Source organism: Myxocyprinus asiaticus, chromosome 45 (assembly GCF_019703515.2).
Source record: "Myxocyprinus asiaticus isolate MX2 ecotype Aquarium Trade chromosome 45, UBuf_Myxa_2, whole genome shotgun sequence".
NCBI classification, from domain to species: domain Eukaryota; kingdom Metazoa; phylum Chordata; class Actinopteri; order Cypriniformes; family Catostomidae; genus Myxocyprinus; species Myxocyprinus asiaticus.
Genome location: NC_059388.1, coordinates 18,187,722 through 18,242,627, shown reverse-complemented (window position 1 = coordinate 18,242,627; position 54,906 = coordinate 18,187,722). Strand labels below are relative to the sequence as shown.

The 54,906-nt window shown below is 38.1% G+C and overlaps 2 protein-coding genes across 5 annotated transcripts; both read left to right on the top strand.

Moving 5' to 3' along the window:
- The first annotated feature begins 2,474 nt into the window (after positions 1-2,474).
- On the top strand, positions 2,475-9,946 carry LOC127435030 (zinc finger C3HC-type protein 1-like). The gene is made up of 10 exons (XM_051688147.1): positions 2,475-2,623; positions 3,057-3,159; positions 3,339-3,489; positions 3,584-3,667; positions 3,767-3,894; positions 5,864-6,012; positions 6,118-6,373; positions 6,593-6,796; positions 8,689-8,895; positions 9,102-9,946. Exons 1-10 carry the CDS (start codon positions 2,490-2,492, stop codon positions 9,171-9,173), a joined length of 1,488 nt encoding a protein of 495 aa, XP_051544107.1. The 5' UTR covers positions 2,475-2,489; the 3' UTR covers positions 9,174-9,946.
- A 431-nt stretch (positions 9,947-10,377) lies between these two features.
- LOC127435088 (ubiquitin-conjugating enzyme E2 H) lies at positions 10,378-52,477 on the top strand. 4 transcript variants are annotated; one of them, XM_051688259.1, is made up of 7 exons: positions 10,378-10,627; positions 36,507-36,583; positions 37,747-37,821; positions 38,099-38,138; positions 42,519-42,571; positions 44,639-44,767; positions 48,891-52,477. In XM_051688259.1, exons 1-7 carry the CDS (start codon positions 10,575-10,577, stop codon positions 49,013-49,015), a joined length of 552 nt encoding a protein of 183 aa, XP_051544219.1. In that variant the 5' UTR covers positions 10,378-10,574; the 3' UTR covers positions 49,016-52,477. The 4 variants fall into 4 exon arrangements, with proteins under 4 accessions (XP_051544219.1, XP_051544218.1, XP_051544221.1 ...); XM_051688258.1 differs by lacking the exon at positions 36,507-36,583 and adding an exon at positions 27,529-27,684; XM_051688261.1 differs by lacking the exons at positions 10,378-10,627; positions 36,507-36,583 and adding an exon at positions 33,345-34,344.
- Positions 52,478-54,906: the final 2,429 nt, after the last annotated feature.

Sequence of the window (54,906 nt, the reverse complement as noted above, 5' to 3'; positions counted from 1 at the left end):
ATAATCAGACCAGTTGAAAATCTATAGAAATTGATTAACCATTAAGATCAGTTGGATTAAATGATAGACACATGTATTCAACTGAAAGTCAACAGATGCAGATGAAGTTTATGTAGTGAAAAAGTTACTTTGTGATTTTGTGTACTAAATTGTACTAAAACAATTGAAAATATGCTGAAATGTAAAAAAAAAACAATAACATTTTTGGTGAAAATAGTAACAAATCTTAAAAAAAAAAAAAAAAAAAAAACTTAAATCACAATGGGACATCATAATGTTTTTGGTTTTTTCTCTTTTTTTGTCATATCTTTTCAATAAAAACTTTTGAATAAAATTTACCACCAAATCAGTTGCTCTCTTTATTCTCATCAGCAAAAGGCAACTACTCCCATGAGTAACTATATTTTTCACATTTACAGTAAAGTGCAAATGATTATATGGACTTTTAATATTATTTTAACCTCTTGTAATTTTAAATGTAAACATTTTACTTGTTATGGTAAGCTCGTAGACTAACATATTTAATTATCAAAGTACTGCAGTGTTACACATTTCACAACTTGACCAACATATATTTGATAGTTCCATTCAGGCCCGGTTCCAGATCGAAATCACTGAGGGTGCTTCTGAAATTAGTGGGGGTGCTCTGTATAAAGTGGAGATGTATCATAATTACACATTTTTTTTAATAGATTAAATCATGTTTAAATGCTACTAAAACAAAATAAAGATTTTTAGTTTTTTTATGTACAAAACATGTATTGCTTCGTTTTTTTTTTTCACATGATCTGTCGCTGAAAATGACAGCAAAATGCTGTGCCTGCAGATTAGTTCGTTCTGATTTGCAAAATCATAGACGATTTTATGTTTAAATCTCAGAGACCAAATATTTCTGAACACCGGGTCTCCTGTGAAATGAATGTGAAGGCAGAAACGCTGGTAAAACCTTCAAGATGGCCACAAAAAACACAAGATATAAAAATGTAATTGGACATTTTTTCCCTTACACTTCATAAAAGTCTTTTACTGGTCATGCATGGAGAGCCTAGAAATAAGGGAGTCTTGGGTTGTTATTATTATGCATATTTGATTAATTAGCATGAAATACTACAAAACTTTGTCCTAAAATCATAGACCCTAGAAATAAGGGAGTATTGAGTTGTTACTATTATGTATATTTGATATGCATAATAATATCAAATCTATTGGGATGGTGGTTGTTGGTGTAGAAAGACTAACTAAATTGTGCCCAAGACAAAAAATGGCAATTGTGATTGGGGTGGCCAATGGGGTGGCCAGGCTTCGGTCCACGGTGGCCATGGCCACCCCTGGCCACCCCCTAGCTCCGCCCCTGGTAAGTAAATCCAAATTTCAAAACTGACCAGTAAATGTTATGTCGCCCACTTGTAGGCTGCATCCGAAACCAGGAAAATGCTGCCTCTGGGGGGTGTATACAGAGGTAGGAAGGGTGCAAGGCACGTCCGAATCAAATGTTCGTGTTACATCCTGTCTACTGACTGAGATACCTTCATCTGATCGATTTTTGAAGGCAGCATAGATGTATCCTTCGCTGCCTATCAAATCCCACAATCCTGTGCGCGCGAATCTACGGTGGTTGAGTTGAAGTAAAAAATGCTGGCCGAAGAGGCAGTTGATAGCCAATTTGTGTATAATGTACTTTTTTTAATCACTTTTTCCAACATTTGATTTCATTTCTAGAGAGAAATTAATCTTGTAGTTTTTAAATATACACTTTGTTATCGTCAAAACTCTCTTGATTTTGTTCTAGATTATTAGACCATTAAGTCCGACTGGACCACAATGAAGCAGGCGCATTACTTTTAGTGGACACCAGATGGCATTAATCAGTTGCTGGTATCATAGCAACTATGTGACTTTATGCTGCCCCAGTAGCCTGTCCAAACCAGTTTCTGAAGGTAACTTCATACGCAAACGCTGTCTGTTGAGTCATTGACTGATAGGACAGCGAGGCAACAAGACAGCTACCTTTGGTTTTGGATGCAGCCAGTCTGTCAGATGCATGCAATCAAATTTAAGAAGCTTCCTGTCAAAACATTCATAATTCATTCCTATGTTTACAAGCAGTTTGGGTAGTCACATGTCAAGTAGTATATGTTTGTCAATGTTATAACATTACTGGGTGTTGTTAATGTAAACAATTATGTTTTATCATTAAATTTGTAAACTAAACAATGCCATGAGTTGTAGTAGTGTGAAAGCCCTTGCACACATGCCACAGCAGTTATTTTTACTACAATAAAACTTTTGTAACTTGATTTTAGCCAACACTTGCATCAAAATAAGAAATGTATAAGAAATTTAACAAAAGGACAGAAAGATTCATAAACTGTGTGAAGCAGTCGCTACGTTTACCATGGTATATTTTTGAAAGGGATGGGGCGGAACTGTGTAAAAAAGGTTGATAGTTTATATCTTCCAGAGGAAGGGTTTAGAGATAGACACCAAACATGGCGGCGCTCGGCAGCCGTGCAATTCGCCCAGAAAACGGTGAAAAACAAAGCAAATCTCCTCTTGTATCCCCTCTGAAAGTAAGAGAACTTCTCAGTGAAGGTGTCGCCTCAGAAGACAACGTGTTAAATTGGTAAGAGTTTCACTTTACCAGAGAGACAAGTTGCGAAGAAGGGAGTGTGTGCGGGAAGCAGGGCAGGGGAGGGAGGTGAGGTGAACAGCATAGGACAAGTTTTATTGGAAATTGACCAACGATTTTGCACATCATGTTGGTTGACTAATTGCATGCATGAAGAATTACATGTATATCACATGCACTGTCACTCATAAACAGCTCGTGTAAATGCATTGCACGTAATTTACTACACCTATTAACAAATACAGTTTATGATAATTGTTTTGTTGCCTTCTTTATAAAAATGCATTGGTGCAATTTCACTTTTATATTGCCAATATTCTAATGTTTTTGCCAGGAAAATATGGATTTATGCTTTGCTTGGAACATTGCAAGTCTATATGTAATATTTATTACTAGGTTGATATTCACTTTCTTCTCCAAATCTCAGTTCACAGCAGGATCTAAACACATTGTCTCCAAATGGCCTTGGCAAAGCTCCTTTTGAGGCATCAAACAAAGAAACATTTTTCAACAGAGTGGAAACATACTCTATATCCTTTTATGCATTGCTTTGTGAAAACAAAAAGATCCAGATGTCTATGTATAGAGTTGGATGAGAAAACCAATAACCAATTTATCTTCCATCTTAAATTGATGCATGATACGTGTTTTTGATGCTGTATTTATTCTCTGGAAAATATGTATTAAAAAATGTCCTTAACATAAGTACTGCCTGAAGTGGGCTGGAAAGCCCCGTGCTCTTTCGCCATTGAGATGTGCACGGTATGGCTGGATCAATGTAGACTGTGACATGCTAAAGTGTTCTAGTTGCCAGGCTTTCCTCTGTGCATCCATTCAAACCACCTTGGACTTCCAGAAATGTGAGTTTTACAGAATGTTTTTAAGGAGTGATGCAAAGTTTTTGCATCTGCTTATAAACCAAATCTCTATTTGTTGTCTAATTTACACTTTCAGATGAGGGACGGATTTCAGAGTTGCTACAGCAACTTCAAACGCAACATGAGAAATTCTGTTCTTGGCCAGATTTTCCGTGTCCAGGTATTTTGAGAAGTTTGGATTGCTTTCTGCAACTGTGTGGCTTCTTAATCAGAAACTGCAAGTCAAAAGTTGTTGTTTTTTTTGTTTGTTTTTTGGCAGACCGATTTTGGATGGTTCCTATTAATGAGCCTACAGTGCTACTTGGTGCCTTTCTAGACCGGTTCAAAAGTGCTTGTCTTCTAGAACAACAGCTGCCTGAAATTAAGCCAGAGCAGTTCAAAGCTATGGTATGACATGTTCCCTCATGACTCATTTTAAAGAGCCCATATTATGCTCATGTACAAGTTCATAATTTTATTTTGGGGGTCTACTAGAATAGGTTTACAAACTTTAATGTTCCAAAAACACATAATTTTTCTCATACTGTACATACTGTGGCAGTTCAGGAGCAGTGTTTTCTGTGGGAGAGAGTAACTGCCTTTGGCTTGGTCTTTGTGCTTTGTAACTTTGCAGACCTTTTACATACACAAACAGGGGGCTGGGGTTAACAGCATGAATATAATGCCAGTATTACTTATTTATGTGCAGTGCAAGTCATGGTTTAAAATTGGTAAACTAAGAAGGTGTTAAGGGCCAGTGTTTAAACAAAGATTTTGTAAGATTAATGACTTAAGTCTTTGAAGTTCATCCTGGATTAACTGCAGAAGTTCACATAGATGCATTGTCCTTTGTTAGTTGGCTGATGAAGGCATTTGTTGGCAGTTAATTGATAGTCTATGTATTCCATTTCAAGAGTGTAGTCCATCATTAGACCAAGGTGATGCAGGCAGAGATCAGTGAGGTGCTTCGGCAGTTTCGGTGAGGTCTATCCTAAGTCCAAGGTTCAGACAATGGCATATGAAGTATCCCATGTCTTATGGTTGGAGTTGGCATCAGTTCATCCTCTGAATAGACTGAAGTGATGTCTGGCTGGCACTGGCTGCATTTAGTCATCATCATTCAGACACATGTAGCAGTGGAGTCCGACACTAAGCAGAAACGGAGCTGGATCTGGCTGGTTCTGGTGACCTCGGGATAAGAATCCCGAGGTTGAGACAGGGAAACAAATAGAATAATATTAGCGTAGATGCCATTACATTTTTATAGATAGAGTTATAGATTATGATAAATGTTTCTGGTTTCGGCAGACCTAACTAAAGCAGCCTAATTGTGAGTTGATGGATAAATTAGATGCATGTCTGGCTAAATATTTGAATTTTGTCTTAAACTCAGTGTGTCTAACCCTATCCTAACCCTAACTCGGTGTGTCTGCGTCCCGAACAGTGTTAGGGACTATTCCATAGTTTAGGAGCCAAATAGGAAAAGGATCTACCTCCTTTTGTGGATTTTGATATTCTAGGAACTATTAATAGGCCAGAATTTTGTGATCGTAATGAACGTGATGGAATATAGCATGTCAGAAGGTCATTTAAGTACTGCAGAGATAGACCATTCAAATCTTTGTACGTAGTTAACAAAATTTTTAAATTAATACGAAATTTAACAGGTAGCCAATATAACAATGATAAAATGGGGCTAAAATTATCATATTTCTTGGTTCTAGTCAGCACTCTGGCTGCTGCATTTTGAACCAATTGAAGTTTGTTTATTGAACTTGCTGGACATCCTCCCAGTAATGCATTACAATAATCTAGTCTTGGTCAGGAACACATTAATTAGTTTTTCGGCTTCAGCTATAGAAAGCATGTGTCATAACTTAGCAATATTTCTGAGGTAGAAGAATGCTGTTCTACAAACATCGGAAATTTGATTTTCAAAGGACAGATTGGTATCAAATAACACCTAATTTCTTCGCTGTAGAAGACGATGTAACTACATCCATTGAGATATTTTAGCAGCTTATTTTTAGAGGTTTTTGGTCCAATAATTAGTACCTCTCTTTTGTCGAAATTTAATAGAAGGACATTTCTGGCCATCCAGTCTTTGATTTCATTGATACACTCTACTAATTTGGAGAATTGTGAAATTTCGTCGGGTTTCAAAGAAATATAAAGTTGGGTATCATCGGCATAACGGCGGAAAATTGTTCCACGATTCCTGAAATAACTTATAGGGGAAGCATATATAAGGACAAATGTAGAGACCCTAAAAATGATCCCTGTGGCACTCCATACTTAACTTTTGTTTGATTTGACAATTCCTCGTTTACATAGACAATGTAAACTCACTCGATCTCTCAATGTTACTCTTTCTTAGACATTGACTGAAGATATTATAAGTATCCTACTACAGCTGATTGAAGATGAGCAAATGAAGCAGGGAGGTTCTCCCACAAAGGCCTCATCAGATCCACTCTCTGTACAAGTGGCAGCATGCATTGTTGCCCTTTGTGGATGGGCAGCCAGGTAAAAATCCAGCCAGTGACCTTCCACCAACCATTTGAAGTGATAGTCTTTTGTATATTGGTTTTATTAGCAAACTACACTTTGCTGTGCTGTGTTCCCTTTTAGCCCAGCACTCCATTCGTTGAATCTGCCCATCCTCACCTGTTCATATTGCATGAGAAAAGTGGGACTGTGGAACTTCTTTCAAATGGAGAGTGTTTTAGGAGAGGGTGAAAATCCTCCCTCGTCTCCGACATCTACTACCAGCATGACTCCATCTCAAGGCTCATGTGGGGAGAAGGGGACTCCCTCTTCACCATCCCAGTCCCCCACTCCATGTCGTATGAAGCTGCGTAGTCAGGACACCACTCGCTCTGAGCAGGTTAGTCTTGGTTGCATTTGTTTGACTTAAAGAGGTTGATTTACATTAAGTTATACAGTATATATGCCATTAGTTTGTCCTGTTTAAGACCATACATTTTCCAAATAAACATAACATGAAGTGCCCATATGCTCAGTTATAAAAGTTGATGAACCTCAACCCCAAATATATAAATTAAAATTTTGCATGGTTTGTTTTTGGCTGGGCTTTTGCGTATAGACGGAAAACACCCCATCCCCACTGGTTTCCCGCACAAGAACTAGGGAATCCCCTATTCCTCATGAGGAGCTACCCAGTTCCCTGCCCAGAGGCAAAAGACCCATGACCCGCAGCAGGGGCCAGGGAGAGAACCTGGCGGTGGACGTGCCCTCTAGCCCACAGCGAAAGACAAAGCGCCCTCGTCTCTCCTCTGCTAGTGGCCCTGTAAGGACAAACAGTCAATGTTTATGTATCATCATCATTGCTACTTACTATTTACCTCAGTATTCAGTAAGCAGTACTGAGAAGTTAGGCTTGAAATTAGACTCCTTGGAATAATTACATAAATCTTAAAGACTTTATTTCTTGAACAATTATCAGATGACACCAATATTGCAAAAATAAAATAAAAAATACTGGTTACGAGAAACCATTGTCATCACTTTAACCTTATAAGTGTCTTTAACCCTTATATTGTGTTGGGACAATACTGACCGATTAACTTGTATTAATATGTGGCTGTGTGTTTGCACACACAAAGTCCTTGGACATGTACACACACACACACAAACAATACGTTTGTTGAGTGCCCTTTTGTGCATCGACTTTCCATGTAACTCTTTGAGGAATATTTCAAGATCTACTTATTGTATTGTGTTGCGTTTGGGCTTGTTTGAATCGGGATAGTCTGCTGTAAGTTACGATATGTCATTGTCTATGTTATATGTATGTTTCAGGAAGTAATAAGGAAAACCATGACAAAAGACACTCCTGTTAATTATATTTGTGTGTCGGTGGCAGTTATTTTTTTCTAGTATTCACTGCAGTTTGGCCTCTGAGTGAAACAAGTTTTCTCATTGCATTTAAGTAATTGAGACCTTTCCAACGATATATAACACATGGCTAAATATAATTGCTGTAATAACAAATTTGCAAATTATGAGAACAAAACAGTTCTAATTTGTCAGCAAATTAAAAGGCATTATTTAGAATTGGTAGGATCAGCTATATGCATCAAAAAGTCCAGGTTCTAAAGGCGGTCGCACACCAGATGAGAAGCGCCACGCCGTGTCGCGTTGCAGCTAGGACACGGCACAGGTATCAAACACAGGGCACGTCGATGCGGTTCAGGTGGCAGACAGTACATGCAAAAGTTACCAAGGTTTTTCCCTTCTTCAAGAATGAACAAGGCTAGAGTAAATAATCTATGTCCTTTGATAATGATTTGGGTCGAATTTAATAAAAAATATGTGAGATGCGCACCGTGGTGTGGCAGACATTTTTAATCGTAGCTTGGTGCCACCGACAGACGCCGAGCGGCGGCGGTGTGTATATTCAAAGAAAACAATTGTTTTGAATTTTAGAATGCGCCATGTCATCCGTCAGATGCGTCCGTTATGCGAACTCCTTTAAGCTTTAAAATTACATCAATTTTGTATAAATTAATGTTTAAAAAAAAAAGTGCAGGGGCCTGGGTAGCTCGGCGAGTATTGATGCTGACTACCACCCCTGGTGTCGTGAGTTCGAATCCAGAGTGTGCTGAGTGACTCCAGCCAGGTCTTCTAAGCAACCAAATTGGCCCTGTTGCTAGGGAGGGTTGAGTCACATGGGGTAACCTCCTCGTGGTCGCGATTAGTGGTTCTCGCTCTCAATAGGGCGAGTGGTAAGTTGTGCGTGGATTGCTGAGAGTAGCATGAGTCTCCACATGCAGAGTCTCCGCAGTGTCATGCACAACGTGCCACGTGATAAGATGCGTGGATTGGCCTTCTCAGAACTGAGACTTGTCCTCCGCCACCCGGATTGAAGTGAGTAAGCGCGCCACCAGGAGGACCTACTAAGTAGTGAGAATTGGGCATTCCAAATTGGGAGAAAAGGGGATAAAATAAAAAAACAATGTACAAAGTCATAATTTCTTGACCGGAAACACAAAAGGTGTTGGCACAAATGAACACAACACAAGGGTTAGAATTGTCCTCCGCTTTAATGAAGGTCATGTTTAATTTTTACAGTGGAAATACTGAATGAATCGACTCTCTTTCTCAAAGTACAGGTATTTTTAGATAATTTAATTTTAAACCACATCTAAGCACTGAAGCTTTTTTGTTGTGGTGTTTCAGGAGGGGCCCTTGCACAAGAATTTGTTTGACCCAGTAGCCCAGCATAGGGACTGGTGTCCTTGGGTGATTGTGGGACAAGAGGAGAGGAATTTGGACAGCTCTGTCTTTGTTGGCTGTGAAGCAGAACTTCCACAACCTGTCTGGAAAGCAGCACTGACCCTCTTCATATCTTTAAAAAGGAGTCCAGTAGGATCCAGTCCATCTCAGGTGATCCCAATTCAATATTATGTAAGCTGAATCAGTCAGAACTTGTGAGAAAAAGAGGTCATTATTGACTGCAGTTCAACAATCTGTTGTTGTTGGACATCTAAGAGCTGCCCAAGCAAATCATTCTCATTTCAGGTGCTAACCTTTGTCGATCTAAGCTAAAAATCAATTGTCTTATGCTTTCACCCCATCTTTGTTTCCTCCAGGGTCCTCATGACAAATCGAAAAGGGTATTCTCCATATTTCGGCAATGGCAGGTATCCTCCCCATTCCAGTAAGTCGTGTTCTTGAAAGGAGGACTGGAAAGCCCTAGTGAAGATATTCTGGTGGCACGCTGTCCTTTGTAATAATGACAGTGATTTCATATAAGTGTTTCTTGATCGTGTGAGTCTTGTTTACAGTATTGGGTTTGGTTGGGAAAGGGACAGTAAATCCACATGGATCAAGGGACCTGTGCTGACCTACCTTACCCTAGAGCAAGAAAGCCTGACAGAGTTCTTCGGAAAAATTGTAACTTTACCACACTGTTTTGAATTTGGGCTTGTCCAGGTGGGGTGGTATCAATACTCTAAACCACAGTTGGCCTATGGACATCAACTGACTAGTGTTTGACATGCTTCTCACATGGACTGCCAAATAGTCCTTTCCTATTCACTAGGCATGGGGTTTTAAGGGGTCTGAACTGGCCTATATTTAGGGAAGCTTTAATGAAGTGCCTAGATCTACATTGGAAGACATGTTATTGCATCATAGCTGGACATTTTTAGATTATAGTATAGCCAAGGACAACCAGTGCTTTGTGTTTTTCTGCATTGTTGAAATAGATGTATGATGTTTACTTACATAAGAGTAAATAGGCTGCATACTATTCTTAAACTGTCTTTTGTCCGCATGCCAGCTGAAATGGATGTGCCATAATTTGAAAAGAGACTGCCAGTATAAATTAAATTGTTTGCTTTTGGACCACTTTCTTCTGCCACGGTTAGTGCCCTGCATGTTTATATTACTACATGCATGTAATACTGAGTGTGAAATATAATAAACATATTTCTTTACTGGTTTTCACAATGTACTTCTTAAATTATCTCTGTTATGTGACCACGTTGTCTTAGAGATACTCCACTTTTTTTTTTTTTTTTTTAAACCTTTGACTACTACAGCTTAAACACTTCCTATAATAAGAAATATGGGGAAAGATGTCTTTGCATACATATTTAGGACCCATTAAAGACTATTAGAAATATGGAGCTATTGGTAAACAATGCGTAGGAAAAAACACATCTGACTGTACTTAGGAAAAATATCCACTAACCCTTTCAACTATCATAACAAATGTGTCGGTGGTCTAACGGTAATAGTAGACAAGAACTACAATGGAATTGATCAAGACTACAAAGCTGAGGCGTCCGCTTTCTGAGACGTAACATGAAAGACCGCATTTCGTCGCGCCGTTATGACATCATCCGCGGAGGGATAGATATCTGGAGAGAGAGCAGTGCGGACAGAGGACTACCAGCACTATCCGCAGCGGACAGAAAGTGGAGGGTGAAAAATAACTCGAACCGACAGCTCGCCATATGCCAATGTGCAAAAATATACAGTTTCGATAGAGGCCAAGGGATCGAGAATCAGACGCAGAAGATTTGAGCTTTGGTCATCTGAAAGAGGAGTGTGTAAAGATGTCGTCTCCAAGTCCGGGCAAAAGACGAATGGACACCGACGTGGTGAAACTGTATCCTTTAAAATATAAACAACACAAATAACGTAACAATGTAGCTCTTAAATGCCTCCAATATTCGTGACAACCGGCCGAAAACATATCTCTTACTGTATATAAATCGTTTTGCGTGCTTTTCTGGTTTGAAAAACAGTTGTCAAAGCCAGTAAACGCGTTTATTGGATGGTGATCAGCTTTTGACAACAAAAGTGTTTTGATGGTTGTCAGTGCGGCCAGCAACAAAGCGAAGATTTACAGGCATTCAGCTCTCAAATAACAACTCACAAACCCAACGTTCAAATCTGATTTTTCTCGATTGAGATTTGTACGTTGTCAGTGTTCAAAAGCAGAAATGTTGAGAATTATTTATAGCAGATACATTGCTCTCTGTCCTCTGAGTGTTTTTGTCGTCGCTTGTCTTTAATTTACTGCTGTGAAATCCACATAAACACTAGACATCCACTTGTTTGTGCAGATAACATTTAGATATCTACATATAAATGATATCTGACTGATACAGACCAGTTTTCGATCAAAATAATGAATGTTACGGTTAATAGATTTGGCCTGCTAGCGAGCTAGCATAACCAACATCACAGACAGTTATTTATTTATTTGTTGATTGTTTTTGTCAGCGATTATTGCTCAAAAATAGACATACTTAAGTATTTCTAGCTCTCTTAACATGGATATATTTACACATAACGAAACTGCATGTACATATTGGTGATTTAAAAAAAGACACAGTAAGACGACACTCAGTTATAATCCAGCAAAGCACTTTAAATAATAACAGATCAGAAATGACCTAAACTTCAGATTAAGTGTCACTGTATAAACGGCGTATGTATTATAACGATGTCTGTGCAAATATTTTTCTCTCTTGCATCGAGGATCCATCTTGTTTTTCTGGCTTTTGTGTTAGGTCGAATGTTCTCGTTTGGGGTTAAATGTGTTGACAGCAAATTTGTTTTTCCACTCTTTTACTGATTGTAACGCTTTTGACGAGAAGGGAAGTTGCGTTGTTCGTACAGTTCTTGGGTGTGGATATTTGTCACTCCGTACATAAGAGTCCCATTACTTTTCAATGACTGGCAAACAACAAAAGTTTTGTCGAGTTGTTTTTTTCGTCCACTCTTGTCCTTTCGAGTCAGAAGTTGCACGGTTATTATGTGTGCAACCATGCTTTTATTCGGAGTGTGGTTTAGCTGGACTGTCAGTGTGTTTCGTTGGTTTTTTTGTTTGTTTTGTTGTCTATCTAAGCATCTAGAACTCGCAGTTGTGTTGTTTCTGTAACATCTGTGACTTGTGAACTCGAGTTTCTCCACGTTTGGTAGATCATTTATGAACTGCTGTAATGTCACCATGTGTGGAACAAAAGAATATATTTGTTTGCTTTTAAAGATCAGGAAAGTTTTTGTGCCTCAGACTACACTCAAAACTAGCTTATACGGCGATTTGATGAGTTAATTTCGTGTTATTTCAATCGTGTTGAAGATATTGACAAGTATATATAACAGGTCGTTTGTGAAACGCTACGTTAAACGTAAAATCCTGAAAGGCACTAGGATTGTCTAGTTATGTTTTTGTCTTCAGCAGTGGGATCTAGCCTTATGATTGGCCATTCTGTTACTACCCGGAAACTGCAAGTGGGTGGGACTAAACAGTTGAGTGACAATGTCCTAGTTAGTGATCAGAGCTGGGGTGGAGGTTAAAGGTAAATGGTTTTAATTACTAAAAACATCTGATGGCAAGAGCAAGTTTTTAGACCCCTTACAGCAGGTGTGACCCAAAGTTTTCCCCCCAAAGTCATTTAATGAAGTTTGGAGGAGGAATGCACAGACATGCACACACCAAGATAAATACAGTAATGATGTGATTTGGCTTCCTGTGTTATTTTGGTAAGCTGGACGCCGCAAAGTTTTCACTAGGAAAACATGACCACGGTAATTGACCAGTCTGCCTTGCTGAATCAACAGTAATTTAACCGTTTTACTCCACCACAGACACTAGAAGAAACTAATCATGCAAGGATTTGTGCACACAACTTTGGTGGGAACACAAGTAAATTTCCACATCGCTTAAAGCGTTTGCAAAACACGTCAAGTCAAGTCAGTTTTATTTGTATAGCGCCTTTCACAGCACACATTGTTTCAAAGCAGCTTTACAGAAAATCATGCATTAACAGAAAAAGAAACTGTAATATCAATAATGTCTTAGACATCATTGTGTAGTTTGATAAAAAATGATTGTGAACTGTGTATGCAAAGAAGCCCACCCTGCCCCCAAATACACAGTTTTAACATAAATACCCAATCACTTAAAAGGAGACCGACAGGTATATGACAACTGGGAACAGGTTTCCAGAGTGCCTCCTGTTGCTTGGGACGAGTGTTTGCAACTGGGATGTGGGCTGGGTGCATTGGAGTTTTCCATGTATCATTACTGTATATGCGTATCTATGTGGCTCACTACTGCATTCTCCCTCTTTGTGTAACTAGAACCTGAAATTCATTCCACTTTACGAAGGACAATTGAGACTGTAGGGCCTGTTAAAGAGTGTTGGTCTGATGAACAGGCACTGCGATCCACTCTTGGTCATTTATTGCAGGCACCTGAGAGCTGCAGATCTGGACCATGTTCAACTGGGAATTCATGAAAAGCATGTCAGAATGACCTCGCAGTGCCGAGCTGCCTTAAGCACTTCCTAAGCTCGAGAGAGAGAGATGATGACCCGTCTTTGACATCAGCAGATAGCTCTGAAACATGCTTAAACAGGTCAGAGCTGGCTGTTAGCTTTGACAGAGCAGCATGGAATAGCATAATATCAATATGTTGTGTAACATCTGTTGCACTTCTCATTTAGCCTATCGTCTGTTAGCTGAGGGATGTTGGTCTTATGAATTTATTTATTGGGAACTCAAAGGCCTCTTGATTTAATCAGCATGGACTGAGCTCCACTGGATCTTCTCTTTTTTTTCTCACATTGCCAAACCACCTTTTGATTTAATTAGCTAGACTAAATTTAACAGAAGTGCTTGCTTCATACTAATTTCATTGGCTTTGATACGCATCAATAGTTAACAAGGTCAGTTTATCTTGAATGTCTAAGGATTTATCCTTTATGAAATCTTCAGCAATAAGATTTCACAGAGCACCCGAAAGTTTGACTAATCTTGTTTACCATGTTTTTATTTTGGCCTTCATTAATTAGAACCAAGTAAATTAAAGTTTGTTGATCTTGAAATTTAGCCTAGCTTTAAAATGATAAAAAAAAAGTTTTATTCTAAGAGTACGGGTTCATGTGGTTAGTGTCCCCATAGAAAAATGACTTATCCTGTTTCTTAACCAGCTTGTCTCTTCAATGTTAAGGCTGAAACATACTCTACGCAAGTACGTGAACGCAGACGCATCTTGCTACGTAAGCTCGATTTTATGCGTCGTTGCGTTCTGAAATGTGTCGGAGCACAATTCATAAAGCCCTGTTCACACCACCAGTGACATCATCCCATTCATTTTCAGTGAGAGCACAGCAACTTCCAGTGACACGAGCTGTCGCAACCGTTGATGACAGAGATCGCTATGGGGAGCGACAAGACAAGTTGAGAAAATTTCAACTTTATGCAAATGACAAGCGACATTCGCGAGCGATTACCAATGAGGGTGAGGATAGAGGAGCTTACGTCATCCATCTCCAGGTAGGGAGAGTGTGAGATACTGGAGTCGACTCGAGTGCAGGCAAGACAGAGGAGAAGTTAAAAATTTCTGTGAGCGATTTCACTTTTATATAATTTGTCTTTAACCACATACATAGTTATGGCCTAATAAAATGATGCGTGGAAAACCGTGTCATCATTCTGAGTTCATCTTGTCATCTTGTTTAATGATATGATGCATTAAGCACTGCTGCAGGTTATATAAAATGCTCTCCCCTGCAGAATGTGCATTTTTAGAGGCAAAAGAACGGATTCCTTACGTTTCCTAATTTTAGAGCGGTGGCAGCAGTAGGAACGCCCACCAGCGACACAGATCGCAAAGTCTAGACATGCTGTCCGCGGTGTGAAGGGGATTTTACCCAACACAAGTAGGCGTTACATTCTCAACATTGCCACAAGGGGCACTATAGCGAGATCAGTGTGAACTATCCACTTCTACTTTGAGGTTTCTCTTTCAAGTCAACTAGTGGAATGGCTGAGCAGCAATTTAAAGAGAATCAGTGTTTACTTTTTAAAAAATATTTCTGTTTTTGTCATTAAGTCTTTTGGTGAAAATGTCCTTTTAAATTAGTAAATTTTTCATCATGTCATATTCATTTATTTTAGTCAGTTTGTCACTTTAGTCAACGAAAATAATACCTTTGAGTTGATGATGTGCAAAATGACAAAAACGTGTCAAATTGTCACAGACCAAACTTCAATCAAATATTAAAACATTTTAGAAAAAAATTTATAAACATTTTCTTAAATATGTATCAAACATAAAAGACAGACTACATACAAAATACTGTACAACTGTCCTTGTTGTATAAACCTGAGCTCCTAAAATAATGGCATATAACGAATATAATGAAGTATGAAGTATTAGTTAATCTTTTGAAGATGGCCTACTCTTTTCTTAATTCTTTATGCTTTAGAGACTAATTATTTTCCGTGTTTAGCCAGTTTAGGATATTGCATTGCATGTAGCATGTGTTTTACGAAAACAGCGTATTCACAACACAAATTACACAACGCAAGTTAGGTATACAATGACTAGTACATAACTTAGTTCAAGTTTATCTGTTTATTTGCTTCATTGTCTGTGCAGATGTAAGTTGTAATATTACATATGTTGTGGATATAATGAATAATCTCATATATATAAAAAGGATGTGTTTGAGTGAGGTAATTAACCCGTTTTAAAGCGGTTAATTTTGCCGGTGTTTACCATGTTCAACTCGTACAGCTTGAGCAGGGAAATCCCCAACATACTTAATTATTGGATTAGATGAATCCATATCATATCTTTTTCAATAAACCGAAGTTTTTTCTTTGGTTTATATTTTGAACTGTTAATATCTTCATCGTCAACACTATGCTTTAATAAAATAATTAAATTACCGTCATGATACGTCTTTTTCGTCTCATTTGTTATTGCTGACGAAATAAAAAAAAAAACCTTTGTCAATGAATGTTTTCATCGATGATTTAGTTGACGAGATTTACACTGAAGAGAATATTGTTCAGTGACATCCAGTTTAATGGCACAGACGGTTGAAGGAACTCTATCGCCCCCTTGAGTACTGAGGTTTGTTCCCGCCACGGTAACACGGGAACGCGCATTAAGCATGACCGCATTCGCGTACTTGTGTTGAGTATGTTTCGGCCTTTAATCTTAGTTTTTGTCCCAGCCAGCCATTAACATGACAGGATATTTTATCAGTTTGTGAAGAATCGTGCAGCCAACAAAGTGCACCAAACAATCTCTGTGGCAGCTGCCCACTTCCATGATGCACTGCAAATGACACAAACGAGTTGGTCACCCTACACTCTTAAACTACCTTTATATTTGCATATATCTGAATATTTTTCATACTCTAATATTTAAATATTTTTCGTAAAATTGTGATACACCTCTGAGCTGGCTGGCTTGGTTCATGGCTTAGAACTCTTACGGAGGATTTTACGAAATCTCTATGGAAAAATTAATGGGGGAAAAATACTTGGTGAACACAAGACAGCTGAAAAAGTGGGTGGGCACTGTTAAAGGTCAAATATGTTCTGATTGGCTGTTTTTGTGCCACATCACACAGCGTTCCTTTTCAGTATGAACAAACAAATTACTTATTGTTGGTAACTTGTGTCGAGCCTGATTAAGGGTGTACTCACACTAGGAGATCTTTACTGTCCCCAAGCACGTTTGATCACCAAAGTCCAGTTCGTTTGAGTAGTGTGATCACTCCATAAAGTGCCCGGGCACAGTATGCTGAACCATGCCCAGGCCTGCTTGAAGAGGTGGGCTCGGGCAGAGTTCAGTTGGACTCATGCATAGTACGCGTCTAGTGTGATCGCTAACCTTGGCCGAACACAGAACTCGAAACATGACTTCAATGATGTGACTGTTTTAACAAACATGGTGGCAGAGGTGCAGTGTTACTGGAAATATGGGCAGATGAGAGTGTACAGGAACAGCTGGATATAACACACTAGAACTCCAAGATATTTGGTAAAATTCGCGACTATCTTTGTGCTCGTGGATACCAAAGAACCATTATCTGTATCTGTAGGTACTGGGTGCACTCTGTAAATCTGGCAGCTCATCGGACGAAAAGGATAAATTCCAGTGGTACGATGCTGTCGACAATTAGGCATGTGAGAGGGCCGTGTGTCACCGCGCCCCAAACGATTCCAAATAAGCTACAAAGAAAGTAACGTTACAATGATGGACTCCATTGTGCTGTGCGAGAGCGATTTTCTTCCTGTTTTCTTCAAAACAAAAAGTTGCATCTTAATGATGTAAGCGTGCTTAGGCCCGGAACGTTAAATGCATTGTAAGTGCAGGCCAGCGGGGGAGTGGGGACAATCATGCTTGGCTATGGTACAAGGCAACCGGGCCTAGTGTGAGTACGCCCTAAGGCTCTGTTTTTGCAAACAGGGCTTAAAGTTGTATTTAAGATTGCAAGACTTCACTTTCAACAGTGAGTTGATTTGATGAATAAGGTTAGAGCTTTGTATGTGGTGAGATGCTCTGAACAGGAATGCTGTAGAATTATGAGTACTTGCTTGCTTTTTGTCATAGCTAAACTTGTTGATCTGTAATCAAGGAACCTCTGTTCTAAATGTGAACATGACAGGCAACAGAGGGGTATTGTAAACCTACTTCCACTGTGAGCAATTGTTTGAGAAATAGCACATTTATGGCCTATTTTATAGTCCCTGTGATTAGGGATGCACCGATACCACTTTTTCTCTTCCGTATCGGCCAATACCGATCCCAAGCCGATACCAGTGTTGTTGTTTTTTGCATAATTAGTTTAGAATCTCTTTACATTATTGTGTGGAACTAATTGGGAGTACTCTTTAATACGTAAAGAAACACAAACCTCTTACTACACATTATTTCAATATAAATGTATAGCTTATTAAGAAACACATTAACTAGTATACTGGATAATGTAGCAGCAAAATTAACAGTAATTCCAATCTTCAAGTCTTCAGTAGAAAAGAAACCACTGTTTTATTTTTGCCTTTTCAACTTGCATCTGGACTTTAAAGGATTCAGATCTCTTTTTTTTTGTTCAATTTAGTTGTAAGACATCAGTCCACTTTTCATTCACACGGTTATTTTTTGGAACCCATTCAACTTAAATATTGTTATAAATTGTAAACAAATACTAATGATGACAATAATAATAATAAATTGTTATTAATGTTATTATTATTGACTTCATTTTAAATACAACAGTAATATATTTAAATCGTGCACTTTTTAAACCCTCACGCTTTTATTTTGACATTCTAAACTCTCCAGGAAGTCCTGTATGTGTCTGTTTGTAGGCAAGTTCACAGTAGTTTAATTCGCTTCTTATTCAGATTCTGGTAAAATGCACCTCTGGTGCCTGTTCTAAATACATATTATAAGTGAACCAAACTATTGAGCATCTACATCTGAGATGCTGTTCTTGAGTAGCGCTCAAATATTGCACACCGCTGTGAAGGCTAAAATAGCCACAAGTGCATCACCAGCCTGTGCATGAGTTTGTCAACAGAGCAGCACCATTCACTAACACGCTGGCGCTGTGCATACTATATATTTACTTATTAAACACAGCCTTTTGTGATTCACAGAGCTATCACACGTCTTCAGTTGGTTTTGCATAAAATGCACGAGTCATGTGAACTGCTTTAATGGTGTTGTTATGGTTATTTTATGTCATTTTTGGAGCTTGACAGTAACGAAAATGACTAACACACAGTCGGATTTGGATCGAGCTCGTCGGACCGATACCCGATCCATCTAAAAGCTTCAGTATCGGAGCTGATACCGATCGGTGCATCCCTACCTGTGATGGCCACTGGCATTGTTGGCAACTGTTGTATGTGTTATGCAAATGCGAACATTTCTTAATCTCGTATACATTTCTGTGTATTCCTGTTTGAGTCTTTCTTAGTTAATTTTGACTACTAAGAAACAGTAGCAGATTATGAATGGAAAACAAGTCTCCTTCAGGAATGCTTTGTTTTTCTATCCAACTGCTAAGGTTTTAGACAAGCAAACAAAGCAATGTTGAACAGAAAAATAAAGGGGTTGAGCGTTAGACTCTTATTAAGAGGGTTATGCAATCCCACATTCCCTGAAATACCCAATTGATGATAGTACTGAGCTTGGCAGTATGGATTCCTCCTGGAAGGCTGTTGCTGGTTGAATAGTAATGCAATGAAGCAAGCCACCACTGAATCAAACCTTGCCATGAGGAACGCTCTTTGGCTTCGAGACTTCATTATAATACCAGCCTCAAGGTTCTTCATAACACTTCAGCACCATGTATGTGGTGCGTAGCTTGGTAGGGAGGGGGAGGGGTTGAGCTTGCATGTTATGGAACAGCTTGGAGCAGGAATTCCTAGTGTATCCATTGTTCGATAAAGACGTGGGAAGACACAGGAAAGTTTTCCAGGGCCCTTGCCAACACTGTAAAGGAAACCAGGGACATTTGAAATGTCCCCTGTGTTTATTGGTGTGTGTCAGATCCCTGTGGTGCAGAGGCCCTGTTGTGGAAGGCCAATCGTGGGCTTTATCTGGAGTGATCCGGCCTCTTTTTGTATGAGCTGACATTCCGTCTGCTCCAGTCTGCTTTCAAATGCCCATGCAGAAGTCCTATGACTTCCCCGCTGTGGTGTTAGTGCCTGTCTGTGTCTCAGTCAGCTGCCCATCATTTTCCTTTTTTCCTATAATGTGTGTATGCTGAACTGAAATGACTTTATAGGGTTGATGCTCAGCAACCTCATTTTGTATTGAATGTATTTAATACATTTAATGAAAATGTCTATTTTTATATATATATTTTTACATTTCCCTAATTTGTTGTATATTTGATGTTGTATCGATATAGTCAACATTTCCAGTTAAAATTAACATGGCGTGGCAAGCGCGAGTCTGAAACAGTTGTTCTATTTAATAATTGGCAAAATTGGGGAACATACTCTTTAAAAGTGTACTTGCATTATTGATAGAGCATGTCTGGCGATCTCTTTTGCACACACAGTGCGAGCGGACGGGCGATCGAGAGTTTACAAAAGTAGTTTGAAAGAGTGCATGCTCTGCCGCTCTCAGCCAGAATAATCACATAAGGACATGTAAACACATGAAAACTAATGCGCAGTATCACATACACACAATGTATGATAATCCCAGCCAAATCCTGAACATTTTTATTTCTGACACTTATTTCAGTCCGAAAAATAGGACGTATGGTCACCCTAGTAAAGAGGTTCTAAATAAGCTCAAATTGTAAATAAACATGAATGACTGACATGAACAGTCGTAATTCTTTCTTCTGTATTGTTTTGTTTTTATCTGCTCCTCTTCTTTGCGCTGCTTCATGCCTTGCGTGCATGATAATTTTGTTGTTTTTTTCACTCTACATATGAGTATAGTGTGTATGGTAGTGGCATAAACAACTAATGTGTCATGATAGCAGGCAATGTTTATTCCAACATGTCAGCTCATGAGTTGTGAATGTCAGGTCAGGGGGCGCAGCATGTTTATTTTTTGATGATGTCATTGTAACCATTTATCAGTACTGAAAGGATGTTAGTGGCAAATTTACACTGGCGGACAAAAGTTTGGAATAATGTACAGATTTTGCTCTTATGGAAAGAAATGGGTACTTTTATTGACCAAAGTGGCATTCAACTGATCACAGTGTATAGTCAGTACATTAATAACGTGAAACATTACTATTCCAATTTGGAATTTTTTTTTCAGAACTTCTTAAACTACTTCAAAGAGTTCTCATCAAAAAAAATCCTCCACGTGCAGCAATGACAGCTTTGCAGATCCTTGGCATTCTAGCTCTCCATTTGTCCAGATACTCGGGTGACATTTCACCCCACACTTCCTGTAGCACTTGCCATGGATGTGGCTGTCTTGTCGGGCACTTCACACACACCTTACGGTCTAGCTGATCCCACAAAAGCTCAATGGGGTTAAGATCCATAACGCTCTTCCAGTTATCTGTTGTCCAATGTTTCTTTGCCTACTCTAACCTTTTTGTTTTTCTGTTTCAAAAGTGGCTTTTTCTTTGCAATTCTTCCCATAAGGCCTGCACCCCTGAGTCTTCTCTTTACTGTTGTACATGAAACTGGTGTTGAGCGGGTAGTATTCAATGAAGCTGTCAGCTGAGGACATGTGAGGCGTCTGTTTCTCAAACTAGAGACTCTGATGTACTTATCCTTTTGTTTAGTTGTACATGTGGCCTTCCACATCTCTTTCTGTCCTTGTTAGAGCCAGTTGTCCTTTGTCTTTGAAGACTGTAGTGTACACCTTTGTATGAAATCTTCAGTTTTTTGGCAATTTCAAGCATTGCATAGCCTTCATTCCTCAAAACAATGATTGACTGATGAATTTCTAGAGTAAGCTGTTTCTTTTTTACCATTTTTGACCTAATATTAAGTCAATAAGACATGCCAGTCAATTACATACTGTGGCAACTCAAAAACAAACACAAAGACAATGTTAAGCTTCATTTAACGAACCAAATAGCTTTCAACTGTGTTTGATATAATGGCAAGTGATTTTCTAGTACCAAATTAGCAATTTAGCATGATTACTCAAGGATACGGTGTTGGAGTGATGGCTGATGGAAATGGGGCCCGTCTAGATTTGATCAAATGACTTTTTTCAAATAGTGATGGTGCTGTTTTTTTTACATCAGTAATGTCCTGACTATACTTTGTGTGCAGTTGAATGCCACTTTGGTGAATTAAAGTACCAACTTCCTACAGAAACAGCAAAATCTGTACATTATTCCAAACTGTTGGCCGCCAGTGTAGCTCAACACAGGAGTGCAGGGGCACACAGTCGTTATGACGGTGCACTTCTGACCAAAAAAAATTGTCTTGTGCGTGGCCCCCCTGTTATTTTGCGCCCTAGGCAACTGCCTATTCCATGGGCCGGCCCTGGCAAAAGTATAAAACATGGCTCAACAGTCAGGACTTTTTTCAGCCAGACTGGATGGGCCAGTCATTCAGATTTTCACTTGCCCTGATCAAATACTTACTAGCCCCAGCACAAATATGATAAATAGCTATTTTTAGCAACATATTTGTATGTGTCAGAAAAAAATATTTATTAAACTTTTTTTTTGTTTTTTTTAAACATAAAAAGCTATAGTAATGGTAAATATAGCCATGACAGGTATGAAATCATAAACACTTTTGCAGCAAAATGGTTGCATACGGTACGAAACATTACTAATTTATTTATAATTATGAACCCATTCTAATTGATGATTCCAAGACTATCGCAAGTCATTTAGAGCGTTTACATGCACATTCTTACACTGATCATACTTAGTAAGCCGACTACGTGTAAGATCATGTAAACACCTTAAACGTTCCTTTATTGGGGTAAGGTCATAATGCCTTAAGAATAAAGCTATCGGCACATGTAGATTTTTCCACATTCCCACAATTTCGCATTGCATGTAAACACCATTACCAGTGTTCTTACCGGCTTATCCAATACGCTCAAATGTCCATGACAAAGAATATCAGAGAATAACTATCATTTCAAGTCTCATGTTAACGCAGTTTTCTAGCATTGTCCGATATTATTATTATTATTATTATTATTATTATTATTATTTTTATTTTTATTTTTATTATTTTTTTGAATGAGCTGATCTTTGGTAGTTATCAGTGTATTGGTGTGCATGTAAACGCGCTAATTTTCGCAATTATAATAAATCATCAACTGTGTTAGTCAGCTAGAAAATGCTACTTTGATGACCAGCATTCTACTACAATGTTCAAATCGCAGAAAACCAAATGTTTAAGTTTGCAAGGCATAAAAATGTGCGTGATCAATGTACATAAGATGTACTGACAAGGTAGCACTTGTCCAGTTAGGCAAGTGACCGTTCCGTCAACTGGTCCAAAACTCTGGGCATCCTTTTTGTTGAGTTCTGCAAATAACGTGGCATGAATTGGTTTATTTGAAATCTAATTTAGATTTTTACAATATGGGTCTCATTGTCACAAGTGTACTATTACTGTGGCTATATCCAATGTCTGTCCCTACCATCAATGCATGTTTGTTTTAATATATCTCTTGGCCTGTCTAAATAAAGATGAAAGGATTTTTTCAGTTACAGTGAGTTTGACAGACAGGGATGATAAACGGTAGGGTCGTGGATTCGACTGCCCCTTGTCAGTGGGAGATTTGAGGCCCTCTGTAATCCCACAATAACACTGCGGTTTCCTGCATGCATGGCCAACCTCGGGTGAAAAATAGATGGACTCCAATTTCCTCTCTTTGTCTGATGTTTGAGCTGTGGCATGTGTGTTTTTGTTTTTTTTACTCTTGAGAATAGATAAACCGCGTTTTACAATGGTCCAAAACACACAATGTTAACATCTAAATGCCAGAGATAAACTAATGTAATCACTACTGTTAAACTGGAATATGAGATTATCTTTGATGTTTATGAATATTTTTTGTGACCCATATTGGAATATCTTGCTTTAGCAGTGCCTAATTAGAGCCTGGGTATGTCAAGCTCAGTTCTTGTTTGACAGAAGTTTGAATTATTGCATTTGTGTTAGACTGCAAGTTGTGGTGTAATCAGCTTAGTACACAGGCGCTTTATTGGTCTGCTGCATGATGTTTCAGGTGATATGCTAGCCTGTGCAATGGTGTGTTGCATGCTGATGGACCCTGCCCTTTGTAACCCAGAGAAACCTGCTTGGAGCAGCTAGTTAACACAGATCAGGCTTCTGATCTTTCTTTATTTTGATATGTCAGCAAGTCTAATCTTTTGAAAGAGAATATGCACCTATTGAAATCAAAAGGACAAAAATGCTGTTAATACTACCTGATCATACCTGTTAGGCCATTATAGTAGTTATTACCTCTGTTGTAACAAAGACTTCTTATTATGAAATCATCATCCTTATAAAGACTCAAACAAACTGTTGCGAGCTTGTTAATTGTATTAGATGAGAAGGAAAAACTGGCCACTGCAAAATAATATATTGATTATACATTGTCACCACAACTTTCTACTGTGTTGTCCCGGCTGAGTGAAAATGTAACATGTTGTATATTTTAATAATAAAAGTATTGTTATTGTTTAACAAGTAGTTAGACCTAATTTCGTGGAAACACTGCTAAATGCATTACAGGTCAGTGTGCCAGGGGAATAAACATTTTAAGCTACATTATTATCATGAGGGTGGAATTACATTTATTACATTTACTTTTATTCATTTAGCCGATGCTTTTATCCGAAGAGACTTCCAAATGTGGAGTACCTCAAAAAGCAAAGTGCTGCTATACAGAGTTTCAAATTGCTCAGAGACATTGTTGGGTGTAATCCAATCACAAAGTAATTAGTTACTGTAGTTACTTTTCAGTCAAAAAAAAGTAGTGCAACGCATTAGTTTAAATTCTTGTAATCAGATTAGTTACAGAATTTCAATTAATTTAATTACTTTAAGTATATTATAGGGGTTATGCTTATTTCTAATACATTATTTATGTACAATACATGAATTATGGCCCCATAACGAGTATGACTTGTGTGAAACAATGAACAAGACATGATCTTGAATTTGTTGAGCAGAAAATAAGTAAATTAATAGTAAAGTAATTAGTAATGTTATTACTTTTTCATTGAAGTATGTAGTAATCTAATTAACATTTTAGAGAAAATTATTGATTTGTAGTGGATTACTGTTTTAAAGTAACTTGCCCAACACTGCTCAGAGAAGTATAAGTAGGTAGGAAGGTGAGAGACAGTGATAAAAGAATGGAGAGAAAGGTCCACTTGGCCACAGCATGTGATTCAGATTCTGGCGAGATGTAGCATTTGGCTGGTTTGTGTGTTCACAGGAGCTGGCCCTGGAGAGCAGGAACGAGATCAAGATCTCTCAAAGGAGATTCTGTAACTCCATATAGCCTTTTGATGCCCCTACTGTAAATAATATGGCCTCATTTATTAGTAATTCGCATGAAATATGTTAATGTTGTACACTAATTAGTCATACTCTGTTTATGCACATGCTTCTAACACATGCATGCAATTTTGACAACAAACTTTACTAAATAAAAAATGCTAATATTAAAGGGATAGGTCACCCCAAAATAAAGTAAGTAAATGATGACAGAATTTTCATTTTTGGGTGAACCGTCCTTTTAAGTCCTTGTTCAAATTTCTTATAATAACAAATGAACATGCCAATTTTCTGTTCTTTGCGGAAATGCAATTGAACTGTGTACTGTATGCAAATAAGATAGGATGCCTTTGTTTAAATTACACAAACATGTGCACACAAATCATTCTAGGGTCATACGTGGCATTGCACAGGTTGAAGTTTTATAAACGAGAGGGCATTTCCATTTGGATTACACTGCCTTTGAACTGTGGGTTCAGACAGGCATTGATATGTAAAGTGTGTTGAGGCTTTTCTTTCCCCGTTTCATTGCTCCATCAGTATTCACTGGCTCTGTTCAGGCCTCTGGGATAAGAGTTTTCATCCTGCTTCAGATTGCATCCTGGCAAGTAGTGATCTACTCAACCCTGACGGTGTGCCGTACCTGACTTTTAAATATGTTAAATGGGTTTATGGCATCCCTTAGCTTGGGAGTAGAATAAGAAGTTGCCAACTTTTTTAGTTGGCAATTTTAGATTTGTGTGGTCAGTTTTTGTGTGGTTGTTTTGAATAGGAAAATTACTTTTTGGTAAAATAACACCAGTCATTTCCCCTGCAGTGAACAATCGGCCTACATCAAATTAATCAGTACGGTAATGAAGTCAGCTTGGTCCCATGATGTTGGTTTCTGTAAGAGAGAATTGCTGCAGACATGCACATCTGAAACCGTTTTAACTGCAGAAAATGTGAGCTGTGTCAGGCTCCATGATGTCATTTCCTGTCAAGGTTACAAAAAGGTTCATACTTTTTGTTTTAGGAGATGTAAGCCACATGCAAAACCACCAAATCACTGCTGTACCATTGACATATTTGTGTTTATATTTTGTATAAAAGGTGTTTGCAGAATAAGCACTGATCATTAATCAATTCCATTGTGCTCCTTTTTTTTCCAACTCTGTTTAGTGCACAACCCATTCATTCTTGTCCCATTCTCTTTAGTGCGTAGGTGACTAGATGTACATGTTTATGTATTTCACACACACAGAGTCTGAAATTAATAACCTGTTGGAGCCAAAGGGCTCAAAGCTTACTGCATCTTGTGCTTTGTACTCCATTATTGCCTAATGAAAGCAATTATTGTGTTAAGACTTTGAAGCAGCTTTACTTGAAACTACTTTACTACTCTGTGTGAAAGCCATACACGCATGTTATTCCCCTGAGTGCTATTACAAGAGCTTCCCTTATTTAGTGGGCATGACAGACACTGTTTAAGGTCATTGTCCATTTTAGCCACATATGCCAGAGAGGTCAGCTGGATTCTGACCCAGCTGTACACACAGTCATGATGGTCAACACTTCACCAGCTCTTGGTAACAGAACAACCGGCTAACTTAGTGGTCATATACGTCCGTTTTAGTTATATCCCTGCAAATGTTTATATTCAAAAGCCTGTTTAGTAAAGACATGCCCCCAGTGATTGTGAGCAAAGGGCAAAGCTGGGGTGAGACACACCCCTACCCTGTATATGGTCATCAAATCCATGTGACAAAGCATCTCCCAGTTGCAATTGTTATAATCTGTATGTTAGTTACAAGTAACTGTTAAGTACAGTTAGTGTTATTGTTGTATATAAAACTTGTCTGGTTTCGCAAACATCAGCAGTGTTAGTTATCCTGTTATTTTCAACAAACTTGCATTAAAAATCTTACTCGCTGAGCATTTTATTAGGAACACTTATTCATGCAAGTATTTAATCAGCCAATAATGTGGCATCAGCGCAATGCACAAAATAATTCAGATACAGGTCAGGAGCTACAGTTAATGTTCACATCAACCATCAGAATGGGGAAAAAAGTGATATCAGTGATTTTGACTGTGGCATGATTGTTGGTGTCAGATGGGCTGGTTTGAGTATTTCTGTAACTGCTGATCTCCTGGGGTTTTCACACAAAACAGTCTCTACAGTTTACTCAGAATGGTGCCAAAAACAAAAAACATCAAGTGAGCAGCAGTTCTGTGGACGGAAACGCCTTGTTGATGAGAGAGGTCAGCGGGGAATGGCCAGACTGGTCTGAGCTGACAAAGTCTACGGTAACTCAGATAACCACTCTGTACAATTGTAGTGAGCAGAATAGCATCTCAGAATGCACAACACGTCGAACCTTGAGGCGGATGGGCTACAACAGCAGAAGTCCACGTCGGGCACTTTATTAGGACCAGAGTTTTCATAATAAAGTTCTCAGTAAGTGTATATTTACATTTATTATGAATTGGAATAAACAGTTCTTCCACAAAGTACTGGTAATATAATTTATTAGCTTAACTGTAGGCTGTTTACGGTTGCCAACCAATGTTGCAGAGTTATCCATTAATATCGAATACGTGATCGCAGGCTTCGAAGGCGGCTCATCAAATCCGAAATTAAAGTCAGAACTAACTGTTTTATAATATAGGTTTTACTTGGTGTCATTTAAATGATATCTAGACAAACTATTTTTAAATATGACAGTTGTTTTAGTTTCTCCAAATCTGAAACTCATTACTCAGACTTAATAAAGCTCTCAGATTCGTTTTGTGTGTCCCTAATGACCCTCATGTTAATGGTGAGACCCAGTAGTAGTAATTTCCTGCTGTGGTTCCAGTCTGGGCCCTCGATGTCTCCATTATTAGTTGACACTATGAGGGATGGTGCAACTGTGGACAGGACTGCTAATCTTGCAGGTAAACACTCTTAGCCCTTAAGGCTTTGAGTTGTGCTTTACTGAAGGTGCCCTCTCCCCTCACTCATCCGCTCTCTCTGCTGCTGGCTTTCAGATCAACAAATGCAGTTATGGGACATACTGGCATAGTACATTATGTATGTGATATGCACATTAGAAGTAGTGTCATAATGTTTATTCAATAGACCCTGATTTCAATAATGCACAGTGATGACTTGCCAAAGTTTAGCATCTCCTTTTTAAGGCATAACACAAGCAGACCATATATGTTTGGAGTTGATCATTACACTTCCCTGCAAAGGAAAAATGTAATGGCTACATATTTTGTTAAAACTGAGTTATAACCAAAATTGGGTCTCTAAGACTGTGCCCCGTGACAAATGGGTTTGCATCAACTATGCTCAGATTCGGAGAAAATCGAGTGAGACTATTTATAATCCACCTTAGGCTGGACAGTCCAAAAACTTTGAATCTTCAGTGTTGGTGTAGTATGAACATTTTAGCTTTGTACAGCATAGTACCAGCATCAGGAACAAAACCCAGAACCACATAACCTAGCACAGATGTTTGCATTTGTAAGTGTTTGTGTATGTATTGTGGTATTAGGTGTAAAGTGACATCAGTGCTGTCATAGCTGGTGGGTGCTTTTGGTCTGATTAATGGCAGATGTCCAGGAGAGATGAAGACCATCAGCCTTGTCCCAGCCTGCTGACCAAAGGAGTGCCAATTAATTAGGGAATAAATGATAATAATTAGAGAGGTCCGTTTGCTGTGGCAGTTTTAACACAGGTAAGGTCACATTTATGTGTCTCTAGAATTCTAGAACTGAATTTTAGGCCATGTACACACAGAGCTTCACTTTCATAATTTGGGGTGAGTTTTAGAACAACTGATTCTAGAACAGTTCTGTAATCCTCAAGGACGTGGATCCACTGGAACATTAAAGGTAGGCTGCACACATCGCATAACTTTAGTCTAGAGCAGAGTACACAGTGAGTCATTGAGCCAGGCAGCTGGGCAAGGGTGTGAGGTTACACTGGGATAGGAAGTTGTTTTAGTGATACTGGCATCACCATAGATGGCTTCCTGTCAGGTTCGCGGCATTTTTAACCCTGTATAAGCCAATGCAAATTGTGACCCATATTTGGTAACTGGTTGAATGGAAATGTAAAATTAAAGATGCCTCTTCTCTGTCTCTCTGTCAGTGAACTGGTTTACTTCCTCTTAGTGTGTTGAGCAGACTTAAAACTACCACATTTCCTGTCTTTTATTGGCCCAACTTGAGCAAAATGATGTGTGTCTGAGTGTATGACAGCAAGAGAGAAATTCCTGCCATGTTTTCACGAAAAGGCCCTCTTTTAACAGTAGGGTTCTCAACGTGAAAATTCATTTCATTTATCCATGGATAATTTGCAATTTTTAGCGATTAAATGTATAAATCTTTAAAGTCTCCAATTATTAATAAATAATATTTTGTTTACAGTCTAATGATAAATAGAATTTATAAATAAATTTTTTTTGTTTTTGTTTTTTTTGTTGAAAGCATGTAATTCTGGTTCTGTTCACACTATCTCTCTCCAAAAAGTTTTATTTTATTCCACTAGATGGCAGCAAGTTCTAGAAAAAAAATACTTTTTCTTCTATCACCTTCCATCACAAAATGCAGATCTGAAATGTAGGTGGCGCTCTTAACGCATTTTAGCCCTCACAAATGTGCTCGTCCATAGACATTCATTCTAATTTTCAGTTCATGCACCACCCCTATTGTTTAATCGAGTATCTCGGCCTCTGAGTGGACTAGAAGCTCAATCTAGTTGTCATTAGAAAGCTGAGCCCCTTTGCGATGATGTATAACATTTTATCATCAATAGCCAATAAAATTTTTCTGATGATTTGTTTAGCATCCTTTTTCTGCTGGACCGCATATTTTGTTCTGGACATCTAAGATATAACATTGGATTATTCACACAAGCAAGCTGGAAGAGAAGTAAAAAATTACTCATTTTTTAGTAAATCAGATATAAAGGTAAGATCAGATATAAAGTTTAAAGTGGCTATTTGGGGCTAACAGCAGCAGTGATCGGTGCATAAAAGTGATGTTTGTACTTAATGTCTTAATCAGAAATCATATTTCACTTTGATTCTTTTGAAAATCTTTCGAACTGTGGTATTAGGGCACCTAAATTAACTATACAGTCGCATTCCTGAGAATGAGAGCTTTCATTTGATATGATTTGTCTATTTAAGTGCTATTTGATAGACTTATGTTAATTTAGATTTCTACCACATTACCTTTAGGTGGCGCTTATTTGCGATGCAGATGATTTCAGACCATATTTTGTTATTTTATGTAATATAAATGCAGAAGTGATGGCTATCTATGAAAAGTTCAGATTCTAAGCTTTCGTAAGATGCCAAATATGCCTGACATATATCCGGGGACTTGAACATTTTTAAGCATAAAGTTTTTTTCGACATAGTGCCCACTTTTGGACCCACTGGTAGGTCCAAAGAGTTGAAGAGGTTAAGTGATGTTATTTGGTTCTGTAGAAGCCCTAAGTTATTGTGATTTCAACATTAAAAAAAATGCATTTAAGTTAAGAATTTACCAAATTAGTACTACACGATGCACAAAATTCACCAATCAGAGAAGTCGCAGTTCCCATGGAAACTGGAATTGCGATAAGCAGACTTGTTAGATTTTGTAGGAGAGTAGACTTACTAGTTAGCTAGTTTAACTAGCCTTATGCCATGGCCAAACTACACTTAGCAATTCATTCAATTGCGGGAGATTGGAAATGCAGGCTCATGCAAAGAAATGTTGTATTCTGCTGCATACCAAAGTTCATACTCTCACCTGTGGATTCAAATGACCAGAAGGTCAATAGAAATTTTTTTTTTTTTTTTTTTTTTTTGCAGAAAATAGGAGTAGATGGTTTATTTTAACATTTTGAATATAACATTATTTGTTAATTGTGATTTTTATTTATTTATTTTATTTTTTTTATTAAAATCAGAATATTTATTTAGTATATCCTATCCGATGCGGTGTCTGAAATATTTTTTCATGCTAAAGACCTAGTGTGGCTGTGGCTTTAGTTAGCCATCTAATTAGCTACATACCTAACGTTGGTTAAATATAGTATGTTGTTGTGGTGTTGGCGCATTATACATTCATTCCTTCATGAGTACACATACTCTTGTACTTTCAAATACTTTTTTTTTTTTTTGTTGCTGTAATTCAAATGTTGTAATTTTGTTATTCATTATGTGGCTGCATGGTTTGGTTCAAAGCTCAGAGTTCTTTATTGAAAATGCAAATGGTAAAACACTGGCGGGATTCAGGCTGCTAACAGTGGTCACTGTTTTGCACTCTTTTACACTTAATATGAGGTTTGAAAAAAAATAGTCATTTCAAGTTCCTGTTTTGGTTATTTGGATTGTGGGAGGGCCTGAGCCTGTCTGTAATGTTTTGAATATGTTTGCCATAAGCTTCACCAGTTCTTTTGACACTGTAGGTGGACTGAGATATCAAAATGGGTTACAGATTACAAACGCTAGACAGAACATCTACAGCCCTTTGCATCAACATGAATAGTTTAGACTGCAACACTCTTGTACTCTACAGACACTCTCACAAATGGAACAGGCCTGCGGAAGACAGGTGATGAATTGTCTTTAATCATCTTTAAGTAGTGTGGAACTAACAAGCAGACTGTGTTTTCCACCCTGTTGGCAGTGGGTAAATATTTTGCCTGCACCCCAAGGCTAGCTGTTAGCATTAGGTGTCAGCAGAATACGATTCTCTGCTCTTCGTGTTTGTCCCTGATGAATGAATGTGTCTGAGGAAAGAACATGCTGCTACACTGTCCCTTGGCAGTAGATGTCTGCCCCCTGTTTTCATCCTTGGCAAAGCAGAATGAACAGGGCATTGGCAAACTTGGATTAATTTTAATTATTGTTGACTCATTGCGTGATTTAATGCTGTGTCTGTCAGCTTTACGTTCCTGGATTCCAATGTTGATGAGATTGAAGATCATAGACAGACAAGAACTACATTCTCATTCATGGTATTAAAGTAGTCGACCATGGTTATTTGAGCAGAATTTCATGGCTGTCTTCATCATTTGTCTTTTCCAGGCTAGGACATTGTTTTCCCACAACAGACTTCTTAAAGAAGGCAAAAACCCAGTGGTTTTCAGCCGCATGACTAAAGTCCATTTACAAAAATGGGCCGAGGTGTTTTATTTTTAAACCAGAGGGCAAAGCAGAACAAGACGACTGCCTATAAGGGCATATGACCAGACACATGTCTGGGCTTGTTCATTCACAAAGGTTTATAAACACTCATAATTATATCTTTATAAAATGACATTGCACAATGAACCGCAACAGTAGGTAGGAATCCACATAGATGTCTAAATCAGAGTATATGAGCATACATAAACACTGATCTGATTGGTTCTCACACTTTCTCCATGAAGGTGAAGTTTGTCTTTTTTTTTTTTTTTTTGGATGTTTAAATATTCTTCCTATCCCAGTGCAAAAATTAAGAATCACATTTATTCAGGCAAGCAACATTGGTTCTACCAATGGTTTGAGTCAGGGCGGGTCTGTATGTTTGCCCAAACAGTGGGAGGTGTTTGGTAAAACCTGTTTAAAACCATTACTATTACTGCAGTTTTGTGATGCTAGTGCTGTAGAAATTACACACTTCACCAATAAATTTGTCTGATATTTCTGAGTGAGATAATTGATCAGTCCCTATAGTATGAGATTAGATTATGTGTGTACATCAAGGAACATAGGACTTACAACCTGTCTACACCAGACACAAGCGGCGCGACAAAAGCAAATCACTCCCATTATATTCAGTGATGCTCTCTACACTGGATGCGTAAATCCTGTCGTGCCATAGCAACAGTAAATGTATGTCCTCCTGCCAACTAGACAAATAAACAGATTAGAACGTTCGATTCGATGCGTCCAGTGTAGACGGCCTCAACCCATTGAGGCGCGACACAACATCGCTCGTGTCTGGTGTAGACAAGGTGTAGGGGTCTCTTGTTGATTATGGCTTAATCCATTAAATGGGGTAGGGAGTGGTGAGATGGTTAAAAACAGGTGGGTGTTAAGGCAGTGTCTTGTGAGAAGTTAACACGTTTGGATTGCTTTGTCAGCAGCTGGTTTGAGCCTTGGGCTGGAGATAAACCCTTGTTTAGGAACATTTCACTCTGTTAAAGGTCATGTGCATTGAACGGTGCATTCTACAGTTTCGTCAAAGCAAACGCAGCATTTTTCCACCTGTGTGTTTGGGGAAAGAATGCACCACTGCTTTGATAAATTTTACTGCTCAACACCATTGTGTTTTGAGAGAATTAAAGGAATAGTTCAGCCAGAAATTTAAATTCTGTCATTTACTCACACTCTCACACTTTCTTCCCTGGAACATCAGTGGCTAGGCAGAATGTTAATGCTGCTCTTTTCCATACAATGCAAGTGCACTATATTCTAAGGGTGTGTTCACACTTAGCAGGTTTGGTTCGATTAAAACGAACTCTGGTGCAATTGCTCTGTTAGTGCGGTTCATTAGAACAAATGTGAATGCTGTCACCCGAAACTTGGTGCGCACCAAACAAGCGGACCGAGACCGTTCCAAACGCACTCTGGTGCGGTTCGATTGATATATATATGAATGCAATCTGGACCAAAGATGTCTAAATGGACCAAAAACAGGAGGCCTAATACTGACCTCAAGCATACCTGGTTCTTCTCCTCATAGGAGCTATGTTGCCCATTATAGTTCGGTACAGGCGTTGGAACCGCTGTCAGCCATCCTTGCAGCTTATCTTCATTTGTGTGTGCAACGGAGGAATTCCTGGTGCTGTTTTGACTCCTTTACACATTTTATTAACTCTTCGTTTGTTCTCAGCTGGTAAAAATACCACCATATATACATATATAAATATAACGAGTGCATTTTGCCCAGCAGCCAGCATTGTTTTGGATGATCGTTAAGTTTCGTCATAAAAGCTGTCCAATCAGGTTGTGACTTTTTCCTGATGCCTTTGGTTTTGTATCGTTAGGTTCGGTGTTAAAAATGCCAGTGTGAACGCTAAGCGAACCAGGACTAAATGTATCAATTTATTTTTTGGTCTGGACCAAGAAGACCAAAATAACTCTTTGTGTTCCACTGAGAAAAAAAATCACATCGGTTTTTGGTGCAGCATGAGGGTGAGAAGATGATAAAAGAACTATTCCTTTAATATGTACAGGATTTATGGACCGCTAATTGCAATCTATTTTAAATCTGTGTCACCAATGCCTCGGAGGAGAAATGCGTGCTGTACAAAGAATGGAGGACGTTTGAATTATCCTAGTGTACAAATCTGACTGAACTGCACTGATGACTTGCATATCTGAACAGATCTGAGTAAACTGAAAAGATGACTTGCAGATCCTTTGTAACATCAGATCAAAGGGTGGATGACATTATATGAAGGTGGAGAGAAATATGACCTGTATTTTTCTTCCTGTATAGAAAGAATGAATCCCTCTCTTCCTGTGCTGTCCTTGTGATGAGAGGAAACAGCAGGCCAGTCCATAAAACTGCCTCAAAGACATGAAGAATGGAGAAAACCCCCTGCATCCTGCTTTTCAAGTGTGTGTACATGTGTTCATGTGTGTATGCCTGTCTATCCAAACAGCCTCAATAATACAGGCAAAAACCAGTCCCATGGGTCAGTGGGCATAACCAGACTGCACAGCATGGTGCTTCCCTACTGAAGGTCTCATGATAACAGCGCTGGGCACATATTCTTTTACAGGTTTTTTGGGGATTCACACACACACTGGCACACTTCTCTTTTATCTCACAATTCTAGTTGAGAGCAACCTGTAGGTGCTGCCAGACAGGAGCATTCCTGAACAGAATCCGATCTCATGTGTAAAGAAACAAGCATGTGAAAAATTGAGATTATTAAGCATGAGTCATCAGTACGATCTTCAGGATCATATTTGTTTATGCCGTTTGTCTCTGTGTTGGGTAACATCAGCTAATGACAGGGTTACGTTGTTCAGATTTGAATCAGTAAGTGTAAAAGCATTGTGCAGAAACGCGCTCTTCCTGGGTGCTTCCACTATTCTCTTAGCCTCCGCAGATGCTTCACAGCCCAAAATAAACCCACAATGTTTAACCCCTTTGTGACCACAGCTGCAGACTGAAGCGTTAGAGCGGCAACTGAAGAACAGCAAAAACAGATGGTGACTTTAAGCAACAAACACAATCTCTTTCAGATCTCTCAAATGCTTAAGTGAAGGGCCACTTTAAAAAAAAATGATGGAATCAGTAATTAGTTTATGAATTGAAAAATACATTTAAATAAATCACTTTTAAAATGTATGAATAAATAGACTTAATAAATAGAATACATTTTCTAAATTTAACTTGTTCAAAAATGTATTCAAATTTAACAAAATATTAATACATTTAACACTTTACAATAATGTTCTATTTGTTAACATGTAAATGCATTAGATGAACTTTAATCAATATTAGTAAGTGCTGAAAAAGTATTGTTCATTGTTAGTTCATAATAATGAATGTAGTTTACTAATGTTAATGAATATAACCTTATTTTAAAATGTTTCTTGCCAGTCAAGTTAATGTCATTGGACAGTTGAGTGGAAGCATCCAATGAATTTTAAACTGAAATGATTAGTTAACTTGAAATAACAATAAACAATACATTTACTGCAATTATTATTCTTGGTTAAAATTTAAAAAAAATGTTTTTACATATACTAATACATTTTTAACATTTTAAAAGTTTTTTTTATTAAGTAAATATTATTACATTAAGTAATGCAGTTTGAACTAACATGAACCATCAATGAACAATGCTATATTTGTAAGTAAGAATTAACCACAATGATTGAATTCTGGGAAAAATCATTAATTGTTAGGTTATGATACCTCATGCATTAACTGAAGTTAATTAATACAACTTTATTGTTAAACTAAATTTTTCTGCACAAATGTTTAAACAATTAGTTTAAAATGTCTATTTCTTTTAAAAATATATCTTTTTTTTTTTTTTTTGAACTAGTCTATCATATAACACCTGTTCATTCATTAACAGACCTTGTCCTCAGTTTTTAGATGTTTGCTTCCAAGTGAACACAGATCTCTGGCATGGTATTGGTGGTGGTAAGCATGTATCGTCTTGCTCAACAATGGTTTGACTGCAGCTGTCTGTGCTGGCAATATGAGAAGTGACAGTCTGATAGCCATAGCTAATGACAGGAGTGTTGTATTGAGTTGCCCTGATGCCCTCTGTGTACGTATGTGTGTGTGCATCAGCCAAAAAGGTGTGAGTGAGACCCATAGACTCTTTGCAATCCGATCTGCTAAACTGAACCTTTTAATAATTATTGATGGCTGAAGCATAAAGACCAAGTGAGAATCTTTGTTTGTGTGACAAGAACCTTGAAAGTTCTTTGATTGATCGGTTAGTGCAAAAGTGCTCTTTTAGTAGTTTGAAAAGCCATTTCAGTGTGTCCTACCTAGTTGTATTGTGATCTGCTGGGTTAAAAAAAAAAAAAAAAAAAAATTTCTGACCTACCCTTCGTAACTTGAGGTTAATTAGTATTTTGATAAGCTCATCATTCAATCTCATTTGATCCTGATTTAAATGTTTAAATATTTTCCCCTGTGCCCTTTTTTAGGATGTATTGTCTATAAGACAATTGTGAATTTTATTACCTGTCTTTGCGTTGTAAATTGATTAATTCATTGGGTTTGCCTTAACAAACTCTGTTTAGCATAGAGAGTAAACATGAAGTCACAATCCTGAGTGGACTCAACGAATTTGTAGTGAAGTTTTATGGACCACAAGGAAGTAAGTTTGTTTTTTATTTGCTTACATTCAATGGCTTCAAAAAGTTGGATGAATCTCATAAAAATGTCTTGGTCACATTTCACCGCAATATAATAAATACATCTGAATAGATAGAATCAGAGTTCAGCATCAAGGACCTGAAGTCTACATTTAGGACCATTAAGATTTTTGGCATTGTTACATTGTTTTGTGGGAATTTAAGAACATTTAAAAAAATTGTTATACAATTACTTTTTTTTTTTTAAGCATAAATTACAAGCAATACAGCAAACACTTCTATGATGGATACATACTTAACAATTTAAATATGTTATTATTTTTGCATAACGCTAATGAGAATTCTGGGGCGAAATTTGCTTAATTTTGATAATGTCATTATTCAAAAATTCCTAATGGTCCTTAAAATAGGATTAATTTTCTTTAAGTAAAGAATATATTTTTGTTCAATGATTTTGTGGTGAAGTATGACAGACATGTTTGTTACAGTTTTCGTGAGATTCACCCAGTCGGTGCTATGTCAGATTTCACCCAGTCAAATTTCTTAACCTAGCTGTCGCATGAAGCAGTGATGACACTTTTGCAAATTTAAACATCCACCCCACACAACTACTCGTTTCGGACAGGCTATCATTGTTTACAGAGAAAATGACTTCGCCAGTTAGGTGTTTTTTTTTTTTTTGTTTGTTTTTTTTGTTTTTTAAACACTGTTCTTGTCCGTTTTTAATTGTCATATTATGATCTACACTTTAATGGTGTTCCCTTGCTTTCCATTTTGAGAGGTAGATACCGCAACCTCTACAGCTATGCTTTACCTTTCCTAGTTAGAGCTGCTGGCCACACAGGGTCAAATTGCAGAGGACTATTCTTGGAGTAAGCACACATTGCACCATACCCCGATGAGTCCATATCAGTGCCAACAGCAAACCGTCCCCTATGCACATGTATACATACACACCCACGTGTATGTGTGCCTTTAACATACAATTCATAATTAGCTAATTAGGTGTTACTGTTATGCCCACACAGTGTCACTTTTAAATGCAAATACCTCATTTAGTCATGTAGAGATGTAAGCAGGCATTAATGCTAGTCTTTTCAAAGCCTTTCTTGCATGCGAGTAGCAGTTATGGATTGTATCGTCAACGTTCATTTGTCTCTTTCAGCACCGTATGAAGGAGGCGTGTGGAAAGTGCGAGTAGATCTTCCAGACAAATACCCCTTCAAATCTCCATCTATAGGTAATGTGTTACTAAATGCGAATCACAAATGGCCATTTGCAACAGAGTGCTTATCTAAAGCCACACTAATTAGTGTTTTCATAAAACGATGGGCAGAGTACATTCAAACAATCACACTTTAGGTGTGTAAGATGGAATAAGCACATATTGTGCTGTTATGTCGTGCTGAATAGTTGCTGTAAGGCCGGTGTAACGGGGTAAGGTTGAGCACAGCCAGTTCTGTGAAATCAAATGTTATTTCTGCCATTGATCTCACTCACATCTTTCCTCTCTGCAGGATTTATGAATAAGATTTTTCATCCAAACATCGATGAAGCGTAAGTGACATTTTTATGACATTTTGACCCAGGATTACAGTGCATTCAGAATGTACTCAGACCACTTAATTTTTTCACATTTTGTTATGTTGCAGCCGTATGCTAAAATGCTTTATAAAATGTCACATCAATCTATACTCCATACCCCATAATGACAAAGCAAAAAACAGATTTTTGATAACTTTGCAAATTTATTAAAAAGAAAAAACTGAAGTGTGGCCAGGGTAGCTCAGTGAGTATTGAGTTGCAAGTTCGAATCCAGGACATGCTGAGTGACTCCAGCCAGGTCTCCTAAGCAACCAAATTGGCCCGGTTACTAGGGAGGGTAGAGTCATACGGGGTAACCTCCTCGTGGTCGCTATAATGTGTGGCTCTCGGTGGGGCGCGTGGTGAGTTGTGCGTGGATGCCACGGAGAGTAGTGTGGGCCTCCACATGCGCTAGGTCTCCGTGCTAACGTGCTCAAGTCACGTGATAAGATGCGCAGATTGATGGACTCGGACGTGGAGGCAACTGAGATTCATCCTCCACCACGAGGACTTAGAGCGCATTGGGAATTGGGCATTCCAAATTGGGGAGGAAAAAAAAACTGAAATATCACATTGACATAAGTATTCATACCCTTAACTCAGTACTTAGTTGAAGCACCTTTGGCAGTGATTACAGCCTTAAGTCTTTTTGGGTATGATGCGACAAGCTTTGCACACCTGGATTTGGGGATTTCTGCCATTCTTCTCCTCAGATCCTCTCAAGCTCTGTCAGGTTGGATGGGGACCATCGGTGGACATTCACAGAGTTGTTCCTAAGCCAATCTTGCATTGTCTTGGCTGTGTGCTTAGGGTCATTGTCCTGTTGGAAGGTGAACCTTCAGCCCAGTCTGAGGTCCTGAGCGCTCTGGACCAGGTTTTCATTAAGGATATCACTATATTTTGCTGTGTTCAGCTTTCCTTCAACCCTGACCAGTCCCCCAGTCCTTGCCGCTGAAAAACACCCCCACAGCATGATGCTACCACCACTATGCTTCACCGTTGGGATGGTATTGCGCAAGAGATGAGCGGTGCCTGGTTTCCTCCAGTCATGACACTTTGAATTGAGGCCAAACAGTTCAATCTTTGTTTCATCAGACCAGAGAATCTTTTTTTCTCACAGTCTGAGAGTCCTTTAGGTGCTTTTGTGCTTGTCTTGCACTGAGGAGAGGCTTCCATCTGGCCACTCTGCCATAAATCCCAGATCGGTGGAGTGTTGCAGTGATGGGTTTTCCTTCTGCAAGTTTCTCCCATCTCCACACGATCACTGGAGCTCAACCAGAGTGACTATCTGGTTCTTGGTCACCTCTCTTACCAAGGCTCTTCTTACCCAGTTGCTCAGTTTGGCCCAGTGGCCAGTTCTAGGAAGAGTCCTGGTTGTCCAAACTTCTTCCATTGAAGAATTATGGAGGCCACTGAGCTCTTGGGAAACTTCAATGCAGCTGAATTTTTTTTTTTTTTTTTTTTTGGTACTTTCCCAGATCTGTGCCTCGACGCAATCCTGTCTCTGAGCTCTGCAGGCAGTTCCTTTGACCTCATGGCTTGGTTTTTGCTCTGATATGCATTTTCAGCTGTGAGACCTTATAGACGTGTGGGATGGGATGCACCTGAGCTAAAAAAAAAAAAAAAAAAGCTGAAGTGTCATAGCAAAGGGTCTAAATACTTATGTCAATGTTATATTTCAGTTTTTTCTTTTTAATAATTTTGCAAAGTTATCGAAAATCTGGTTTTTGCTTTGCCATTATGGGGTATGGAGTGTCGATTGTGAAAAAAGTCATAATTTAAAGCATTTTAGCATAAGGCTGCAACATAACAAAATGTGAAAAAAATGAAGGGGTCTGAATAATTTCTGAATGCACTGTATGCTTTAAGTGCATTAGTGACTATTTAAAGGGGTTTTGAGTATGAATTTGCAGTTTGACCTGTAGCAGTGTAGGCCTTCTGGTGTGCTCTGAGAAAAATAATCATATATTTATTATTACACTGAGCATGATGTGAATTTTCGTGAAAAATTTGCATTCCTGAGCAAAAGCTAAACACATTAGAGCTGTCGGAATTAACGCGTTAACGCATTATATTAATTTAAAATATTTAACGCGTTCATTTTTCTTAACACGATTAACTCTACTAATATGACATTAGATTCTGACAATTCTGCTTTTTGTGAGTTTTGAACATTGGTTTGAATAGGGCGGAACCTTTGTAATTTGTCAGGGGACATTAAACTGACGTACACACCACAGACACACACACACAACAGTGAGAAAGGACCTGTAATTTTTTGTACAATGTACAAAAAAAACCCAGATGGGACTAGTGATAAACCTTAATAACTTGTACCACTGGAGTGAAGCATCAGCATTTCCCCAGGCGTCACGTTGAGCTTCCGTCTTACCCGACAATTCGGATGAAGTATCATTGACAGTGTCAGTGCTAAAAGCAAAACAAGATGTTCTCTGCAGTGCTTTTCATATGGAGATTACAGCGGCGCGAATAATGTAAATGCGGCTTCATGATTGCTGTAGCAAAGTGTATAGCCACGCTTAATATTGTGGAGAATGAGAGTTTAAGAGATTTAATGCCCATTGCAATGAAAACACAACCAATGGGGATTACTTCTTTCAAATAGTCAGCCTCCAACTTACACTTTGGGAAACGTTTAATGTTTCTTGAATTGGTGCTATTTAAGTGCATTTCTGTCTTTATACTATGGAATGCTTTGTTTGGAAAATGTTAATAAAACATTATTGTTACATATTTTTTTCTTTTCTAAGTAGGGACTAAATGCATTTTGACAGGACAAGAATATAGTATAGTCAAATTTCAGCCCTTTCGAAATCTATGATTAATCACGATTAAATATGAAAAAATCATGCAAATAATCAATTAAATATTTTTATCGACTGACAGCACTATGTAAAATACAAGTCATCTGACAATACACATTTAACTTGCAACATGTCCAATTTTCACTTGCAATTTCACGTTACGTTACATCATAGTGAGGGAAAAAAATACTTTGTCGCAAGGAGACTTTTTGGTCCATTTGGGTTGTATTTAGGCCTGTCGTGATTATTAAATATACGTCTGATTGCAGTTATTTGATCTAACCGCAGTGCGATTGTTGTGCACTTTAAATTCCAATCACTTTTTACTGTCCAAATAAGGGAATGAACGGCACGTTTGAGTTTCTCATTCAAATGAACTCCGCGGACCGCACTGAGTGCAGCTCCTTAAGAGCGTTTGAAGATTAACCACTTCTGAACCAGATTTGAAGCGCTGTGATGCATGCACCATCTGTGAAGGTTCGCAAAACTCCCGCGAAAATATAAACAAGGATTTTAGTGAATGTAAAGTGCTCCGGTTTCATTATATTTTGACGATTGTGTAATGGCAAGTGTTACTTGTCATTGTGGGTTCATATACGCAGTGTCAATGACACACAGTGACACAGAGGAGCCCTCTGTCACACCTGAGATGAGAGAATGACGAAAACACAGAATCTCAAAGATCTTCATGTGAAATAAGGGCTTGTGGGTTTAATCGGTGAGCCTTAAAGTAACGTGTGAAAGTGAAGAATTTTGGATATAAATATTTTACTTTTGCATACTTGAAGGAAATATAAAATGTACACACGAATAAATGACTTCTTAAGGTTTATGAAGCACACATGCACCTATGACAAAAGCATGAATTTGTATGACAAATAGTCTTCAAAATCGCGAAAGCCCTAAAACAGACAATTATTCTTCATAATCGCAATTATTTGTTTGACAATTAATTGTCGGCCAAATTTCGTAATCACCACAGCCCTAGTTGTGTTGTTTTGTTTTTGCAAGCTGAAGTATGTAATTTCTGTGCCACTAACACCACTAAACAGAACTGCAAGAATAAACTTTTTCAAAACAGCTTCATGAATACGCCCCAAAACAAATAGAGGAAGTTTCACAGCATCACAGAAACACAGTACTTACAGTTTTTGGAAAAATGGCTACCTATGAATGGCTTATCTTGTCTCAGCATATTAAGCTGAGATAGGAGAAAGTATTTTAACACTGAAAAAGTTACATACTTCAGCTTTAAGTTGAATGGTTATATTATGTTCTTTGAAAAAGAATGGGGGGAAAAATAGAGCCATCTTGCTGATTCTTAAAGGTGCTGTATGAGAATTATTATTTTTCTGGAACACCACAACTAAACTGTCCTTATAACCTGACAGATATAACTAAAATAGGTGTTCTGAGAAATCCCATCTGTCTCTGTGACCTTTACAACTCTTATGGTGTTTTCAACTTTAAACTTTTAAAGGTTTGCTTCTAGTTGTGTCTAATGCAGTCACTCTTATTCTATGTCCAGGTCAGGGACCGTGTGTTTAGATGTAATCAACCAGACATGGACTGCTCTTTATGGTACGTATATGTGGTCTTGGTCACTGTACATGTGTCTGCCTTTTTGTATGTTAATGCAGGTCTGTAGGCAGCTTGCATTGATGTCGCTTGAGGAATACTATAAAATCTCCGGTCCCTTAGACAGGATCGTGGTGCACTGTAATCCTCTTACCCTCTCTGAATGAGCTAATTCCTACAAGGTTGAAAAAACGGCATCAGCTCACCTGACAACCACACTTAAACAGCTCCAGTCTACCAGCAATCATTCATCCATTCACACCTCCATTGTGTGTCTTTGTGCTGCTGTCACATTCACTATCTGTCTCCATCTCTATTACTTTCTCTCCATAATAATATAGTAATTAAAATTTGCCCTAAATACAGACTTGACCATTAACCCGATAGTGTAGTTTGGTTGTTTATGGCCTATTATTGTACATTGTTACACAGCTTAGGGATCTGACAGTCATTGAAGGCCTGGAAATATCAGGGCATTTTTAAATAGTGTTTTTTCAAGCCCTGAAAATTCATGGAAACTAATCACATTTTAAGTCATGAACATTTCTATAGTGAATATAATTCTTTCTGGTTATGTTTTGCTCAAAAATATTTAGTAGGCTATAAATTGTGTAAAGTACTTACTTGCAAGCCATAGTGATTTAAGAGTGAATCGTTTGGTTCTTTTCAGTGACCCTGTTTACATGCACTTAAGAAAATGGTTTATTCCAGGGTTTTTGCAGAAAGTGGCGTTCTGAAACGTCATGTAAACGAGAACGCCGATTTCCCAAGAGAATGCGGTTTATCACATCCAGGTTTCTCCTCGAGAACACGGCTTAATGTGGCCATGTAAACACACATGCGCCATTCTTGTGGCCATTTTAAGAGTGCACAAACATCATGGGATACAGCACAATAAAAAGTCAACAGCAAAAAGAATTAAACATTTCTCGGAGTACAGTGGCAAAAGCACATACACTATAAACTATCCCCATTTGTATATACCAGTAAAAAATATCGACGGTCCCTCACCTTAGCAAATATGTGGTGGAGTATGCTGGGGGAATCCCTGAGTTTTATGTAAGAGGGGAAACCCCACTATTGCAGTGCAATTCTGCTGCAGGTCGCAATAGAATGTTAAGAAAACAAACACAGCAACAACTCTGGAATATCTTGAAATAAAGCAATGAAATGGAGAATAATATATAGCAAAGTCTTCCTCAGATGCCATGTTTGTTATTTACACAAGCGTCACCGGGAAATTATGTTGCTGTGGAGAAAGCTTCTTGCTGACCGAGCCGTATGTATACGGGAGTACAGAGAATGCCGCTTACACAGTAAATGTAAACTGGAATGCTGCTTTCTTGCAATTGACTACGTTTACTTTGCATGTGAATCGACTGAACCGATTCGCAAATTGGTCTGAATGATTTATTAGCAATTTGGTCTGAATTCAAATGATTTTTAAAAATCAAATGAAAAGGTCATGGAAAAGTCATGGATACAATTGGGGGAGACCTGACCACTGTTTGGACAAAGTTGATTCTTATTGGTCAAGCATTGAACAGCATGCAGCAATATTTTTGTATAATTTCAGAGGAACCGATTTCCAATATAACTAGTTTCATTTCTCTCATAACACTCTGTGGTCTATTTATTCACACATAATACAATAATGTCAACTGAAATTAATATTTAATGTACATTTTATTTATTTATTTGGTAAGTAGCCATGTAAAAGTAGCAGGGATCTGATCACCGTGTTTGTGTTTATTTAGCTATAATGACCATTTGCAGCTGACTATACATTATCCTTTAGTATAGATATACTCAGCTGTTTTGTGCCATTGTCCAGTTTATGTGTTTGTACAAAAGTGTGACAGCTGGAACATACAGTACTGCCTATGAGAAAGAAAGAGAGAGAGAGAGGTAGAGAAAGATCTATGACTAGAGACCCCACACTGAAAGGGAGATTAGGCCATAATCATGTCACTCACTACAAATCCTCCATTTTGTACTGCATGTCGGGCTCATAACACAAAACCTCTGATCCTGTTTTAAAGCCTCGGCTCCCTGTCTCTCTTCTCACAGATCTCACCAATATCTTCGAGTCGTTTTTGCCACAGTTGCTGGCCTACCCAAACCCCATCGACCCTCTGAACGGGGACGCAGCAGCCATGTACCTGCACCGACCAGAGGACTACAAACAGAAAATCAAAGGTGATTTGAAGAGCGTCCTTTAGTTACAGCCGCTTGACTCCCTGTTCTTTAACCTTCATCTGGTCTCTGGGTTTATATCGGTCACCATGTTTCACATCAACACATAGAGAGGTCTTCTGCCCAGAAAAGTGTGCGTTTGAGTCTAGGGCTATGTTTGTAATAGGATACTGGTAGCATACTACTCATACGTTTTTTGAAATGCATTATCTACAGTATATTGTCATTTTCTGCATTTGTGGAATACCCAGATGACCTATTACATTTGCCAAAATGTGCAAGATACAACCACAGCACACTGTGTGAGCATAGTATACATTGCTAAACATTTCCAACATTGTTGGCATATGACCTTTATCCTTTATCCGCACTCGGCTGGACCTTCCATTTCCAATGTGATGAATGAAATGATCTCTTCCATGACTCATTATTTGATAGGACTGCCAAAAGTTAAGCAATATTTAACACAAATTGAATAAAAAAATAAAAAATTACCATTATTGTTTACAAGATAACTAGGCGCCACTTGCTGAACTAAACATGTATTTAATGAGGTCATGTGACAAACATGATGAGGTCATTTTACAACAGTGAGCGTGCTTACATACATGATCTTACACCGATTATGCTTAAAGGGATAGTTCTCCCAAAAATGACAACTCACTCATTGTTTACTCACCTCAGTGTTGTTATAACCTCATATGTATTTCTTTTTCGTAACACAAAGGGAGAAATTGTGGAAAAAAATATTGTGCTCAGTGATGTCATACAGTGGCAGTTTATGGTGACCACCTCTTCAAGCTTTAAAAGGACACAAAAGTATCCACCTTTTTCCTGGGGGTCTTACTGGGGAAACGAATGTGGGTGGGATTTTTTGCGCTTTCTTTGTCTTTCTGATTTTTTTCAGTTTATCATCGTTTAGTACCGCTGATATAGTGATTTGATATATGTCACAAAATCAGACACGTGCTCCTTAAAATCCCAACACTGCAACAAAAGAATGAATGGACATACGCCACAACAACAGCTGTGTTTACTTGACAATGGAAGTAACGCCCATATTTCTCGCGAAGCATCACGGGATGTAGGATAAAAGTGGATAATTCAGAAGTCTAATAAATTATTGCATGTGACTCGTGTCTTGTTCTGAAGTAATACGATAAGGTTTGGAGAAACAAACCAAAATCGAATGTATTATTTAGGGAAAATCTTCAATGACCGTTGATCTCCTGTGCACGCTCGTAAGTTTGCACACAAGCTTTAGAGCTCCTTGCATGAGAGCAGTGCGCTGCAGTTCAAGTGAAAACTCATTTTGTTTCTCTTCAAAAGGACCACCAGCGGCATTAACAAAAGAAGACAACATGGCTGCGCACAAACCAGAGAACAGAACATACAAACATGTCTGAAGAGTTTGTATTCAATCAATAGATGCATTTCTATACCCAGAACCAGAGAGAAAGGTGGAGGGAGCGGGAATGTCTGTCACCTCTTCTCTATTCTGAACCTGTGTGTGTGTGTGACAGACCTCCGCCTAAAGAGACCTCCGTGAAAACAGTTGGTAGGTGTAATATTCTCGGCCAAAATCAAGTTGTTTTAACTGGCATGTGAGATGCTGGCTTCAATATAATGTTATCAGAATGATTTTGGACCGGTGACAGTTAATAGTGGACGGGACTCACGGCGCAGTGCCAAATATAGAAACCAAGTGATCAACAGAATGTCCTCTAACTTGTTGCAGCTGTTTAGGACAAAAACTTTGATTAAGATGGAAAAGATAACTTTTATTGCAGGTCGTTTGGTGTCTGGTTAGGACATGTTGTGTCTGTAACTACCTTCAGTAGTCTCTCTGTTTTATTGAGGACTCCGTTTCAAATAAATAAGGCTAGTCATAGAAATGCATTATTTTTGGACTACAAACTCTTCAGACATGTTTTGTCAATTCTGCTCTCTGGTTTGTGTGCAGCTATGTTGTGTTTTCTGTTGTTAATATCGCTGGTGGTCCAGTTGAAGCAAAACAAAACAAGTTTCGGCTTGAACGCCCCACCTCGCGATCAGCTACAGTGCTCTGCTGTCATGTAGGGAGCTCGAGCTCACCTGCAGTCTCTCATGAACATGCAAAGGAGATCAACGGTTGTTGAAGATTTGGACTAAATAATACATTAGATTTCGGTTTGCTTCTCACCAAACCTTATCATATTCCTTCAGAACAAGACATAAGTTGCTTACAATAATTGATTGGACTTCTGAATTATACTTTTGCGTACTTTTGAAGCTTGAAGAGGTGGTTACCATAAACTGCTTTTCTTATGATGACATCACTCGATATCAAGCGAGGCAGAAGCGCTGTCAGGTGATGAGTTGATGTGGACAACGGGTTACTCATTGACATTTTCACAACACTGCGTTTACCGTGTCCACTAGCCAAAATAAAAGACTACAAATTCTTAGAATTAATTTGTCTCTTTTTTTTTTTTTTATATAAACTATCAGAAAGAGCGAGGAGCATGCTCCATGCATTATGTGGGCAGGTTCAAAGTAATGAGTCGCTCTATATAAAATAAGATGGCATCTCCTCACGCAGCACCTGCAGCTCTAGAGAAAGCCACGAACATTCTGTCTGAAGACGAAAAGCAGTTCTTCAACAGATGAAAATTTAGTTAAGAATTTATGTAGCACTATAAACAGAAAAAAGTGAGTACTGTCTATCAAAGTGGGATAAGTGTGTCATGCAGTTAATTTTTCATAGTCCAATCCTAAATGAATAGAAAGACATCAGTATTACGAATAATGGTCAGCTTAACACTTGATTTTATTTATATTTATTTATAACTATTACTCAATGTATTTACTCACAAACCTTTTACTATGGTTAACATAGTTTCTGCCAAAATACTGTAGTTACTGCATTTATTGATACTAGACCTACTTTGAAACTTGAAATTCAAATGGAATTAAACTGTATAAGGCTTTCAGAATCTTTCTATCTTTTCCTGACTAATAATTTGCCATTTAGTTTTATGTATTATTTTTTATTTCTTTTTTTTATTAAAAATAACTGTAGAAACTATTGTATTTTTGGCAGAAACTGTGGTTGCCATGGTATATGTTTGAAGGAGTTGTAAAATATGATGCTTTCACAAACAGGATGTAATTGATTTTATTAGTTTCTAAAAAAACTATTATACAGTTTGAGAGTGTGCATTGTCAGGTGTTTAATTTCACAATATCACAATTGTTTGTCATTAAAACAGATAACAGATTTTGTAATTGCAGCATATTCTGTAAGTGTGGGTCCCAGTTAAACAAAATGTCATATTTGGGTCCTGGGCTAAGAAAGTTTAAAGGGATAGTTCATCCAAAAATGAAAATTCTCTCATCATTTACTCACCCTCATGCTATCCCAGATGTGTATGACTTTTTTTCTTCTGCAGAACACAAACAAATATTTTTAGAAGAATATCTCCACTCTGTTAGTCCATAATTAACAATGCAAGTGAATGGTGATCAGGCCTTTAAAGCTCCAAAAAGCACATAAAGGCATCTTTAAAATAATCCATACAACTCCAGTGGTTTAATTCATGTCTTCTGAAGTGACCCAGTTGGATTTTGGTGAGAACTGACCGAAATATAACTAGTTTTTCACTGTACATTTTGTGCACAATCATGATTTCAAGCTTGGTTACACTTCCTAGTGCTTCACGCATGCACAAAGCACTAGATGGCACTATAGGAAGTGTAATCAAGCTTGAAATCATGATCTGCTGTCAAGATGTACAAGCAAAAAGGAGTTATATTTTGGTCTGTTCTCCCTCAAAACCAACTGGTCAAGACATTGATTTAAGCTAACACTAGAGTCCTATGAATTACTTTTATGCTGACTTTAACTGTTTTTTGGAGCTTCGAAGGCCTGATCAACATTCACTTGCATTGTATGGACCTACAGAGCTCAAAATTCTTTAAAAAAATCTTTGTTTGTGTTCAGCATCTTGGATGGCATGAGGGTGAGTAAATGAGAGAATTTTCATTTTGGGGTGAACTATCTCTTTAAGAACCCCTGATATAGAAGTATTCACTCACTATGTCCGACTCCATATATTTTTCTGCCTCACTTTTGTCTTTCTATCAGAATACATCCAGAAATATGCAACAGAGGAGGCTCTGAAGGAGCAGGAGGAAGGAGCAGGCGACTCCTCTTCAGAAAGCTCCATGTCTGACTTTTCAGAGGATGAAGCTCAGGACATGGAGTTGTAGTTAAGGGTGACAGTTCCTCCCCTTTACCACAGAGACTATATTATTTCCAAACCATGCGAAGCAGACTATAAAAGATTCATATTTAAACAAGGTGATTTTTTTTATCGTTATTATTACTAAACCAGGATTTTTTTGGATATCTAGCATTGACGATGAATACGGAACACTCTCTAGATGTTCTCTCTCTACTTCTTGGTGTTTTTTTTTTCTCTCTTTCACTCTCTCACTCGCTCTCTCCATTGCCCCACCAAAAGAAAGGCTTGTAGTGTTTTCACCCCTTGATTCCACGTTGGTACCTGCATAGCTGGAATGCATGTCATCACCTCCCTAATCCACCTTTTCCAATGCAGACTGACTGGACTATAAACGGAGGTCTACTGATGCAGAGGCTGTATTTAAGTGGGGGTGCCCATTTGTCCCTTGTGATGTTACTAACGTACCAGAGACAACCGAGGGGTCTGATCTAACTCTAATATGAGTCCACTCAGCTTAGACCTTTTGCAAGGACAGTCTTCAGCTTGTCTTCAGGACGTGATTGGACGCATTTTTTCCAGACACACTTCTCATTTCCTCCTCCCTCCTCAGCGATTTGATCGATTCTGTTCGATCTTTCCCATACAAGTCATTTTGAATTATCATTGCCTCCCTGGTTCTCCCGTTTGTTTCTTTTTTTTGTTTCTTTTCTCTTTAAAAAGCTGTGTTTTATAGAAAATGAAGATTTAATTGTCAAAAGAGGAATGGCAGATTCAGGATCCATTTTATGACCCCCTTTTCCCAGTTTTCTGTCCTCCTTTCTTTGTCTTCATTTAAAAATTTTATTTGGGTCTCACCTTTGGGAGGGAAATTCTAATGTTTCCAAGCTGTATGTTGAAATGATCATCAGGATTTTACGTAACGCTGTACAATTTCTGCTAACCAATCAAGCCCACGGTAGCGCTCCAGCGTGTTTACTGCAGAAAATATCTGTTAAACTCCCTTTAAATTCCAAAAATCGTGACTTTAGCATCTTTTAACAAGGATGTAGATATAGAGGCTAGCGCACAGTGATTCAACAGACTCACAACTTTTCCACTGGCTCTGCTACTTTTGGCTATTGTCCCTCATTGTGGAAGCCCACCTCAAAACGTGGCTGGATTCTATGACTCTGTGCCATTTGAACTTCCACGGTGATCACAAAATGACCAAGAACGGAGCATAAATCGTTATTTTCTAAAGATTTTCCTAAAGAAACCAGAGAAAAAATATTGTCTCTTGCCCTGCCTGGCTTCTCCCAATTTTATTTTGTAATAACACTGTATGAAAGTCTTTTGTCTTTCTCTTTCTGTCCCTCCCTGTCTCACACCCTCTCTCTTTTTAACGCCCTATTACAAGCTTCTTTTTTGTACATTATTGTATGATGCAGAAGTGAAGTTGTGTAGGACTTTGTTGGTCTAGCCTAGAAGAAATGTTAAAAAGAAAAGATTTTTGCTAACATTTGTAGAGTTCATCATCTTTCCTATTGCTTGTGCATAACTAAGATAGCTGTTGTTTGACCTCATGTAGATCTAGTTAGTTTACTGGGTGGTGAAATCAAAATGGATGTTCATATGGATTTTGGTCATGTAAACCTGCTTGTCTAAATACAGATTTTATGCGATGGATTCGATTTGGTAAGATCTGCCTTGATCACTTTGGGCTCACAACAAACAAGATGTGAGTTTAGGAGAAGAGTGAGAAACATTTACTACCATGGAGGTGGATTTTTTGCTGATATGGTGTGGAAAGTGTGCAGATATCTTCTGTATAAAGAGCTTTGAATTTCATCAAGCACCTGCAGATATCATCAGTGGCATGTTGGTATGAAACATAAAGAACCAGATTTGGTTTGTTTGTGAATATGTGATTTTCAGTGTTCTCACCAATTCTCTCATTCTGACTTTCAAAATTTGTTCATTGTCCAATTTAAATAAAACTGGGTCAGAGTCCAGTTGATGTATGCCAGGCTGAAGAGGGAAAGTTTTTCTGTTCAAAGTTTGCCTCGTCTGGTTATTCCAGAGCTGCCTATATTTATCCTGCGGAGTGTTTTCTTTTTTTTTCTTTTCTTTTTTTTTTTTTTTTTTGCATTCTCTCCTGTTTTTCTTTTCTAATGAAATCAATGCTTTATGGGCAAAACAATTGAACTTTTGTGGAGTTTTAGCCCGAGTCAAGAATTGGCCGAATAGTGCAATGGAGAAAAGTCTTAGTTTAAAATATTTTCCTCTCTCTCAAGTCTGACTGTTGATGGGGTTTTATATTTTCTAAAAGGGGAAAAAAAAAAAAAAAAAAAAAAAAAGGGGGGGGGGGTTATAGAAGATGTAAGGTTATATGCACCTGAGTCTCATAGTCAAAGGAAGATATATATTTTATTAATCTGGCAGCATGATGTGTAGAAATTGCTTTTTTTTTTTCTTTTTTTTTTTTTATATGCAACACAGCTTTCGCTCCCTTATGTCTCAGACATGTATAGAAAAAAATGCTTCTCTGCTGTTTGTTAGTTGGCATGGTAAACATTTTGCCATGCATAGCAACACATCCTATGCGTGGGCCATATGAGATGACAAACTCAGCTTTTCAATTTCATTTTAGCTTCATTTTTGCCCCCTGAACTTTAACAAAGTGTATTAAGAGAAAAATAATGTGGAAATTTAGTTTGAATATTTTTTCTTTGTTTTTAACTCGTGTCAAATGATTTAAGAATCTCATATAAACATGTATAAGTGTGCTTCCATTACAAGTTTAATTATAAATTACATTGAAATTTGTGTTTTTTTTTTTTTTGTTTTTTTCATTTTACTAACTTTTGGATTTCTTTTACCCCATGTCAATAAAAAGAGGTACCCATTTGGAGCAAGTAACATGCAGTATATTGAGGGTATCTGAAGAGGTTTTTGGGATTGAAGGGTGCTCTCAGGAAGGACTTTTTCTAGGTTTTTAGTTTAGTGGATGGGGAGAAATTAATAATTGCAGTGTGCCCTTTGTGTTTTGAACCCTTAAGCCCCAAATGTTTACACATGCATACAAACAAACACTCACACACATTCAGAGGACAGCAGTTATTAATGTCAAGGTCTCCAGCTGTTTGTTTGTCAGAGAGAGAGAGAGAGAGAGAGAAAGGAAGAAAGAATAGAGATCTGTCTTCTGGTTGCTGCCATGGCCTCACCCCCTGCTGGCCCTCTCGGCCAATGGAATCACATCTCCTCTTGCATTTGTGTTGCCAAGAGCTCTCCAGTGCACTTTGCATGCATCCGGTGTAGAGTCAAGTCTAGTTCAGTCCTGGCTGTCCACTTCCTAAGTCCCTTATACCTGTGCATCAAGAGGGTGCTCAGACATGGGGCTTATGTGAACTCGCAGCATGGATTTTTTAATAGTATCTGTATCTAGTACCTAGTGTGTAATACACTGAAAAAAATCAAATAAAAAAAAAAAAATCACTTTTTTTTTTTTCCCTTTACATTTTTTTTAAATCCCAGGTATTATGGTAATTTGCCCCTTTTCCTTTCCTTATTCGTTAATCTTACCCTTATTTTGCCATTCTTTTGCTTTGTGAAGTGGGCATGCCTGTCACAAAGGACAAATGCTCTTTATCTATAGGATTATAATCTCTTAAATAGCGGTGTACAGTAAACTGTAATAACTTCTTTTTTTAATAAAATTTAAATGTGTACAATCTGTTTTGCATCAGTTTTTTATGTATTTTATTATATATATATATATATATATATATATATATATATATATATATATATATAAATAATGTGTGTGTGCGTGTGTACTGGTATAATATTGGCATATTAAATATATAAGCTCTGGCTTCCCAGAAAGGATCCCATCACAACATCTAGTTTGGCTTGTTTAAAGTGAGAAGACAGCCTCACTACCACTTTCTTTGCATAATGGTGATACTCTGTTTCTCCACTAGATGGCAGACAACACAAAACTGGATTTTATTTGCCAGTGATGAAGGGAGAAAAGTGGAGAAAATGGCATGCATTAAAGGAATTCAGGGTTTAATACAAGTTTAGCTCAATCAATAAAATTTGTGGCATAAGGTTAATTGCCACAAAAATAATTTTGACCCCCGTTTATAAAAATAAAATTGCTTGGTTTGGTATTCACAATGGGAGTGAAAGGGGCCAGTCCATAAACATTAAAATACACACTGTTTCAAAAGTATAGCCACAAGACGTAAACATTATACATGTTAACATGATTTTAGTGTGATAAAATCAAGGATTTACCGGCGTTATGTCATCATAAGAGCAAAATTGTAATAGCTATTGGATATAACTTTACACAAATAAGGTTTGTAAGTGATTTTATCGAACAAAAATCATGTTAACATTTAATGTTTATATCTTGTGACTAAACTTTTGAAACCCTGTGTTTTGTTTTGTTTTGTTTTGTTTGCCAATTAACAATTTTTACTGATTCCAATGTCAAATCAAATAAACATAACAGGAAACACGGAATCACATTACATAAACCTAAACCCTTCCCTCCGAACAACATGGGTTGTGTCTCCATCTTCTGACTGACATCGCCAGCAGGTGGGTGTGTCTTTAAGACCAAGCCTATACAATCTAGAGGGGGTCCAATTGAATGTATGTAAAATCTTGAATTGCATAAGGTGCACCCTTGCATCTCTAGATCTAGACTTAATATTTTTTAGAATCCTAGCCCACACTCCCTCCTCCAATACCAAGTTTAATTCTTTCTCCCACAATCTCTTGATAGAAGTTGAAGCTCCGACCCCCAGACTCTGAATTAGCAGGGAGTAATACACTGATGCCTCATGACCTTTTCCAAAAGCAGTAATCACCACTCCCAGACTGTCTGCCACCTTAGGGGGGTGTACACTACACCCAAAAATAGTACAAAGCAGGTGGCACAGCTGTAAATACTTATAGAACTGAGATCTGGGAATCCCAAAATGTTGAACCAAATTTTGAAAGGATCTCAACACTCCACTCTCATATACGTCACCAAGTGTAGCAACCCCCCTCACAATCCACTCTGACCAGCAGAAAGGGGACTTATTAATACATAATTTAGGGTTCAGCTGTATGCTCGAGGCAACATTTAAATAAATGTCCGAATTAAACCCTCTGGACACTTTTGTCCATACTGAGTGCACATGTGAGATAACGAGGTGTAACTTCACTTCTGTGGTTAGTTTGATAGAAAGTCTTTGCAATGGCAAAGTAGGGGCCAGAACTTCCAGTTCAATACAAAACCAGGGAGGGGCTCTCTCAGGTGGAAGCGACCAATGAGCCAAATGTCTGAGACCGAATTCATAATAATAAAATCTTTGGTAGGCCTAGCCCCCCCCCCCCCCCTTTGTCAATCAGCCTATGTAACTTATTGAAATGTAACCTGGGACGCTTACATTCCAAATGAAGGACTTTGCAATACTATCAAATTGTTTGAAATAAGAGAGGGGGACATCTACAGGGAGAGATTGTAGCAGGTAGTTGAATTTTGGAATACAATTCATTTTAATAACATTAACCTTCCCAATCATAGATAAATGTAATGAAGCCCACCTGCCCACATCACTCGAAAATCTTTTTATTAAAGGGTCAGAATTAACTCTGTAGGCAGGGCCTGAAATACCTCGCCAAGCTCCTGCAAGGTTATCTCAGAATCAAGAGAGTTTTTTTGCTCAGTCGTCAGTTTAGGGAGTTCTAATAGTTCCACAAAGTTTCTAATATCTTCATCAGTAGACGAAGATGTGGAACTATAAAGATCAATATAGAATTCTTTAAAGGCATTGTTAATATCAATGGCTGAGGTAAATATTTCACCACCAGCAGATTTCACTGAGGGAATGGTAGAAAAAGACTCTCTCTGTTTTATATATCTAGCCAAAAGCT

What these genes read in the sequence shown, in the direction of transcription:
- LOC127435030 (XM_051688147.1), top strand. Translation starts at nt 2,490, where the DNA reads ATGGCGGCGCTCGGCAGCCGTGCAATTCGCCCAGAAAACGGTGAAAAA. An exon ending in CACCTTGGACTTCCAGAAAT is followed by an intron (nt 3,490 to 3,583) that starts GTGAGTTTTACA and finishes TTACACTTTCAG; the next exon opens with ATGAGGGACGGATTTCAGAG. An exon ending in GCCAGATTTTCCGTGTCCAG is followed by an intron (nt 3,668 to 3,766) that starts GTATTTTGAGAA and finishes GTTTTTTGGCAG; the next exon opens with ACCGATTTTGGATGGTTCCT.
- LOC127435088 (XM_051688258.1), top strand. Translation starts at nt 27,549, where the DNA reads ATGACCCTCATGTTAATGGTGAGACCCAGTAGTAGTAATTTCCTGCTG. An exon ending in CTTCAAATCTCCATCTATAG is followed by an intron (nt 37,822 to 38,098) that starts GTAATGTGTTAC and finishes TCCTCTCTGCAG; the next exon opens with GATTTATGAATAAGATTTTT. An exon ending in CTACAAACAGAAAATCAAAG is followed by an intron (nt 44,768 to 48,890) that starts GTGATTTGAAGA and finishes TCTTTCTATCAG; the next exon opens with AATACATCCAGAAATATGCA.